General features: G+C 36.3%; 1 protein-coding gene across 1 annotated transcript; it reads left to right on the top strand.

Moving 5' to 3' along the window:
• Nucleotides 1-31,407: 31,407 nt before the first annotated feature.
• LOC109449946 (cytochrome P450 1A1-like) lies at nucleotides 31,408-68,462 on the top strand. Its single transcript, XM_088793578.1, is given in 9 exon segments — nucleotides 31,408-31,551; nucleotides 34,788-35,100; nucleotides 35,102-35,624; nucleotides 36,777-36,900; nucleotides 40,843-40,932; nucleotides 41,016-41,057; nucleotides 41,060-41,135; nucleotides 45,126-45,212; nucleotides 46,766-68,462. Coding segments are annotated over 8 exon segments (1,539 nt in total). The 5' UTR covers nucleotides 31,408-31,551; nucleotides 34,788-34,804; the 3' UTR covers nucleotides 47,067-68,462.
• The last annotated feature ends 3,627 nt before the right edge of the window (nucleotides 68,463-72,089 follow it).

Here is a 72,089-nt window from a genome sequence, read left to right as displayed (position 1 = left end):
CAAACCCTTATACCTCATCTCACTGGTCCCCAAATCAGATCTAGTCCAGGAGCTAAAATGTATCCAGTTCCATCCTACGAAAGTACTCACAATGAAATGAGAGGATCGCTTTAATATGAAGAGGCTGGGAGCCCATCCCCTTATTGGGGGACAGAAGCTCGTGGCTAGACTCAACTAACTGGGAAGTAGGAGTTACTTCTGCATCTGGATATCAGACTGAAGAGCAGGAAGAGGATGAGAAAGCGTGCCTGTATTCTTGTTCCTGGAAGTGTTCCATTTAAACTCAGATGATCTCTTTTCCCGTCCGTCCAAACATTAGTTCCACCTGTAATTTTTTTTTTTTCGTTTGTTTGCTTTTTTCTCCCCCACCAAAAAACAAAAAAACAAAAAACAAACAAAAGAAAACTTTGAAATGGAGTTTGGTGAAGATAAAGATTTGTCATTTTCTATTTACTAAGTCTGGTCAAGTGGAAGTTCTGAGAATTTTTAAGGAAATGCTTAAAATGGTTAGCTGGGGTTCTCCCCACCTATGAGTCAAAGAAATTTAAACCTGATTTTCTGTGGGGTTAAGCAGGAGGATCGATGGAGATTAATGACCCAGAAGAAAGTCCTCTTCTCTGACATAAGACTGACAAGAATGAAAAGCCTAGCGTGGGTAATGATATTCACATCTACACATTGATTTATGATCGTTTTTTCCCCCAAAGTGCATGTACCTTTTCTAGCTGCTCTTGAGTAAAAATAATAGATAGAATCTGTTAATTAATTGTTGGCCTAGAAATTTGTGATTGGATTTGGACCTAACAGGAAAGCTCTGTGGCCTACCAAAAAATTTTAATTAAATTTAGTTAAAGTGGAAAATACTTTTGGACTTTTGTTTTTGAGAAAGCAGGTCTCTCTAATTTTAATTATTCTTCTCTTATTAGGATATCTGTAATTGTTTATGTGGATAAGTTATGTTATTTGGGCAGTTATGATAAATATGGGTGTCTACATTGCATACATAAGTTAGGTAAATTGTGATAACCTGTTAATGTTAGTTGTTATTGTTAAGCTAAATTATAGAAATGGTATCATACTCTGGTGACTCTTTACTGTGCCAATGGAGACATGATTTGATATAATTTTTTAATTTTATAGAAATGTTTCAATAGAGGTACTGTGAGTGTATTATTTATGTTACTGAGGTGCTGAACTGAATATTGCTATTTAGTGCTAAACTGATTACTACCCTTAGAATTACAAGTCATGGTTTTTAGGTCATATAGGAGATATGTTTACTATTTTAAATCGCTAATCCTCTCAAATAAATAAATTATTCCCCTTATTTTTTGTAGCAGAATTTTGTAACACTTTTAAATTATTTGAAAGTAATATCAACTGATTCTAGAAAATATAGAAACATAAGAAACACTTAAGAAGAGGGAAAAAAAACCCTTTGCATTCTTAGCATTCAATGGTTAATTTTTTTACAGTTTTTACTCTTTCTAACCCTTTTTATCACAAAAAATATTCTTTTTTGTCTATAGTGGTAGTTTTTGATATCCCTTCTCTTTATACTCTATGATTACTATATATTTCTGTGTGGGAATTATAATATATATAACAGCACCTCAGTAACATAAATAATATAGTCTCTTTTTTTAATTTAAAGAAGTAGTAATTCATGTCCTCGTGTGATTCCAATGCCTTATTAATAGATTTGTTTGTGATGATTCAGTAATTCCTAATGAAGTATTCATTCTGGTGGCTCTTGTGCATTTTTCTGTCACTATGAATGGACTCATCTAAAAAGGGGATATAAAAACAGCTCTTAGCATGCACATACTTGGTTCAATAGTAGTTGTTAGTTGTAGTTATTGTTTTTTAAACACTTGTTTCTTTCTTTGGAAAATATTGCTTTTGTTTCATGATATAGTGGTAGTCAAAAATATGGACAAAATTCCAAGTTTTGTCTTGAAATTTGCACTTAATCATCTCTTGTTTTCTTTTAAAAGAATGAAATTAATACTCTGAAGGAAATAAAAGAAATTTATATTTGTTTAAATAATAATATGCCTGAAGAGAAACCATTAACTCTTTTGATAAAACAGTCATCCCTGGTTTGGGAAGTTTATTTTGGCAACTATGCTTTAAACATATGAACGCTTCTAAATTCATGGGTATTTTTACTAATACCCAGTGTACGTTGCAGCTACAGGAGAACATTTAAATAGCAGTATTGAATAAGTGCAAAACATGGCTGTAATTCTCAAAAATTGTTTAAAATATGACCTTAGTTAATGATTAGTGTTACCTTAAGAGAAATTATAGGCTCTGAGATTGTATTCTTGCAAATGTATGTCTTAATTCATCCAGTATGCTTCACTAATACCTAAACTGTGTTCTGATTTGGTTTATCCAAGAGTGTAAATATGGAACTTGGGTAGATAAGCACATGAAGAAATATACCTCAAATCATATTATCTTATAATGAAATATATATATATATATAGTGATATTACATATCACTATATGATATGTAATGTGTAATTATATGATATGTATATATATATAATTATATGATATATATATTTTAGAGATTGTTTAATTTCTCATAAGTACTCAGTGAGTAGCAGAGCATAATGGTTAAAAGTACTGACTCTGGACCAGATAGGGTGGTACATATTCTGGCTTTGCTCTTTACAAACTTTATGAACTCTGGAAAATTACTGAATTTCTTTGAGCTTTAACTTCTCATATATAAAGTAGGAATAATAATAGCAGCTACTGCTGTAACAATTAAATGAGTTAATATATTTAAATCACTATGAACAATTCGTGGCACATAGTAAGTGCTATGTAAATACAAGTTACTATTTTTGTTATTATTAATTTAGCACTTCTATGCACTATGAGGACTTTAAAAATGCCTGCTTTCCAAAGAGCTTAAATGTAATAAAGAAGTTAAGAATTATACATAAAATATAATAGTAGTAAAAACCAAAATGTTAAGTTAGTACTAATCTACTTTTAATATGACATTATTTTATACATATTTCCCATCTTAAATATAGTTGTAGCCTTTATAACTTCTAATTTAACGTCAACAAGTCTTTGTTAACTCAGTGGCTTTGGGAAAGTTACTTCACCACTCTGTGACTCAGGTTTCTCATTTATAAAATGGGAAAATATCAATGGTACCTATCATAATCGTATTGTAAGGATTAATGAATTAAATGTGTAGGGCTTAGAGCAGTGTCTGGCATACAGGAAATGTTCCACAAGTATTAGCTATCATCATCATCATGGTCATCATCATTATTTGTATTTTACATTTTATATAAGGTTACAGTTCTTCATAATTTCAATTCAGTGGTAACAAACTTACTGAGGGCCTTAAATGAGTGATACCCTAGTAGGAAGAGGACAAATTAAAGTGGGAAAAAAATAATACTCAGGCATAATGTTTAGTAAGTACCTATGTACTTAATATTACTGAATGTTTATTGTTATGGGCTCTGATTATACCATGAAAAAGGAGAGAAAGAGAGAAAGAATCTTGTTAGAAAGGAACTTATACTCTAATGGAAAAGAACCAGTAAATTACTAAACTAATAAATCAATAAGATAACTTCAAGTACTGATCATGGTAAGAAAAAACTTGAAAGGAATAAAAAGATTGAGAGTATTGATATCGAAAATCTCAGCTAGGTTAAACAAGTCCTTTCTGAGGAGGTGACATTTGAATTGAGACCTGAAGACTAGAAAATATAAATGTTCCAAAATATCTAAAGAACTGTCAAAAATGACCAAAGGAAACAGATCATGTATGTGTAAACAGTAAACATAATATATTATAAAATGGTAGAACTCAGACAAAATATATTAGTTATAATAATATATAAATGTACTCTGGAGCTGAAAAGGGAAGTTATGTGCCATATAACTGTGGACTCCAGCAATGTTAAAGAATTCTCTCATACAAGTAAGCTGACCTGAGACAGGCCAACAAAAATTCGCAAGCCCTCTCACATCCCTTTCTACCCCCTTTCCCTTCCACATACAAAACAAGCTAACGAAAGTGGAGTTCTGCTTCCAGTAAGGAGGATCAACCTTTGACAAACCAAGCTTCCTACAGATAACAGCTGTAGACTGTGGACAAAATACAAAAAAAAAAAAGAAAAAGAAAAAAAGAAAGACTACCAGAGGGCTTTAGAAAATGGACAGAACCAGGCAGGTTTTGGAGGGGAATTAACATGGGAAGTGTGCAATTGACATGGGTGAGTTCCCATTTTTTTATGAAGCCTCGTTTGCAGCATGGAGAAGAGGGGCAGGCACTGGCCAGCTAATACTCCAAGAGAAAGCATGCTTTCTTAGAGGGACAAGGGGAGAAAGACCAGAGCAACCAGGGTGGCCAGTGAGTGAGAAGGGAATGTCAGAAAAACAACCAAGAAGGAGACATCCAGATTCTGTGTATAAACTATGCCCAAGTTCTCTGGCTGATTTCTGAACTATGCACGTATGGATGGACCAGCAGTCAGCTAAGTGAGATCTGAGCTGCTGCCTAACACAGGCAAGACAGAATTCTCAGTTTGAGTCTAATCAAGCTAATTTCCTGTTAGACCATAAGCAGAAATGTTCTTCAAGGGGATAGGATAGGATAGGATAGGATAGGATAGGATAGGATAGGATAGGATAGGATAGGATAGGATAGGATAGGATAGGATAGGATAGGATAGAAAATACAAATCTGCAATGCTCCTTTAAAAAACAACAACTGTTGACCTCAGGTCTTCCTTTTTCTGGTCTTGTATTATTTTCAAAAGGGAAATCCAATATTACGGTGTTTGATTAGTTTATACTTTACTATCCAAAATGTTTCATAAGAGACATTTGATGTTTAAGGAAATCATGTGATCCTTTTTTAAGAATAAGCTTTTGTCAGTTCTATTTCTTTGAGGTAGAAAGTTCTGTTTTGCCAAGAAAAAACAGAGCTCAAACATTGGCCTCATTCATGGTCTGTAAAGCTGCCCCACAGTGTTCTTCTGTCTTTAGACTTACTCTTTTTTAGAGGAAATCTGAGTTTATGATTATGTTGTTGTGACATAATTTTATGCCTGTAAAATCTTAATTAACAAAGAAATTCTCCATAATTAAACACTACAATATGTTCTATTGTCAGAAAAACTGACATATCTAGAAAACATGCTCTAATATCTTTTAACCCTTTTTAATTTGGAGTCAGATATTTTGTTAATCAATTGGCTTGCTAGATTTGAGAGAATAATTTATCTTTATTCCAGTACACTTGTTTTTTCTTCTGTGCTTTTACTTTGGAAACCATTATATCACTTAAGAAACCAAAGTATTATTGAGCTCAATAACTTAATGGTATTTACACTGAATATTTTGTGGCAGGCACAGCTGAGAACCTAGGATTCCTGATTTCTAGCTATGGGCTGTTTCCACTGTAGTGTGTTGCCTTCTTTACTGATCTGTGTAGGCACTGAGTTAAAATTGCCCTTCCCCCCTAAACTCAAAGACTTTTGATTTCTGAAATAAAATAAAACTAGCATAATAAGTCACATATTCACTAATGCTCCTTATCTTGTAGATATAGATAATAGTGGATGTCCAGAATCTAGCTGTCTATTTTAAACAGTGAACTAGGCCTTGATGGAGCAAATTCTGGCCAGTTAGGAACACAAAGTAACTTTCATGTGCTTCTATCACATCTGCACAGCCTTTCAGCCCCCCAGTACTCACTCATCCATTCCACAAATGTTTATGGCTCACCAGGGAGGTTTAAGATATTGTTCTAGCTTCTGAGCAAATAAGTAGTGATATTTTCTGCTGTAAGTTCAACTGTGTTTGGAACCAAGAGTAGGGAGAGGATGAGAGAAAAACAGATATTATTGGACAATGGATCATCTCCTACCACTATTCCAAAAATCAATAAATTTTCACTATTGCTTCATTTTAATTGTTTAAATTATGTAGAACCTTTTGCCATGATTTATGTCTCTTCATTTTATTCTCTCTTGTTCCAGACTTCCGTTCCCTTTAAAACTACTTTCATTCTCTGGTTCATGTATTGTGCTTGAATGTGGCAACATGATTTTTCTATATTCGAACTCACATCCATCTCAAACATCAAAGCACCAATAAACTGTGTAACTTGGTCATTAGATTTACTATCTCACAATTTCAAATTTGATCTAATGGGTAGTTTCCCTATTTCAGAATGGTCATTCTTTTAATCATGCTGTTTTTGTGGAATTTTACTTCCACTTCCATTCTTCTCTAAGGTAACAAACCACTTATTCATCAAAATGTTGAATATTAAACTTTGTTTTAAAATTAGTATCTTATAATTATTTGAAGAAAGAAGCATCAGACAACATATGTTTAGTTTTAAAGAAAAATAAGCAACCAAAGTCAGTATTACTAATTTAAAAATTCTTGGAATATTTAATGCAGTTTTAGGGATTCTAAACCAAAAGAAAATGGAAAGGTCCAGAGAAGAAGTACTAAAGTGTTCAATATATTTAAGGCTTTCAAACTGTAAATAGATGAACATAATTAGTAAGTCCACATGGGGCAAAAGTACAACTTGAAAAGGGATATAATAGAGATCTATCATTATTAAGGTATACAGAGTTAACATAAATGAGTTTACCAGGTTTCAGATGAAGTATTAAGTATTAGTATTAAGTATTAATCTAGAAGTACATATAAAGAAAGATCTATTCATGTATCGGTGGTAAGCATATATAACTTGTTACTCGAACACTAACTGGAAAAAAACCATGAATAGGTTTGGAACTGTATTTATGATAGACACAGGCTAGTAATTAACATCAAGTTAATTTAAGATTTGATTCTAATCTTTTCCAAAGGGTCTTACAATACTTCTATGAAAAAAATATACTGGGCTTTCCAAAAATTTGATATCACCAAGTTTTCCCATGTCCTGGTGTATAAGACATGATGCATAGGAAACAGGGTGATAGAAGTGAACCTAAGAGGGGACTTGTGACTGTCCAACCAATGGGATATGGCAGAAGTGATACCATGTGACTTCCAAGGCTAGGCTATAAAAAATTTCCACTTGGCTCTCTCTCTCAGGATGCTTCCCTTTGGAACCCAGCCATTATCTTGTGAATAAACCCAGATCACATGGAGAGGCCACATATAAGTATTCCAGTTGAGAACCCCAGCTAAAGTCTCAGTCTTAGCCACCATCAACCTCTAGATAGCTGCATAAACAAGACTTCAGATGATTTCTGCTCCCAGCAATAGAGTATTCCAGACATTGAGGAACAGAGACCAGCTGTCCCAGTAGTGCCCTGACCAACTAACTTCCTGACAAACAGAAACCAAAAGAGATAATCAATTATTGTTGTTCTAAGCCGCTGAGTTTTGAAATAATTTGCTATGCGACTTGCAACCCAGACTTGGGTTGAGATCTTAACATGCCAGCAATCTGGGTGATACAGTTTCCTAGGTAGAGTGGGAAGAGATGAAAACCTCTCGAGGGATGACAAGTAAAGGAGCACTTAGACGGGAGGAGCAGTGACTTTAGGTAACTCTTTCAAGAAAATTATCAGCTAGAGAGACAAGATATCGCTACTTCTCACTTCCTAAATAGAGAACAGCTAGGAAGAAATATAGGTCCTGAAAAGCGTTTCTTTTTAATAGGAGAGACTTGATCGTGTTGCATGTTGAAATAAAAGAGCTAGTAGAGATGGGGGAATGTTGAGGGTTCGTGTGTGTGTGTGTGTGTGTGTGTGTGTGTGAGAGAGAGAGAGAGAGAGAGAGAGAGAGAGAGAGAGAGAGAGAGAGAGAGAGAATTCATGGAAGAAGTCCCCCAAGAAGATGAAGAGTCTGTGACACAGTAGAAACATGAAGTAGAAGCAGAAGCACAGAGGAATGCATACAGGGATTCCTCACCCAGTGAGGTCAAATGTTACCAGCTACAGATCTCTTTGTTATAGGTGAATCAAGTAGTCCTCCCTGATGATTCTATTTTCTCTGTGAAATTCAAGGTCAGCATCTCTGTAAACAGAAAGAAAGTAAAAGAACTCAAGAAAGGTGGTAAATATTTGGGGGACTGGGATATGAAACGTGCTATGGTGAGGTAAAATGATTAAAAAGTTTAATAAAGGCTCAGGATCCCATATATTTCTATATATTTCTGAGGTCTCATTTGAAATCTTTTTATTTCTGAGTATCCTCAGGATATTTCCAATGTTCTCTCTTCCAGATAATTACACACATGCTAATATTTACACACCTCTAGGTTATTTTATATAATTCAATTATAAACAATAATGATATTAATACAAATTTATTATATGTGTGTGGCACTTGAAATTTCCAAAGTTATTTCAAATTTGACACCAGTTGCCCCAAGCAAGAAGTTGTGTGTCCAATCAATGGCTTAGCATTTTGCTTCTGGCCAGCTTTGACCTGGTGACCAATCACTGCCTTTGCATAGCCTCAGATAGAATCAAAATTCTTCTCCCAGAAATATGTATGGAACAAAGACTTCCAGAAAGCTCCATAACCTGTGCTTCAGCCAAAGGGATTTGGGTGAACCAGGTGTTTTATGCTCCTATTTGCCAATACAAGCTTATTCAACTCTTGTATCATGGAACCATCTAATATTACCACAAAACCTCAGACTACATACAGGACACAGACCTGTGCTTATTACAGTCCTCATGCTGCACCTTACACTTGGCTCCTTCTTCTAAATCCTTTTGCATGTCATGCCCAGAGGTGATACCTACAGCCAATAATTAATGCTAGTGGATTGGCTCTTTTCCAAAATCCAGTTGTTTGTCTTCTCAGTTGATAGCGTATAGGTGATTTTGGCAAAATTACTCAAGAGATTTTTTTTCTTTTTTAAGATATATTTGGGAGACATTATTGAGGGATGTTGTGCTTTCAATTTCTTCTTATCTGTGATTATGATAGTGAGCGCAGGCCAAGGGATGCCATGCATTTTTCAATAAGTGAGGAATTTTATTTATCTAATTTCATAAGTTAATGTGACTTTTCAACTAGGACAAAATGAAAAAAAGATAAACAAAAGTATTCACTCTTGAAATTCTATTACATGCTGGCCAAGGTCAGTCTGCTCAGATACAGACTACCAGGCATAGAACTGGGTACAGAGAGCCTTTGTGTGTGGGGCACCCTTCATGTGCACCTACTCTTTCCTGGGAAGACTCACTGTGAAAAAAAGAACAGCAGCTTCTGAAATCCAGGAGCTACCTGGCACTGCATAAGCCCCTGGTACTGTGAGGAGCTGACCTGCCACTCAGAGGTAAGCTGTGGTATTCTCTGTTGAGCATAAATAATTTCAAAGAATGTCAAAACCAGACAAGGCCCCGTAAATTTGTGAGATCAAGGCCAAAACAAGAATCTTCTGTAATCATGTCTCAACAGACAGAAATAAGAACATTGTCCAAATGATAAAAACAAAACCAAAAAAACCAACGATTACCCTATTCTGACTACAATGAGTAACCACTGTCTTTTGACCAACTACAAGGTTAGCTATACCCCATTCCTCCCTACCTCCTAGAAAAGATTTATTAAGATGCCCAATCAAGGAATTATCCTCATATCCTAATAGCAGCCACCAATCCAAAGCAAAAGCTCTGCTTCCTTGAATTCTCCCCAAATTACCAAACATATGTTCAAATCTTCTAAGTCCTTTTTCACCTCCTTCTACTGACATGCCCTTGTGGTTTCCCAGAGTGCATGGTCTTGCTCATTGTAACAAGTCAATAAAAGCAACTGTCTTCCACTACTAGTGTGTTCCAGGAGGTTTTTGGCTGGACATATTTAAAAAATCTGTGACATAAGCATTTGGAGACCAAAGGAAGGCTAGAAGAACACCCACCAGAAAAGACAGGCATGTGCAAAGGACAAAGATGTAAGTTAGCAGCAAGTACACAGAAGAAGAGAGATTGATATGGGAAAAGGGAGAAAGAAATATTGTTAGAAACAATTTATGAAGGGAGGACTTGAGAAAATAGGCACAGGTCACAATATGATGTTGGAGGCTGGTGGTGGTGGGAATGGGAATATTTCACCTAGGCATTCATTAATTTAGTCAGTCAGTCAAAAAAATTTACTGAGTGCCAACAATGTGCTGGGCTCCGGGTCCTGGGGATGTAATGATAAGCAAAAGTAGATATTACCATAGTTTGGTGAAGAAGTGGAGGGAACTAGCATTACTTGATAATTGCAGGACAAGAATTGTCACTTGACTGGTGACAGGTGCTCTGGAGGAAGGGTCTACGAGTCTATGAGAGACTATACAAAGGTGGGGAGGCCAGAGATGGCTTCCATGAGTGGGTTTGAGCCAAGGTCTAAAGAATGAGTAATAACTAACCAGGTGAAAAGTTTATAGAAAAATATGCCAGGCATAGAGAAGGACATTTGTGAATGCTCTATGGTGGGAAAAAATATGATAAGTATAAAAAGTATGAAGTACGAGTCATTGGAATGACAGTGGCAGTGGGGATATCCCAAGAGAATCGAGCAGCAAATAAGGTTACGATATGTAGAATACTATAGGACAGAGGTCCATGGGCCAAACCCAGCCATCACTTGTGTTTACATATGAACTTTTATTGGAACCCAGCATAATATGTTTACATACTGTCCATGGCTGCTTTTTCATTACAATAACAGTTCGAAAAGTTGCAACAGAGATTGTATGGCCCACAGATCCTAAAATATTTATTATCTATCTTCTTAGAGGAAAAGTTTGCTGACCCCTGTTATAGGCTATGCTAGGAGTTTTGTCTTTATTGAAAGAGAATAGAATGCCATCAATGGCCTGGAAAAGGTACCTTCTGGAGAGACCCTGGTGAGCTCATTGAACAGAGTCCTGTGAACTGTGGGTAGACCAGCTATGCAGCAATGGCAAATGAAGGTCTTTTAGAACAAGATGATGGTGGTGGAAATGGAGAGAAGTGTGGTCAATTGTATATGTGAAATGAGAGAGAAGAGAAGTCTGGAAAGACTTCTGGTTTCTGGCTTGTAGAACTAGAGAGAAGGCAATGTCATTTACTAAGGTAGACGACCAACATTTTGCTTATTGATTTTTACCCAACAGAAGCAATTACGAGCTATTTGGATGTATCAATTTTAAAGTCACTTTAAGATGCCTAAGAGAGGATAAATATTAGACACTTGGATGTATTTGGGAGACATTAAAAAAGAGTTCAAAAGAGTTTCAAAAAAGTTCCAGAGTTCAAAAAAGAATGCCAGTTACATGCACATCTTCCCCTATGGGTCATAAACAATTTTAAAGCAACCCAAGGAGATAAATGAGGATCAAAGTCCAGAATCAGGATCATTCTGAAAATACTGGATTTAAGTACATCACAGGGCTTCCTTTCACTGGGATTTGATCTCTCCTATCTAAGTTGGAGAAACTAGGGATTGGCAGACACTCCCTATAGGCAGCTACCAAATGGACACAGAAAACCTGGAGGAGGAAAACACGTTTCGCTTGAGGATAAACCACTCCAGGAGAAAAAGAACAGTTGGACACAGGATGGGGCCATTCATGAACAAGGACTTCAACAGCAATCATTTCATCCAATGGAGAAACCTGGCGCTGATGAAGGCCAGATTCTCACCAAATTCACCAATGAGATAAGCTACTCCTTCATGCAAGGGAGAATTGGCCAGGCAGAAAGAGGGATGAGAAGTGTTTGTCTCATATTGCTTTAAGTCAGAGAGTTGAGACTGACTACCATTTCCTTTATGGAAATGTGAGGAGTTGAGGAGGGGAGTGAATAAATGTTCCCCTTTAATAAAAGATATCAAAGTCATAGAAAAGACAAGAAACCTATAAAGGGTTCAGAATTATTTTCCTATGTTCTAATTTTAGGCAAGGAGAAACTATGGCACTCAATTTAAGTAAAAGAAATGTATTAATATAATTACATTTTAATAAGCAAAGCTGACAAGGGGTTTAGTGTAACATATGGAGACTCTAGTAAGAAGTCTAGATATAGAGGGCTGCCTAGAAATAGCTTCCCCAGGCTTGACCATTCCCATGGGTGAACTATTAGTGGAGGGGAGAAAACTTCTGAGTCTGAACACTGAGTAATAATAAAACTTAAATATCTTTATCTCTTCAAGATATTCACTGTAGTGAAGAGTGGATTTAATGTAGTTGAAGTATTAGGAAGTAGCTCATGAGAATTTTTAATCACTCCTGCAAAACAAGTCCATTCTTTGTTAGCCATAATTCAATACAGACACACCAGTAGGAATGAATTTTGAGTTCTTATTATTATGCTGGTTAATCACTGACTAACTATATTTTCAGTGGGAAAATAATGGATTTCTTTGTTCTTGTTTTTTTTTTTCTTTTTATCATTAAGTTCAATGGCTCTTCATAAAAATGACTTTTTCTTCCCATAGTTAAGGTGGTGATTCCTTTTATAATTGAAATTTTTGCCTTTTAAATGTTCATAAATTCAGAAGTTATGCATGTTTGCTGTAAAAACTCACATATTATGGAAATATATGCAAAGTAAAGTGAAAGCATCCTTAGAAAGCATTTTACCTGCTCCTTTCTCCCTCTCTTCCCAATGTATCATGGTTAACAATTTTGACTGTATACACTTACAGAATTTATCCATGCATTTACATATATAGTTTTCTTTACATAAATAGAAATGATGCTACAAAGTATTATTGTTCTTGTTTCTGTTGTTATTATTATGTAACTTGTTTTCTCACTTAATCTGAGCCTCCAAATCAGCACAGATAAATCTACCTGAATAACTTTAACAATGGCAAGGTAACATTTAGTATTATGTGTGGGCATAAGGTGTTTCATAGTATTCAGAACCCAAAACAACATTTTTATAATGATCCTAGTGTAATATTGTCCAACTTGTGAAAAAACTATTTTAGCTCTATTTTTATACTATAGGCCAGGTTTTACATTATGATCGCAAGAGATACAATAGAACTTCACAGAAAGAGCATTGAACCTGACTGAGCTGTTGAACTAGATCAGTTTATCATTTAACCCCTCTGTGATTTAATGTCCTTAGCTAAAAGATTTTGATCCAGAATATTCCTAATATTCCTGAATATTAGAGCTAAGCAGGAATATATATATATATATATATATATATATATATATATATATATATATATATAAAATAGAAGCTCTATTTCATATATATTTTTATGAAATAGATATAGTTCATATATTTCATATATGTATATATACACACACGTGTGTGTACAATATTGGCATACTCAGTTTTAGTTAAAAACTTTTCACATTTAGTAAGTATTAAATACTTATCTTCTCTCAATACTTTAGGTAAACTGAGGAACAAAACTATATGTTACCTGCTGTCCATGTCAAATATTGATTGAAAGATAATTTCTGGTTTCCCCTTGCATTGTTGTTTCCAATAAAAAGTATTTTCCCAAAGTACTGGTGCTATTTTAGATGCCCACCTCCTTAAAACAGGGAATTAAGAATCTGAGTAGAAATTAAACTATTCGTGACTAGAGAAATAGAATCAAACAAATTAAAATAATATTTCCTTTTTAAGGTAAAGAAGGAAATTCCCTTTAGTTGTGAGAAACACATGCAAAAGAAAAAACGAAAGTAGAAAAATTAATGGGAACAAGTATGGGGGAGAGCAAAATATTGGGGTGGCAAATGTAGAAGAATGAAAGTGTGGAGTCATTCTGTTTCCTGGAAAAGAATTGCTGCGCGCCCTTGTGGCAAGTGTGGAAAGTTAACATCCGAATAAAACATTTCATCCTAGACATAAAATGGTATCAGATCTATTTGGATTATAGTGACATACTGCTTTCAAGGTGGGCAATGAAAGACTTATTCAAGGGGACAATTCAAGTGATGATTCTGTCTCAGGTATAGACTTAATATCACCAAGAGAAAAGAGCAGATGATGTGGGCATGTGCCCAGATGGAGCCACAGAGACTGACTGGGGTCAATAGAGGTAATTAGTTGGTCAACTCTTATTCAACAAACACATGTTTGCATGCCAACTACTTTGTAAGGTACTAAAAAGAGTGCAAAGTAACATAAGACAGTTGTCTTTCAAAAGTGTGCTATCCACCTGGGAAGATAAAATATTACCACAAGGTTAATTACAAGGTGGTAGATTGTGTCATACTGGATGACCTAGAGCAGGGAGAAATGAGAGGGGCTTTTGCAATGGGATCTGAAGGACAGGGGTGCTTCAGAAAGATGTAGAATGGCAATCAGCCAATACAGTAGAAAAACATAAGGCCAGAAAGTTAATAAAATGTCTAGAGTTTTGTGTTCACAGACTAAAGGCTAGAAAAAATAGCTGGGGCCAGATTAAGCAACCCTGAGCTAACTACTTTGGATTATATTTCACTTGTTTTATAGATGAATAATTGTTGAATGTGTTTGAACAGAGAAATGGCATAATGTGAAATGTTTTAGGAAGTTTAATCTGAGAAACTATAAGCAATAAATTCCCTTTAATTGCATATGAATTTAAATGTTAAAAGAATTACAATAATTTAAAAAAAAAGTTGTACCTCTAATTCATCATTCCCTATTATCTTACTCTGTTTTTTCCCCCTATAATTTATTACTATCTGACATTATACGATTATATCTGTGTTTGCTGTGTTCCTCACTGGCTACAAATTTCATGAGAAGAGGGACTCTGTCGCTTCTGTTCATTGCTGTGCTCCCTAACTCCTAAGATAGCGGTGAACATTTGATAAATATTTGTTAGTATTATAAATAAATCTATACTGAAAGGCTTGAGGCAAGGAGAGCAATTAAGTGTTTATCATGATGATAAAACTTGGCCTTGAATAGAGGCAGGAAAAGAGAAAAATAGAGACATTTAATATTTTGAAGAATGAATAAGCTAGATTTAATAACTCACTGAATGTGGCTGGTGAGGGAGGAAGAGGAATCTAAAATTGCTGAGGCTTCAAGATTATGTGCATGGGAGGATAATGGTGGCATTAAAAATATTGGGCAGTCAGTCGGAAAGTATGTTTTGGCTAGATAACAGAGTAAGCTCTTGACACAGTCTGAGTTGTTGAGGGACACTTAGAGATTTCTGATTAGAATCCAGGAGACAGGCCAGCCTTGAAAATTTAGCTTTATGATAGAGATGCTATCTGAAACATGAGCTTAGATGAGATTTCTGTGGAACAAACTCTAGATGCAGGGAGGGAGAGAACAGAGAACTGAACCTTATGGTTATTGAAGCCGTCTTCAAAAATGACCTTAAGCACTGTGGCCCATTGATAATTTATGCACACATTCTATATATATCTATACCCATTCTATGTACAATTTATGCACTCATTCTATATATATCTATACTCATTCTATATATAATTTATGCACTCATTCTATATATATCTAAAACGAAAACGAAAACAAAAACATGATACGAGGATTCTGGGGAACTCACAGACTATGAAGGGAGACAACCAAGAACAGATTTACACACACAACCCACCCACAAATGAATCTGCCACCCCAGCTCCATCTAACTATGAGTCTGGTGTTGCCAGATCTTAGGATCTTTCAAGACAAGCTGAGTTTTTATGTGGGAATTTCCAATGCCTAAATATAGGACACTGATTAAAATGTGTGAAACAACCAAAATATTTTTGCTAGCTGGATTTCATTTGCAGCCAACCCTGTTGTAATCTCAATCAGGAAGAGATTCCCTCTACCTCCTTTACCCCTAAATTGTACCATCTCAGTGGAGGATACGTTTAGTCATTTGAGAATCAGATTAAACAATTTGTGTGAGAGGGATATTTTAGGAAGGCCATTTTGTAACAGAAGATAGGACCAATCACTCTTGTTAGCAGGTCTGTAGTAGCCGTTTATTTATTTATTTACTTACTTACTTACTTACTTAACAAATACTTACAGAATTCATACTATGGGTTAGGAACTCAATATATAATGACAGCAAATTAGACAAATTTACCTTTTGTTCAGGCAAATTTCAACAGATAGAAAAGAACTTAGCATCATTACTAATGGAAGGAAGAACTCTAATAGCTGAAATAAAGAACACCTTGTCATACTGGCCGAAACTGCTTTAATTTTACGAGAAAGCTGGGGTGAAGGGGAGGTGCTATTCCTAGGTGAATATTCCTACGTGTATACCTGGCGGAGGGCGGGTAGAGACTGTGGAAAGGGCCCTAGAAGCAGCTGGTAGTATGGGCAGGAAAAAAGAAAGTTAATGAAAAATAAAATACATTGCATTTGTTACATGTAGGAAGAAACAGTGAAGAATAAGTTTGGACAAAATACTGAGTAAACCAGTGGCTTTCAAGCTTTCTTTGACGGTGTCACAGTTAAAAAAGTTATTTTCCCTTTCCACACAGCACACACAAGAGACACACACTTTGATATGTCTTCACACACACATACACGCACGCACACTAAAACAATAGTTTCACTGATCATGACCTACTAATGAGCTAACCTCACATCTTTGAAACCATCGTATTAAATAAAATAGTCCATAGTTCTTCTCCATGGGCCATGTATTTTTCAGGACTTTGGTATTGAAAATGAATGGTGGTGATATCTGAAATATGGTACAGTTCTTATACTAGTACAGTAATAGATTTAAACATATTTAAATCATATTTAAGTCAAATATATATATTTATTCATTTATGTGCAATACCAATTTATACTGAAAAGCTACGCTTATTTCAGGGACTTTTTACTTTAATCAGTCAAAATCAAGTCAATTATGATTTTGAAAAATTATACAGACTGAAATTTTAAAATAAAGGGTATCCAGGATAAATTTAAGTTTCTATTTGTAGAACTTATTTTTTCATTGAAATATATTCATGAACAATACATCAGTGATAATTTATATCGATTGATTGTTGCTTTAAGTTTCAATTTACATTGTAATAGTGACATTTGAAAAATTAGCCCAAGATGTGTAGAGTTTTGAAAATATTGAGGTTTGCTTATTAATATTGACTGATACAACTATTTTTTTCAATCACTTTGCTAATTTTTGAATTTTGAAATAATTAGAAGAGCAGGATATTGCATGAAAATCACTACCTTTATGCAAAGCTTTTAGGAGTTTAATTTCTCGGATGCAGGGGAGTTTGATTATAATGTTTATATTATGTTCTCTAGAAAATGACCATTGTAAATTGAAATATTGTAGAATCAAATTGCCCCTTTCATACTGTGTAACAAATTTTTATGGCAAGGACACAATGCAGGCACCAAATAAGCAAGTAAAGTAAGGAGTCATAAAACTGATAATCCAAGACAAAGAAAATAGACTTTGATAGTTTTCTATTGATCCAAATTTTTGAATTGCATTTCCCACTGTCATGTGGGGGACCCTGCTCGCTGCGCCATTTGTCGTGCAGGGCGTCCAGTGGGGTCTCTGGTCCCACTCCCCACATAAGAACGCAGGATATGGTGAGGCCAAAAAGGAACACCCACGGAGCCATAGGTAGGGGAGTCATACCACTATATTCTCTCTGGCGGCACTATACCCCCAATGGAGGCTGGATTCACACTGTCCGCAAACCGCCATCCACACTTGCCAGCCCAGCCACCATCTTCTTGCTAGCCCCCATTCTTTCTCTCTTCCTTCTCCTCTGCTAGCGTAGCCACAGCAGTTAGATTAGTGGCCAATAGCTCACTGGTTACAGCTGACAGCCAACTAGCCACAGCTGATGGCCATGCAATCACAGTTGATGGCCATTTACTACCTGAGCCAGGCACCTGTCTATGTGAGGCCGAGAGCCTGGAAACTGCTTTCTGGGGCTCTGCCCCCACACCCACATAATAGATAATGAGCATGTACTTCCTATAAGAGGTCTATATCATGATGTCATTCGATTTCCCTGCTCTTACATCTATTACGTGACAGAGTCTAGAGCAAATCTTCAGTGATATTTATAGAAATCCTGAAGCTTTGTTAAAGCTACTGTATGAGAAATTTCATAATTATCCGCGATGTTATGAATGGAGGTTGAGAACAGAGGCTTTGGATTCTCACTCAGGTTTAAATACTGGTTTGTGTAACTTTGTATAACTTTGTTAGTTACACAGACATGTTAATTAGCTGTGTAACTTTGATAGAAACATAAACTATCATTGGAAATTTCTGGCAAAATATCATAATCTGAACATAATTGTGAGGAAACATCAGACAAATTCATATCTAAGGACATTTGAACAAAGAGTTAGCCTATATTCGTCTAAAGTGTGAAAATTGTGAGACAAAGGAAAACTGCAACAATTCTAGATTGAAGGAGTTTATAGCAACATCACAACTAAACGTAATTTATTTTTCTTATGCTATAAATAACATTATTGGGCAATTTGCATGAGATAGTATTACTGTATCAATGTTGATTTCCTGACTTTAATTATACTGTCATTATGTAAGAGACTATGTTTGCTTTTAAGAAATCTACTCTGAAATATTCAGAGGTAAAGGGGATCAGTCATATCTGAAACTTATTTGTAAAAGCTGAGAGAAAGAGAATGACAAAACTAAGGTGATAAATGTTACCTTTTGGTAACTGAAAGATATATGGGAGTTCTTTGTACTATTCTTGCAAAAAAAACCACCATTGAACCACAGTAAAATGTCCTTAAAAATGGACATAATTATACTGAACTCAAAAAACTCATATTAGGGATTAAACGAGAACATTTGTACAAAGATTTGAATAATCCTCAAAAAATGTTAGGTAATAGATGTTTCTGCTATAACATGTCTGTTCCAGAAATACCTGGATTTCTGTCCAGAAAGCCCTGGGACACCAATAGGGCTTATTGGAAAAATAGGGTTTAGAGGTCGACCGCTTACAGACATTCTTATTTGCAACCAGAACACTAACAAAAATGATTAAAATCCTAATAAAATCTCAACACATTACATCACCATTGGCAACTCTACCCTTTGCAGCCTTTTATTCTCAGTTCAGAGTTTTTCCTCAGGGAGGTGGATTAAAGTGGGTCTTTACTTTTTAAGACCAGTTTCATAAAAAAAAATAATAATAATAATCTAGGGTTTAGACTCTTTAGCCAACCACTCTTTAGTTTTTAAACCACAAGAGTAAATGTTTTTGAAAAATTTCCATTTGCACACTTAGTTTTACAAATAGCTAAATGTGTGCAAAGCCATCAAGGAACAGGATTTAAGTTCTTCACCTCCCCCTTCATTCTTCACATATTGATAATGGTTCTCTTTCAGAGAAAGTTTGGCCCTGCTTACTTCAAAACATTAATATCCTAGGGGAAATCGCAGATTGAATAAACATGGCTTCCTCTTTAAAATTGCACAATTCCCCTAAACAGATTCGAGCACATTTCTTTTAGAGAAACATGCACTATAGGGACAGTATTATTTCCTTAGTAGGAAAAGTAAGAGAGAATGAATTTAATAAAGAGCATATTGTTAAACATGGGCAATTTGAACCAGGAATAGTATTATTAAGAAATAGAATAGACTATTTCTACTGAGAGTCTTAGAAAAGTGAATAAAATAATAAAGGGCCATCTTCCTGGAATGGATGGGTCCTTCTTAGAACAGACGATAAGATACCTTTTTGAGCTTGCTTCCAGCCCTCTAAATGGATTCACTGTAATTTCCTATTTTTGTTCTCCTTGTCAAATCCAGACCTATTAATACAGTTACAGTAATTACTCTTGGGAGTCAAGTATTCTTTAAAATTATTTTATAAAGAAAGAGTGGCTTTTATATTTATTTAAGAAAATTTCAAATATTCAAACAATTGCAGCATTAAAATAGAGGGCAAAAAAGGAATCCCAGCTTACTCAATTCTGAAATGTTTAGAAGTGATACATGAATAAAGAATTAAACTTAAAAAAAAAAAAAAAAAAAAAAAAAAAGATGAGGCAATGCTTGGAAGTGAATTTTGACCACACATTCATTTTTTAAATTTATACCATGGCATCAGCTGAATGAGGAACACATACTAAATAAGTTGGAACCATATTATGATACTATGAACTGAAAAAGAAGCCCACATGTTAAGAATTATAATTTTTCACTTGAGAATTTCAGTCATACATTTTTTATTGTGGCAAAAAATATATATATATCATAATATTTAGCATTTTAACCATTTTTAAGTATACAGTTCAGTGGTATTAAGTACGAAACAGTAATTTCCCATTCTTTCACCTGCCCTCAGTCCCTGGAAATTGCCATTCTGCTTGTGTCTCTATGAATTTGACTACTATGGGTACCTCATATAAGTGGAATCATACAGTATTTGTCCTTTTGTGACTGACTTATTTCACTTAGCACAATGTCCTCAAGGTTCATTCATGTTATAGCATATGTCAGAATTTCCTTTCCTTTTAAAATTAAATAAGATTCCATTGTGAATATATATATATATATATATATATATATATATATATATATATATATATATTTATGTGGTGCCAAAAAATGTATACACATGACTTGTATTCATCTTTTGCTATTGGTATATATTGAGTATTACAATTTTAGTATAGTTTTTTATATCATATTTTGTTTATCCATCTATCCATCAATGGTCACTTGGGTGGCTTCCACCTTTTGGTTATAGTGAATAATGCTGCTATGAACATGAGTGTTCAAATATCGTTTGAATTCCCACTTTTGATTATTTTGGGTATATAATTTCTGGATCATGTTAAAGAAAAAATATTCTGACAATTCTCACCAATAAGGAAGAGTTTATTCAAGACTATTTTGATAGATATCAAGACTACCACAATAAGGGAGAGAGACTGGGCAAAGAAATTTAGGAATTTATTTATAGCTAATCGGCAGATTAGCTGATTAGGGGTCAGTGGATGGAAAATTACCAAAAGGAACCATCAAGGGCAAAGGAATTCACTCTAAAATGGTTTAACAGGATTCTTGCTGAAGGCAGAACTAGGTGATCAACTAGGTTGATGCAAAAATAATTGTGGTTTAAAAGTTTTAAAATTGCAAAAACTGCAATTACTTTTGCACCATCCTAATATCAAGCGTTAGGGATTAGGAACTTGAACAGATATCATGGGTGAGGGATTTCTTCTAAACTGACTTGTCAGGATTCTTTCTATAACCAGACTAAACCAACGGCAGACCGGGTCCAGGGCAAGGCCTAGTCAGAATAGGGCTCTGGGAAGCCTAATTAAAGTTTGGTCAGGCAGAGTGTCTTTTTCAATCATATGATAATTAAATGTTTAATTTTTTGAAGAACCACCATACTGTTCTTCACAACTGCTGGCAATGTTTTATATTCCTGTCAGCAATGCACAAAGATTCCAATGTCTCCACAATCTTGACACAGTTGTTATTTCCTGGGATTTTTCTTTTGTTTTGGTTTTATAATTGCCATTCTAATGGGTGTGAAGTTACAACTCACTGTGGTATGATTTGCTTTTCTCTGCTGATTAGTGATGTTGAGCATCTTTCATGTGCTTTTTGGCCATTTGTAGATCTTCTTTGGAAATAGCTATTCAAGTTCTTTGCCCATCTTTTTCTCTTAGGTAATTGTTGTTGAGTTGTATGAGTACTTTATATCTTCTGGATATTAATCCCTTGTCAGATATATGATTTGCAAATATTTTCTCCCATTCTGTGGGTTGCCTTTTCACTCTGTTGATAGTTTTCTTTGTTGCACAAAAGTTTTTAACTTTGATGAAGTTCAAGAGACCTATTTTTGTTCTCCTTGTTCTGTGTGTTTTTAGTGTTATAGCCAAAAAAATCATTGTCAAATCCAATGCCATCAACTTTTCTTCTATATTTTCTTCTGAAAGTTTTATAGTATTAACTCTTATATTTAGGTCTTTGATCCATTTTGAGTTAATTTTCTATACAGTACAAGTAAGTGTCCTATTTCATTTTTTTGCATGTGAGTGTCTATTTTTCACAACACTGTTTGCTGAATAGCCTGCCTCTTCCCCATTAAATGGTCTTGGAACCCTATAGAAAATCACTTGACCATATATTGTGAGGGTTTATTTCTGGGCTGTCTATTCGATTCTGTTGGTCTATATGAATTTTCAGATGCATTTTTCTTTTTCTGAAAAAAAAAAAAAAAAAAAAGCCGTTGGAATTTTGATCCATAAACATGAGATGTATTTCCATTTAGTTGTGTGTTTTTTCTTTCAGCAATGTTTTCTAGTTTTTAGTGTACAAGTCTTTCACATCCTTGGTTAAGTTTATTCCTAAGTATTTTGTTATTTTTGATGATATTACAAATGAAATTGTTTTCTTAATTCCCTTCTCAAATTGTTCATTGTTAGTGTATAGAAACAACTGATTTTTGTATGTTGATTTTGTTTTTTGAAACTTTGCTAAGTTCATTGCTTAGATCTAACTTTTTATTTTTTATAAAGTTGTTCAGGTTTTCTAAGTATAAGATCATGTCATTTGCGAATTTCTTCCTTTCCAATTTGGGTGCTTTTCTTTCTTTTCCTTGCCTAATTACTCTGGCTAGAACTGAAAGTACTATGTCAAATAGAAATGACAAAAGTGGGCATCCTTGTCCTCTTCCTTATCTTAGAGGAAAAGCTTTCAGTCTTCCACTATTGAGTATAATGTTAGCTATGAGTTTTTCATATACGACTTTTATTATGTTGAGGTTTTTATATTCCTAGTTTGTTGAGTTGTTTTTATTGTGAAAAGGTGTTGCATTTGTCAAATGCTTCTTATGCATTAGTTGATATAATTTATAACTATTTGATTTAATTACATGTATGAAGATATATATGTATATTATGTACATGTATATGTATGTGTGTGTATATCTGTTAATGTGGTACATGTTGATTGACTCTAAATTCTTTAGAAAAACCAAGTCTCATACTGGAAAGCTTTGTTTATGTCCAATGTGGTTTCGGTATGGAATATAGTTTATTTTTAAATAATCAATCTATATGCACATAAATTGTTCATCAAAATACTAAATTAACCAGAAAGTCACATTTCTAAACTGCCTGAGTGATTGCTGGATTTTAAAATCAGTATTCTGGAATGCTGACTATTTGATTCTAAATTCATCAAATGTGAACAGCTTCTTATTGAATATTGCTGTGATGATGAAAACTTACTTGCTGATTGATTTTATTTCTTTGCCATGGTCCAAGGTATTAGCTACAGGATATATTAAGCTAATAAAACTACATCACAAACCAATACATGTGATTATGATTTGACAAGCCTGAACTCAGATACGTGAGAAATTAAAGAAAAAACTCATTAATGCTACCTTTATTTTCAGTGTGTTCAATGTTCATTAGTAATTTTTCATACTAGTAATGTGAAATCTATCAGAATGAAAAATATTGTACAGCATTTGAAGGAAAATTCTTGTGCTTTGTAGAAATTGAGACTGAGTAAAAAAATGTAGCTCAGTACAGAATATGCCACAGAGCAAGTGTTGTCTATTTGAGGACAAAATTAATTGTACGATTTCTGTAACAGAAAATTGAGTTTTCTAGGCATGAAGTAGGTGCCGTTAAATTAAAATGTACATTTCATCACATCCAAGTGCGATAGGGAAGAAAAAGTTCTGCCATTCAGGCTGTATCATTACGAGCAAAGAAAAACATAAAAACATAGTAATACTTTATACTTTTAAAAACAGAAAGAAATTTGTGTTGTGGAATAAAAACCCTCTTTACCCCCCTCACGAATTATCTATTCTGAATGGCCACAGTGATAAAATTCAACATGTGATTTTCCATATTATACTTCCTGCTATAACAGCAACAGCAGCAACACTATTAGAAATAACAACAGGCGTGTGTCGTTCAGCGGGGACGCCGGCCCGGGCGCCACCGTCTTCCCCACGGCGCAGCTCTGGCTGCCGGGGCGCCTCGCCGACTCTCGGCGGGCCCAGGAGGTGCTGCAGCACGCGCGGCACTTCGGGGAGGGAAGGACCGGTGCTACAGGCTGGCCGTTAGAGCGGTGACAGGGCGTTTGTGAAATGCACGGAAGCCCGGAGGCTGAAGAAGAGGAACAGGAGGACGCTCTGGATTGATCCAATGACAGCTGCCTCCCAAGAACACGGCCTGAAGTACCCAGCGTTCATTGTCAACCTAGTTAGGTGTCAGGTGGAGCTCAACAGGAAAGTGCTTGCGGATCTAGCCATCTGAGAACCAAAGACTTTTAAATCTTTGGCTGCCTGGGCCAAAAGAAGGCGACAAGAAGGATTTGCTGCTGCCTTAGGGGACGGGAAGGAACCTGAAGGCATGTTTTCCAGAGTGGCACAGTACCATTGAGGGGCACACTGACACCGCCAGCTGAGGGACTTGGGAAAAGGTTTCAGCCCCCTGATGACCATAACTAAAATAGGGGCTAAAAGTCATTTGCCAAGAGTGTTGTTTGATTTGCACTTGTGCTAATTTACATTTCAGTAACAGGTGTGAGAGAAAAGGCCTTTTTTTCCCCTTCTAGCAATACCTAATGTAGATTATGCAAATAAAGCTCCTGTTGAGGTAAAAAAAAACAGAAAAAGAAAAAGAAATAATAACAATGGCAACTATCACTAATTGAAAGCCTACTAAAAGTCAGGTATTTGACATATATATACAGTTGACCCTTGAACAACATGGGTTTGAATTGCTTGGGTCCACTTTTTCAATAAATCCTATAAATGTATTTTCTCCTTATGATTTTCTTAATAACATTTTCTTGTCTCTGGCTTACTTTACTATAAGAACACAGTATATAATATGTATACAAAATATGTGTTAATTAGCTATTTATGTTATCAGTAAGACTATCAACAGTAAGCTATTAGCAGTTAAATTTTGGGAGACGCAGAGTCTGCAGTTGTTACTCTGCTGTCCAGCACAGACACCAACTCCAACTGTCTTTGTGACCCACAATCATTACCTGGCCTCAGAGGTCCCTGATAGAGTCATGGTAATCTTGGCAGAGGCAAAGAAACATAGGTAGCCAACATTGCTATACTTTATCCACATATAATTACCTTTAGCCCTTCAGCCCTTGCACTGAACTATTTCATTTATCAAAATGAGTAGTAGCAAATTGGTTTTGCTTTATATGTGTACCTAATAAAGAGATTTAAGTTGGTTTTTTGAGAAGAAGCCAATGTAGGTGGCCTACACTTGGGACTTCTTGGATACCTCCTACTCACTGTCAAGAACACTGTTGTGTGTTTGTGTATAGGAAGGTATTTATGTGTATGGTGGCAGTGGGGTGGACTTGGGTGTATGTAGGTGTGATCAGATGGAAGGGGAATATTAAAAAGTAATGTAGGGGCCGGCCTGGTGGCTCAGGCGGTTAGAGCTCCGTGCTCCTAACTCCGAAGGCTGCCGGTTCGATTCCCACATGGGCCAGCGGGCTCTCAACCACAAGGTTGCCAGTTCAATTCCTCGAGTCCCGCAAGGGATGGTGGGCTCTGCCCCCTGCAACTAAGATTGAACACGGCACCTTGAGCTGAGCTGCCTCCCGGATGGCTCAGTTGGTTGGAGCGCGGGCTCTCAACCACAAGGTTGCCAGTTCAATTCCTCGACTCCCACAAGGGATGGTGGGCAGCGCCCCCTGCAACTAAAATTGAACACGGCACCTTGAGCTGAGCTGCCGCTGAGCTCCCGGATGGCTCAGTTGGTTGGAGCCTGTCCTCTCAACCACATGGTTGCCAGTTCGACTCAACCACATGGTTGCCAGTTCGACTCCCGCAAGGGATGGTGGGCTGTGCCCCCTGCAACTAGCAACGGCAACTGGACCTGGAGCTGAGCTGCGCCCTCCACAACTAAGACTGAAAGAACAACAACTTGAAGCTGAACAGAACCCCCCACAACTAAGATTGAAAGGACAACAATTTGACCATTGTTCCCCAATAAAGTCCTGTTCCCCTTCCCCAATAAAATCTTTAAAAAAAAAAAAAAGTAATGTAAATCAGTGATGCCCGGAGTTAAGAAACTGTGGTACATTTATATAATGGAGTATTACTTGGCCATAAAGAAGAATGAAATCTTACCATTTGCAACGATATGGATGGATGTAGAGAATATTATGCTAAGTGAAATAAGTCAAACGGAGAAAGACAAATACCATATGATCTCACTTATATGTGGGATCTAAAGAATAGAATAAATGAGCAAACTAATCAGAAACAGTCTTAGAGACATTGAGGAAAAACTGAGGGTTGCTAGATGGGAGGGGGTGGGGATGAGGGAGAAGGTGAGGGGATTAGAAAGCACAATCAGTAACCACAAGATTGCCATGGGGATACGAAAGACAGCTTGGGGAATTTAATCAATAATGTTGTATAGAGTTTGTAGGGTATCTGATGGACACTTGTCTCATTAGGGAGACCTTCATGGACAGTGTAGGTGCCTGACCACTGCAGTGTCCACCTGAAGCCGAAGCTGAAGAATAATGAATGTCAATAATTATATATATAAATACATATATATAATACATATATATACATACATATACATACACATATATGTATTTATATATATAATAAATAAAATGTATATACATATATGTGTATGTATATGTATGTATATTCACAGGAAGTGGAGTACATCATAGGAATAGAGAGTGGAAATGTAACAGCTGTGTGTGATGTCAGAGGGGTAGTAGATGGGGGAGAGGGCTTATCACTTTGTGAGAGGTATAAATGTCTATTACATTGTTTTGTACACCTGGAACTAATAATAATAAAAACAATGGGCAGACATCATAAAATCAGGAACGGAATTTGACAGCTGGATGGGGGCCCATTAGAGTCATCTTTTTGCAGATAAAGGCCAAAGAGTTAACACTTTCCTGTGGCTGCTCTGCAGATTGTGAGTGGCAAATCCAGGCAGCCCTCCTAACCCCTGGTCCAGTGTTCCTCCCTCTGTTCCCATTGCTCCTAAAGTCTAGAAAAATACAACAAAAAAAGTATAAAATTCACATAAGACTTATTTGGCTATAATAAGAAAAATGAAATTCTGTTTGCCTTCTTAGCATTCAGAATATTTAGACTTTTGGGAGGTGTCATCACCTCTTTACAAAAGCTATCTGAGGTGCTTATTTTTAACTCCTGATAGTTTTCCTTGAAATTGGTGGAGGCATTCAGGATGGTTCCAGATGCCTTCAGCAGCTCTGTTGGGCAATCTCCTTCTTGATACTTTGTTGACAACTATCAGTTTTTCAATTATTAGAGCTTAAATTTACAAACATGAAAAAAAAAAATAGTTGCTCATCTGATGTCTTCCTATGAGGGATAAGAACACAAAGTACCAACTGATTATGATGTGAAGGAAATACACCATGAAGCTAAGACAAGTCCTGCTGAAGGAATGAATACATGTGAGAGAAATTCCGGGGAAGAAATCACCGTGGACTGAAGTTATCCTAAGGAGTTCCCTGAGAAAGCTAGGAATTGAGCCACATCTTAAAGAATGAGGAGCATATGAGTGGATAGAGAAACAGGAAGTACATTCCAAGCAGAGAGAAAAATAAACAACAGATAAAGGGATGGAGGTGACAAGAAATAATGTGGAAATGATCAGGAAAAGGATATCTTAGCAGTAAAATGAGTGGCAGCCAAGTAGAATACATAGGATGCATCCAGATCCCTATAGACCTTCATTGTCAGAGTTTGGGTTGATCTTCTAGGCCAGTGAACACTTAACCATGTTATCTTGACTTACCAGTGCTAAGTGTGTTGCAAGTGATTTGTTAATAAGTAACAAGGCACTGGAGTAAAGGTATTACAAAACGTAGTAGGCTACGGGTTGTTCTACCCCTGTCCCCTGGGGTCTTATCACTGTAGCCTGTGCAGGCTACAATTCCATCTACCAGCATTCCCAACTTTTGCTGGAGGACTTTTCTCTGCAGGCCAGCAGAATGCCAAAGAATTTAGCCCCTGACAGCCCTGCTGCAGCCCTCAACCAGGGACTGATGGTAACTGGTGTATAATGACCTTGGCTTTCTCCCCTATTGGGTGAGACAATTCTGAAGTGCATGTTCTAGTTCTAGGCCTGTGCTGTTCAATATAGAAGCCACTAGTCACAGGTGGCTTCTGAGCACTTGAAATGTGACAGGTCTGCCTTAAGTGTAAAATACACATCAGATTTGTAATACTTAGCACAATAAAATAGAATGTAAAAAATCTCAATCATTGTTTTAATATTAATTACATGTTTAAATGATGTTTTTTGCTATATTAAATAAAATTTGTTTTACCAGTTTCGCTTTAATTTTTCAATGTGGCTACCATGAAATTTTAAATTGCATATGTGGCTTGCACTACATTTCTGTTGGTTAAGACTGTTCTGGACTCTCAGTAAAGTCCATGTATTTTACTTTTAACAATATAATTGTCTAGGAAAAATAAATTTGGATGAAAATAAAATCGAGTACTAAAAAGATAATACTGTAATAACTATGTGTGGTGTCAGGTAGTTATTACAGTATTATTGACTATATTCCTTATGCTATACCCTACATCCCCATGACTACTGTGTAACAACCAATCTGTACTTCTTACTCACTTCCATTTTTTCACCCACCCCCTCCACCCCTTTCTCATCTGGCAGCCATCAAAATGTTCTCTGTATCTATAAGTTTGTTCTGTTTTGTTTGTTTATTTTTTTTAATTCCACATATGAGCTAAATCACATTGCATCTGTCTTTCTCTGTCTGACATACTCCGCTCAGAACAATGCCCTCCAAGTCTATCCATATTGCCACAGATGGCAAGAACCCATTCCCTTCCCTCGCTGAGCAATATTCCACTGTATGTATGTACTACCTACTCTTTATCCATTCATCCATCAATGGACACCCAGGCTGCCTCTACATCTTGGCCATTGTAAACAATTCTGCAATGAACATATGGATGCACACGTCCCCTCCAAGTAGCATTTTGGATTTCTTTGAATATACCTGTCGTGCGGGGCGGCCTGCGGGGTCTCTGCTCCCACTCCCCATACAAGAACGCAGGATATGGTGAGGCCAAAAAGGAACACCCACGGAGCCATAGGTAGGGGAGTCATACCACTACGGTCTCACTGGAGGCTGGGTTCACTGGACGTGCGACCTGCTGTCCGTTTTCTCTGCAACCGACTGACGACTCTCTTCCACTCTCCTCCGCTCTCCTCGGCTCTCCTTCGCAGCCGCAGCAGTTATATTAGTGGCCAATGGCCCAATGGCTACAGCTGACGGTCAATCAGCCACAGCTGATGGCCATCTACTACCCGAGCCAGCACCCCTCCACGTGAGGCCGAGAGCCTGTAAACTACTTTCTGGGGCCCTGCCCCCACAATACCCAAGAAGTGGAATTACCAGATTCTTTATTGTTTCTTGTTATACCCTTTGTTTTAAAGTCTACTTTGTGTACGTATTGTTACTTCAGCTCTTTTGTTTGTTTCCATTTTCATGAAATATGTTTTTTTCATCCCTTTACTTTCAGTCTGTGTGTGTCTTTTGATCTGAAGTGAGTCTCTTGTAGGCTCCCCCTTCCTCCTTCTCCCCTGCACAGCAGCCGATAAGCTGTGGACATGGCTAAACCCCACAGCCAGTCAGCCTGAGGGTTAGTCCCACCCACTGATGTGCCAACAGCAATCAAGGCTCAACTATAAGAGGAGGGCACATGCAACTCACACAAGGGACACTTCTGGAGCACCCAGCACAGGTGACCAGGTTGTACAAGGTCAGACGGTTGCTAGAATTATCATGGTGATCACTTTTTAGGTATATAAATGTTGAACAACTATGGTGTGTACCTGAAACTGATATAATGTTGTATATGTTAGCTATATTTTTAAATACAAACTTAAAAAAATAATAAAGACACCCAGAGGAAAGACTAGGAGAAGAGAAAAAGGCCACATGAAGACTGAGACAGAGATTAGCATTATGTAGCTACAAGCCAAGAAACGCTTGGCGCTAGCAGAAGCTGGAAAAGGCAAGGTAAAATTCTCCTTACAGACTTTAGAAGGAGCAGGGCCCTGCTAACGCCTTGATTTCAGACTTCTGGCCTCCAGATTGTGAGTTAATATATTTTTGTTGTTGTAACCCACCAAGTTTGTGGTAATTTGTTAGAGCATCCCTGGGAAACTAATACATCATCCTTGGCCATTAAGTGCAAGGCGGTTCTCATTATCTTCTACCAAAGCTTTCACATAACACATTGTCAAGCAATTATTATCAACTATCTGTAATACGGGCACTTGCCCAAATAATTTTCTATGGCTGCATAGTGTCTATACATTAATCCAATATGGGGTTAGTTATATTAGAGAAGGTGATACTTCATGGAAAACAAAAAAAAATTAGGAATAATTTTTTTTCAGTAGCTAAGTATGACATGATTAAATGCCGATTTGCATAACTTCTGCCAGTGAGTCAAAAAAATCCCTATGGTTTGTAGGCCTTTGTCAGATTTTTTTAACTTTGAGAGTTTAGATATTCAGAACTCCAAGATATTTTGTGAATATGACACTGTAGCTCAGGGCCTGAAGTTTCATCCTTAAGGGGATATATTAGACTTAGACTTCACTTTGCTTTCTTCCCTATGTGAGAACGTTCTGGCTACCAATTATTGTTTTTGGACATTCTCCATAAAAGCCGAACTTGAAATCGCAAATAATTACGAGGCCAAAAACTCCAAAGGTTTCTTTAGAAAACTTTATTACGTAATAAGTTGCAGACACCTTGACAGGAAGATGTCCCCAAACCACATATCATTTACCTAGTAACAGGTAACACAACTAGCCTTTAGGTAGAAAAAGTGCTTTGATGCAGGTAGAATATATTCTCAAACCAAAGCTAGATCAGGCTTAGAGGTTAACTGTTCTAGTTGTGGAAATGAAATCTATCTGGTTGGTAAAGACTCCCAATGAATCTACCAAATGCACCTGAGAAAGGGAACTTGTTTCCTGGATTCTTTTATTTCATCGATCTCCCCCTGCCCCATTCCTTGCCTAGAGTGCCCTGCACATTTTCCTGGTTTCCTGAAACTCGTCACATAGCAATGCCTCTGTACCATCCTCTTTTCCCCCTCTGCTCCTTGCTACATATCTTTTGAGCTACTTCTGCTTGTCGCCAACAATTTAAAAATGATTAGTCTTTCCATCCTCTCTCCTACCCTGCTCTTTTCCAAGATCAATTTCCATCCTATCTTCTTTTTCAGAACCTCTTGCTCCAGGTGTGTCCCTCTCCCTCTATTCACACTAGAATTTCCCAGCTTCCTAGGCCCAATTCTAGCTGCAGAGGCCTCTGTGTCACTCCCTTCAGCTGTCAAATCCCTAACCCAGTTCCAGACTCCTCCCCCCATGGGTCCAGGCTCCACCCCTCCCTGTCTTTTCCCAGAATGTTCTCGCCCAGCATTTCTTGGGAGCCTGCTGCTGCTGCTGTGACGGGACTATTCTGTTTCCTAGGATATCTCTAGCTTTCCCCCAAACCTTCTCTGTCTTAAGAGCCTTCCACCAGATTTCTCATACTGACCGGCAAGATTTCTGAGCACAGGTGAGTCTTGCAAGCTTCCTTGTAATTTGGCTAAATTGATTTGTTGATCTCATAGCAGGTTGTTTCTACCCCCAAAAGGTCCTCAACTTGGAATACCTCTTTGTCATCTTGAGAAGCTTTTTAAAATGCACCCAACCCTGGAGGTTTGGATTTAATTGGTCTGTGTAGGATGTGGACATTGGAATGGTTTAACAGCTTCTAAGGGAGGTCTAATGTGTATGTCCAGGTTTGAGAATCGATATAAAATCCTTCAACCTACATATGCTCTTCTTACATGGCTCTTCTCTAAAGGGGTTAGAGTTCCCCTTGAATTTTGACCATGTAGCAGCCCACCCTGAAAGAGTCTTACACCCTCTGTCCTCAGCTCTAGTTCACCACCAAAACAACAGGAACAGAATGTTCACTCAGAGCTTTCCAAGAAAGTTGCTAGGAAATTTGGCGGTACGTCTGGTTCTGGTAAGCTGCCAAAGACAATTTAATGAAGCTAGAAGGGCTCAGGTTGAAAAAAAATCCAGGGTGATCATACAGTTACTTATATTTGATGCTGAAATGTTAACTGCTCTGGCAAAATAAGATGCCTAGGCAATTAACCCTCTACATCAGGGGTGTCCAAACTTTTTTCAACGTTTTTTACCAAGGGCCATATGCGGTAAAATACACAAACAGCCGGGCCACTCACTTGAGGTGAAGTATGTATTGCCTCACCTGGTTTATTTAAGTAAACTAAATATATTTTTGGAATTTACTGCGGGCCAATTAACAATGAATCATGGGCCGCAGTTGGCCCGCGGGCCGCAGTTTGGACAGCCCTGCTCTACATCATACTTGGCTTCTGCTGTTTTCCCATCTAGCTTTGATTACTGAAGACTATAGCTGGCCTGCGAAGTCTTCTAGTCTGAAGTGTCATTGTACAGATGAGGAAACTGAGGCCAAGGGAGGAGATGTGATTTAATAGAAGTTCCACAGTTAAATAGGGGAGGAGGGAGGTGGGAAACCTGGTCACCCTTATGAGAGTGCGAAGTTCTTCCAAACACACCCACTTCTCATCTATTTAGTAGTCTGCTTTGGAAATGCCACTGATTAATTATCAGTGTGCAAACTGACAGTTAGGTGAATGCCCAAGAGAGATTGAATTTTATTAAAAAGCAAGTGCTGCAGGTAAGTAATTTGTGATTCGTTATAAAGCTAAAAAAACATGGGAAATAAATGGGGGAAATAACTTTATCTCTCTATCTATCATCCTCTGTAACAGGATGATACAGAGGTGAGTTTTGAAAGACAGTGTCGATTTTGTGTTTAGTTCTGGATCTGGCATATGGTAAGTATGCAATAAATGGTCATAGTTATTATCAATCAGAGAAGTTTTGCAAAATCAGCATGATGCAAAGCAGATACACCATGAAGTCCCCACTGTTTCCTTTCTGAACAGAGAGAAAATGAAGTTTTGCAAATTGTGGCTATTGCATTGATTAGGGACTCAGTTTTTCTTTTTAATTTAAATGCAGTCATGTTCTTTCTTTCCATAAAAAGAAGGGGATCTCTCACTTTTAACTCCACAGTTCATTCCTTAGTAACCAGTGCCAACCAAGTTGGTATAGTTAGCCACATTTTATCTGTGATCTTGGAAAAGTGAAACAATCAGGTAAGGAAGGTGACAAGGGTTTGCGTGCATATTCATTTAAAAAATCTAGAAGAAATCAAGTATTGATCTACTCAAAAATCAAAGAGAACTAGACAGTTACACTGACTAATGAATATGTTGCCCACAAATGTTATTTGTCTCAATCAGTAATTTGAGAAATGTGAACAGTTTAATTGTGTTTTCTTTTAAGGGAGAAAAAGTTTTGTATTCCCTCTATTGTTACCGTGAAAATGCAATAGCTGGCAAAAATATTCTACATGTGTAGGAAACTTTTGGGGGAGGGGTGTTTAGGGCATTCTTTGTTGCAAGTAATAGAAACCAATTCTAGCAAGTTTAGCAAGAAAGAATTCAATCCAAGGACAAGATATCCTGAGTCTAAAAGCAGTGAATGCAAGGTCATAAGGCTTCTCCCTGTCGTTTATTTTATTTTTTCTATTTCATTTATTTTTGAGACCTGCTTTCACAGTTTCTCAGGTCTTCCTGGTGGGTTGAAAGGTCTGCAAATCATATCTTCAGAGTTAGATTTTATGAATGTAGCTGTCCAAAGAAAGGCCAGTCTGTCACAGTCCCAGTTCTATCTTCCTCAGGAAGGCTCCTCTTGGGTCAGTGGCCCATCCTTGAATCGATCACCTGTGACTACGTGGTCAGGTTACAGAGCAGAAGGACACCTTCAGAAAGTCATCCTCCCAAGCAGGCTAGCAAGTCCAAGGACAGGCTCGGCAGACCTCCAATTAGATAACCACTAACTGGCTTGTAATTCACCAGGTATTTTTAAATAATGATTTAACTTGATCCTCAAACAATGACAGAACACTCGGTACTCAATTCTTTATATAGCATTTTCCACTTTGTAATCTTATTTCTGTTTCTCTAGTCTCCTCATTAGTCTGTGAAATTCTGTTTTGCATTTCCAATGCCTGACATTGGCGGCGGGGGTGGGGTGTCAATAAGTACCGTGTTTCCCCAAAAATAAAACCTAGCCGGACAACCAGCTTTAATGCGTCTTTTGGACAAAAAATCAATATAAGACCCGGTATTATATTATATTATGTTAGATAAGGCCCGGTCTTGTATTATAATAAAATAAGACTGGGTCTTATATTAATTTTTGCTCCAAAAGAAGCATTAGAGCTGATTATCCAGCTAGGTCTTATTTTGGGGGAAACACGGCATTTGTTGAAAAAAAATGTATGACTAATTCTGTCAGGTAGAATACTTAGATGAGAAAACTGGGATACACTTAGATTAAATGACAAGATGAAGATCCCCTCAGCCAATAAGTATGAAATCAGCTTCTATAGCCTCAGTCCCTTTCCCAACCACAAGACTGCTTTTTACTTCAAGTTGTCTATCATGTGAATGTTAGACAGGAAAGGATTTGGTCTAGTGGTTAGAATTGTAAAGAGAATAGAATTGGAGTACAGATGCAATGCGTTTACAAGAATTTGATTTTGCCCTTTGGGTGCGTCAGGTAAGAACAGCTTTCTACTACCTACAGAGAGTCTGTACTTTTCTTCTAAATGTTTAAAGGTAGAAAGACTACTTAGGCTATTCTTAGAATGACAAAATTAAGGTTTACATTTTTCTATTGTAGGTACTTTACTCCTGAAAATGACATTCTACATGGCAGTCACTCCTGGAGAGGTGACCACTTCTCTCGTAATTTTGGTGATAGTTTTTGTTTTTGTGAGAGCACTCAAAAGCAAGGGGAGAAAACATGTGTCTCTCCCTGGCCCATGGTCTTTCCCCATCACAGTAAATCTTCTTCAGCTCGGAAATCAACCTTACCTTACCTTCATGGAGATGAGGAAGAAATATGGAGATGTCTTCCTCATCAAACTTGGCATGGTGCCTGTCATGGTGGTGAATGGGATGGAAATGGTGAAACAAGTACTGCTCAAGGATGGAGCATTTTGCAGGCAGACCTAACATGCATGCGTTTTCTTTCCTGGCAGAAGGAAAGAGTTTTTCATTTTCAGTCAATTATGGAGAGAGTTGGAAGATGCATAAGAAAATTGCCTCTAATGCTTTACGAACTTTTACTAAAGCAAAAGCAAAATCCTCCACCTGCTCGTGCTTACTGGAGGAACATGTCCTGGAGGAAGTTTCTGAGCTAATAAAAGTCTTTACAGACTTGACTTCCAAGAACGGCAGCTTTGAGCCCAGAAGTGCTGTCACATGTGCAGTGGCCAATGTTTCCTGTACCCTTTGCTTTGGCAAGAGATATGACCACAGTGACGAGGAGTTTCTTAAGATAGTTAAAACAAACGATGACTTACTCAAGGCAACCAATGTAGCTAATCCTGCTGACTTCATCCCATGTTTCCGCCACCTTCCCCTGAAGATTATAAATGCTCCTCGGGTGTTTTATCAGGCCCTGAATCAGTTTATTGCACTACATGTACAAGATCATCTTATTACATATGATAAGGTAAGGATTTAAATTCATGCCAGGACAAGGGATTTGGTGAGAAGCAAAAGATAACGGTGAGATGCAATGAGTACCCAGGACGTTGTGTGGATTCTTCCGTGGTTCTTTTCACTATAATTTTGCCATAAAGACCCTTTCCCACACTATTAGTAAACTGTGAGTTCCAGTCAGTGAAATTATAGAGCAGTACTGCTTAGTTCTCATGTAGGGGCCCTAAGAATTCTGAATGCAATCTCAGAAATGTCCCCAGTGTGGATAAGGCCCCTACTTGAATTATAAATCTGTAATTGGCTGATAAATGATGACCAACATGTAGGTGACTTCCCTGAAGAAATGAACCAATGATTTGTTCTCTCCCATTTTATATCTGAAACTGCAAAGTATCAGCATATTTTTATTAAGAAAATGTTTTGAATAATTATAAAGAATATTCAATAGGAAGCTTCTAAGTTACCCTTTTCCTACTTCAGTTCCTTTACTATACAGAAATGAACTTTGAGATCATAACACCTGTAGAATATATGTACCAGAAAGAATTGTAGCTCTCGAGGGTTGATTTGCTGAGATGATGGCATCAAGAAAAATAAATAAATAAAACATGAAAAGGTGGATAATTGAGCAAATGAAGAGGTATACGGAGTTAAGTCCCCTCCAATGGAAAACAAAAAAGGCAATAAACAATCTGTTTCATTGTACCAATTGTGAATTCTAGATCAGACACAGTAAGTAAAATAATTTGTAAAATTTTCTTCTTACTTCCTAACCTACTCCAGCCTCATCTCTTTCTGCATGGGGATTACAGTAAAATCCTGAAAATAGGTTTGGAAACCTATTATAGTCATTGTCCAACAACTTCACTATAATAAGTGAATATCTAATTTTTTAAGTGCGCTTCCAAACATATGTATTTTTTTTAATTAATGGAAAGAAACGTTAAGGAGAAAATTCAGTAACCTGGTTTTTTATTCTACACTTTTTAAGATTGAGCATTACCATTGACAAGCAAAATTGGTTGCAAGGTTTAAAATTATCTATATTCTTTATATTCCCAAGCAAATTGAGTTTGTTTCATGTTACACGCTGCATGAGATTAATATGTGATGTGAAATGTAGGTCAGGATCAATAATCAGTACTAAGCTTTGTCTCCTCAGGATCATACATGAGACATTACTGATGCTCTGATTCACACATGCCATAGTAAACATGCAGCTACCAAAACAGCCACCTTAAATGACGATGAAATCATAGGCTCTGTGAATGACCTCTTTGCAGCAGGTATGTGAGAGTATTTGTCAATGCATAAGGCAAATAAAGATTAACTACAATTTTTGTTTTCTACTGTTTACGCTTTGGGGTATTTCCTTCTTTTAGTATCGGTCAGTTAGTGTAATTGACCTCACTCTGTATAAACAATTTGACACTCTGCCTTCTTCCCATGTCATTCAGAAAACTTTATTTTCATCCCAGGAGTAGAGAATTGAGTTAATCAAGGTCCCCAGTTCATGATTAACATCATTATTCATGCAGTGCCTGGCCTTGTTGCTTACTTCTTATCCCTGCATCCCACACCCAGGCCCTTTCCCAACCCACTGACATTTATTTTTAATTTATTTAAAGTGTTTTTGTTTTGTTTTGTTTTGTTTTATGTATTCTTATAAAACAGGCATTATCTCATCATGTATTACCATGTATTCTATATCATCATGATTTTTAATTTATGTAAATACCATTGTTATTTACATCTCAATCTACTTCTAACTTTTTCTTTGAAGCCTTGTATTTTTAAGATTCAATCATGTTTGCCAGGTGTATTTCTAATTTGCTGCTTCAGTCAGTTGCATAATACTCCCTGGATACATCCCTCACATTTACCCATCTGCTATCTCTGGGGTGGACACCAAGTCGTTGTCCTTCAATCTTGTTGCGGAGGGTGCAGCTCAGCTCCAAATCCAGTTACCGTTTTCAATCTTAGTTGCAGGGGGCACAGTCCACCATCCCATGTGGGTATTGAACTGACTACCTTGTTGTTGAGAGCTCGTGCTCTAACCAACTGAGACATCTGGCAGCTCAGCGGCAGCTGTTGCCTTCAACCTAGTTGTGGAGGGCGGAGCTCACTGGCCCATGTGGGAAACGAACCAGCAACCCTGTTGTTCAGAGCTCGCTCTTTAACCAACTGAGCCATCTGGCCATCCCTATGAGGATATTTTTTTAAAAGCCTGAACACCACTGAGTATTGAAGACTGGGTGTGCGCGTGTGATTAACATGTCAAGTGGACATTTTTTCATCTTGATTTGATGAGATAATATATTTCAGAAATATGTAATACTGTCAAGATACTGAAAAATCAGCAAATATAAAATTATGGCAAATTAAAAATATGACTAGGATATAGATTTGCACCACCAGATGTACATAACACAGTTAAAAATCATTTGGAATAATGTATGCAAAACAAAGAGCATTCTGTATAATGCACTTATTCATTCAACAAACATCTGTTTGTATTTTGAATTCAAACAAGAATAATAAAGAAAATTAATAAAACTTCCATACATGTCTGTTACCTCTCTAGTGATATAGAGAATAGAATATTTTATTAGAAGAAAACAATGAACTCCACATATTTTAGTGGATAAAATTTGCAAACACACTGTTTCATCAGATCTACCATATTATTAACATTTATATTTCTGTATTTGACTTTTCAAATTGATCACAGACATAATTTGATTTTTCCTTTGGATATGGTCAGGCTCTCCCAAAATCATTTATTATGAACTCAATTTTAAGCCTTGACATAAAAGCAAAATTTATGAAAATCAAAATATGAATCCTGTTATTTATCTAGATAGTCCCATATTTTGGATATAATGTCTATGGCTCCACAGTGTCCAAAATCAGTGTTTTCCATGCAGTATTCACAGCTTGCTCTTTTCTCTTTTGCTGGAGAATAGGGTCAATATATTCTGAGTAGAAGCCTAAATTTTCACACGATATTGTATTCTACTATGGTCAGCAGTTTCATTCGGACAACTTACTTTTAGGGTAATTCTTGCAGTATAAAGTCAATATAGAAATTTTGTGACTTTGGAACTGTAGAAGCCACTGGCTTATTATAAGAGATTGACCTGTTCAAAAGATATGAAAATTAGATCTTGAGAAGAGATGTTTGGAAAGGAGTTTCCTCTGCTCTACAGGTATACCTGGGTGTATTCCTTGGGCATGTTATGTTATGTTATTCCTCGGGCAAGTTGTTTAGAGAACAAACAGATGGCTAAGTTCCAATGCTCTGGAGTCACAGACTTAAATTCGGTACTAGCTTTGTCTCTTGTGTGGTCCTTGTAAAATATTTAACCATCTCTTTGCTCCAAGTTTCTCATCTCTAAAGTGAGACTAACTGCAGCCCCAATCTCAATGACAATGCAATCAAGTGATCAGTGTTAGCTCTTCTCATCATTGTTGATGCCATCATCATGAAAACCTTGGAAAAAAGATACATGGATTTAAAAACTCATCGTTGCTACCAGATTTTTATAAGCTTTAGTAGAAAACACCAATAACATTATTAATTTTGGCATTTGGTCATCATAGAGGTTAATTTACAATTACAACACCTTATAAAAGTTTTTTAATGTGGCATTTCGGAGTGGTAGGTCTTTAAGAACCGATCACATTCTTTGATGTAGTGTTAAAGTTACCCTTGTGAAGAAGATGACTGTGACATAGAGTTTCTTGCTTTTATTTTCAATAATGAAAAACAGTTAGCCAGTGTATAATCTCAAAAGTTCAGATACCCTGTTCAAAGGATGAATTTTAAATCATAGCAACTACACTAAAAATTAGTATTTTTTAAAAAATTGAATATATTCAATCTTCTATTATGTGCTCATACAAACTTATGACTTTTGGATCTAGATACATCCAAGTTTAAGTCCAGACTCTGGCTTCTGCTGATTTGAGTCACTTTGAACAACGCCCATCCATTACGTTCTTGAGGCACAGTTTTCTCTTCAGTAAAATGAGCATAATTACATATACCACATGTAATATAGGTATAGCTATATTAGGTCAGTGCAAAAGTAATCGCAGTTTTTGCAATTATTTTTAACCTTTTAAACCACAATTACTTTTGCACCAACCTAATAGATATATAGCCTGAAACAGAGTAAGCACTCTATAGCTACTTATGATTATAATTACTGTTACTACATAGATCATAGCCATCATTATTTTATAACAATTGTGTTTATTTTCTAGTGAAATATTTCCATTGTTTTCATTTGTCATGAATAACACCTATATATATATTTAATGTTTTATGTTTTTATTGTGGTTGCAAACACATAACATTAAATTTACTACCTTAAATTTTTTTAACTATACAGTTCAGTACTATTATGTATATTCACATTGTTGTACAATAGATCTCTAGTCCTTTTTCACCTTGCAAAACTGAATTATATGCCCATTAAACACCAATTCTCTCCCCCTTCCCCCAAGTTCTTTGCAACTACCATTCTACTCTGTTTCTATGATTTTTGACTACTTTACATACCAGATATAAGTGGAATTATACAATATTTTTCCTTTTGTGACTGATTTGTTTCATTTAGCCTAATGTCTTCGAGGTTCATCCATTGTAGCAAGTGAAAGGATCTTCTTTATTAAGGCTGCATAATATTCCATTGCATGCATATACCACATCTTATTTATCCATTCATCCATCAGTGGACATGTGGATTGTTTCCACCTCTTAGCTATTGTGAATAATGCTTCAATGAACATGGTGTGTGAATAGCTCTTTGAGATCCTGCTTTTAATTATTTTGGATATGCTATACCCAGAAGTAGAATTTCTGGATCATATGATTATTCTTTTTAAAGGTTTTTGAGGAACCTCTATAATGTTTTGCATAGTGACTGCACTATTTTACCTTCCAACAAGTAGTGCATAAGGATTCCAATTTCTCTACATTCTCACCAACACTTACTGTTTCTGTTGTCTTGATAGTGACTATCCTAATGGGTGGGAGGTTAAGCCTACATTCTGAAGAAAACTTTAACGTATAGTAATTATTTTATTCTGATTTGATTAATGTGTGGTTACATTTGGATTCTTTTCCCTGGATTCTTAGTAGTCAAATATGAAGTAAATTGAGGATACCAATTTTGCTAATATTTTTTTCCATGACACTTTATCTTGTATTTATTTTTCAGGGATTGAAACTGTATCAACATGTCTGTACTGGGCCTTTCTTTATTTGATACAGTATCCAGAAATTCAAGCCAAAATTCAAGAAGAAATTGGTAACATGCTTTCAGATGAAAAACATAATTCTTATAATTGTCATTTTTTAAAATAAATTTAAAAAAAAACTTTCTTGTTTCAGATGGAAATATTGGGCTGAAATCACCCAGATTGGAAGACAGAAAATTTTACCCTACACAGAAGCTTTCATAAATGAAATATTCAGACATGCTTCCTTTCTTCCTTTTACTATTCCACATTGGTAAGCATATGATTCTCCTTTGACACAGCAACAAATGAGGAATATAAGCCATTAGAATACTTTCAGTCCTTTAATATCTATATTATGTTATTACTATTATTTTACTGTTCTTTTTAATCTTGTTTCATTTTATTTTGAAATCCTGTAATCAAATTTTTACATGGAGCAAAGGCACATTTTGTGAATATTTTTCATAACTAAACTATAATGCCATTTTATGTGTACTAATTAAGGGGAAAGAAGGATATGGAAACTCCAAACAATGGATCATACAATCCTAAGTGTCATACAAACTTACTTCCTGCTAAGAGTAGTCTTAGCCACCTGCTAACGTGTTGTCACCTTCAGTAGCTTAGAATTTTGCTGGGCAATGGACTAAAGCAGTCAGTGTTACCACAAATAGATTAAATAGAGTATCCATTTGTAGATATTTGAGAGTTTACTGAACCTTATACCAGACTGTCCAGCTCACAGATGCATACCAGTATACATTAAGTGGATACACTTTATTAAATATGAATATAGACCACCAAAGTTCTGCTAGTTTGAACTGTTTCCATTCCACACAATTAAAATAAAAACTTAAATTCTCAGTGCTTTTTCTCTTCCATCTGTAAATAGTGAAAGAGTGGGAATGTCTCTCACCTGAAGAAGCTGACGTAATTATGGTTATGGCACAGCAGTATGGAGTGCCCTCAGCTGCAGTGTCCTAAAGGGCCAGACCATTAGCTGAGGAGAGTCAAGCAAGGCCAGACAGTGAACACCACAATTCCCTGTGTTTTGTCTCTGTACTTTGCTTTCCATATTCATACACAATGCTGTTTATTCACAGTGATCCATTTTCTGCAGATCTTCTTTCTGGATGAAGTAAATTTCATCTTTAACTTAGGTTTCAAAATCATGTCTTATTTTTAAAGAAGCAATTCTTCTGTCCCAGTGACTTTCATAAGGTGACTTTGGGTGCTTCATGAAAGAGTGTGACCTCTAAGCTTTACTAAGTAATTAGTAACGGTGAAGCTTTGCAAAGTTTACAGGTATCATTTGGATTAAATGATAGTGATCCATCTGTTTTGGGGCCCTGAAAACATAGCTGAGGACATATCTGACAGGAAAATGTGACTGAGGACACAGATGTTCATTATATTATTAAAAGTGAAGGAATACATTAATACAAAATAAAGAAGCAAATGCATTAACCAATGAGAGAAGTGTGATTGTGGGGACAGAGTCCCAGAGAGCAGTTTCTAGGCACTTGGCCTCATGTGGAAAGGTGCTGGCTCGGTGTGGGGGCAGAGCCCCAGAAAGTAGTTTCCAGGCTCTCGGCCTCACATAGAAAGGTGTTGGCTCAGGTAGTAAATGGCCAACTGTGATTGCATGGCCATCAGCTGTGGCTAGTTGGCCGTCAGCTGTAACCAGTGAGCCATTGGCCACTAATATAACTGCTGTGGCTATGCTAGCAGAGAAGGAGAGAGAAGAGAATGGGGGTTAGCAAGAAGATGGCGGCTGGGCTGGCAAGCGTGGATGGCGGTTTGCGGACAGTGTGAATCCAGCCTCCATTGAGAGTATAGTGCCGCCAGAGAGAATATAGTGGTATGACTCCCCTACCTATGGCTCCGTGGGTGTTCCTTTTTGGCCTCACCATATCCTGCGTTCTTGTATGGGGAGCGGGAGCAGAGACCCCGCAGGCCGTCCCGCACGACACTCGGGTAGTAGATGGCCATCAGGTGTGACTAGTTGGCCATCAGCTGTTACCGGTTAGCCATGAGCCACTGATGTAACTGCCTTGGCTGCGCGGGGTTGGTTGGCAGAGAAGTGGAGGGCAGATTGCGCATCGTGTAGATCCTACTCCCTGTGTCTCGCCAGCTGCCAGCCAGACTGGGGTACAGGAAGACTCCTTGTTGGGGAACTGGCGGATGTTTGCTCCCTGTGTCTCCAACCCAGCCACTAGTGAGAATATAGTGGTATGACTCTCCTATCTCTGGCTCTGTGGGTGTTCCTTTTTGGCCTCGCCATATCCTGCGTTCTTATGCGGGAAGCGGGAGCTGAGACCCTGCGTGACAGTGGTATGAACCAAGAATTTTTGCACAACAAAAACAGTATCTTATATATGTTGTTTGGGATTCATCTATTTTTCTATACCTGGAAGTTTATTGTATTCCACTTAAAAAGATAGAGGATGGGGCGGCTGGATAGCTCTGTTGGTTAGAGCGTGGTGCTCATAACAACAAGGTTGCAGGTTCGATCCCCACATCGGCCACTGTGAGCTGTGGCCTCCACAACTAGATTGAAACAACTACTTGACTTGGAGCTGATGGGTCCTGGAAAAACACACTGGGTAAATGAAAGTTTAAAAAATAATAAAATAAAATAAAAAGAGGATCAAAAAAGCAGAAAGTATGTTAGAATGAAATAAATTAAAACAAACTAAAGGGAATAATCATAGGTAAAAGGTGCAAAAAAATTGTTATTACATATAACGCACACACGCATACTATACGGGACCAAGCAGTACTCTAACAAATATTTATTGCATATATGTTCCCTAAAAGTTATGTAGAAAGCCACTTTCATACACAAAGTTTTGGGAATATATATGGAGAGAAAAATCTACAATTAATACATTTATATATTGAATCCTCCAGTAGAATAAGTAGCCACTCCCATTTTAATATTAGTGAAATCAAATTTTACATACCAGGTTTCCATAAAACAGGAGCCTGTCCCTTTTTATGTAGAATAGAATTTGAACAGCTTTATCCACAGAGGGCCTGTGGACAGGAATGTATTGAGATAGGCAAGTGGCTGTACACAGGAGAAGGTAATCCTTCTAAGAAACAGGTCCATTCCTTTTTTGGTCCTTCCCTTTGTTGTGAGAGCTCCAATGAATACAGTCCATATTATTTGCCAAAGTTCAGTACCAGCTACAAAATGAACACAGATCAGATAGAAATTCAAATATAACCTTTTCTAATGATGAGAGCTAGTTTGCACAATTTGGCTTAGAATTGCACCAAGTAGGGATGCTCACACTTCTCACTTGAATAGGTATACTTCTTCTCCACTCAGTCTCTGGCAAGGTTGGACAACAGCAGTCTCCCCTGAAAGTACAAAATCTGCTGCTCTGATGTGCATTCTCTACAGGTTGGCTAATCAGCAAAGAGAACCCAGAAGTGGCTACGCCAAATGTGTCCAGTAGCTTTCTCAAACCCATCCAATTGAAATGTCACTGCTGCTCCTGTGGGGAGAAGTGAGTGTGGGGGCTATCTAGGAAGTTAGGGAGTGCCATATGAAAATATAACATGATTTAATCTAATCCATGCATAATTACAGAGGTATAAAGGGAAACAGTATACAGTTTGCATAAAGAAGTCTGAGTATGGGACTAGAAAAATAGATTATTTGTTCTAGAGACAACTTAAGAGATCATCCAACACAACTGACATCATTTTACAGCTAGGAAATGAAATCAGAGTAGGTATGAGATTTGCCCAACATCTTACTAGGAGCAGTGCGTGTCTAGAGTTCAGATTTCCTAGTTCCAATTCCATTGTTCCTTCTACTAACTATGAAAAGATGTTATATTTTGTTATTCGAATCTATTAGTAAAAGCCCAAAACACACTGGGCACACAGAAAGTGCTTTATAATTGCCTTAATAGCTTCCTGATGTAATTTGACATGTCTACTTATGGGCAATTTTGTCATGGAAAGATTGAGATAATTTTCTACTGAGATTTTAGCTCATTGCAATGCCTTAAATACATTAAGTGCTCAACATGTCTAACAAATACAAGAAAAGGAATAAATTACTAACTTGACAATAGGTAGAAGATGTGTCAATTAATGATAGAATGAAGATTTATGAAGATGTCATATTATTATAGTTTAAAATGACATGAATAAAAAGAGTCTGTGAACTGTGGGAGGCAGCTTACGGGTGGGTTATGTGAACTGGCAGGATGTGCCGTAATGCTGTGTTTTCCTTTCCCAGTACCACAGCAGACACTACGCTGAATGGCTGTTTCATTCCCAGGAAAACTTGCACCTTTATTAACATGTATCAAGTCAATCATGATGAGTAAGTCACCGAAATTATTTCGTGGGGTTACATTTTGCTCAGTTGTTTACTCTTTATTAATCAGGGAAAGAGGTACATTCTCCTAAACCAAACTTCATTCTTTCTGTTTCTCTTTAAAGAAGTTGGGAAGAAGTTCAGGTTTTTCTTCCTCATTGTTAGTGGGTGATCTCTTAATACAAATTCATTCAGGGCAAATCCAATTTCAAAAGTGGGCTCCGTGGGGGAGGTGTGAGCCAAGGACTTCATGGTCTGTGTGGATATGGCCAGCGGATGTTTGAAATGCAGCCTGATTCCTCCACCAGAATGCAAGCCACCAAGCAGGGATTTTCTTTAAAGAAATACTGTTGGTGTGGGGGCATTTGTTTAAGCTAAGTGAGTATGTGAATCGAGACTTGATATTATGGGGAAAATGTGCCTATTTCGTCTAAAACAGAGGTCACAAACTTAAGCACCTACTGAGCAGTGGGGAAATATTAAAAATGAGAGAATTGCTCTTGTTGAAGCAGTTGGGCGAGGTCATCTGCTGTGTCTTACTCAGGTCAGTAAACTGAGGAAAAACAGGACATTGTCCCAATGTTGTCAGTTCTTTCAGTTATACAACAGAACTCAAAAATGCACATTTTCATGTGGAATCTTTTGATGTTTAAATATTGGCAACAATGAACTGTTTTTAAAAGATTATGAGAGCAAAACAAAATTTATTGGAGGACTGAGTATGACTCATAGATAGGTCAGGTCTGTGACCTCTGCTGCAGAAAGACAAACTATTTTTTCCTAGGATGAGAGTGACATCTCTACACAAAAAGGTCCAGTTCTTTGTAAAGTCAAGTGGGCCCCTGCTATATGGCTTAGGGTGTATTAGGATACGCTAGCATTTTTTTGTTTAGTTGTCATAGACCAGTCAGATATGGTGCCTGAAACAAAAGGTGGAGGGAGAAGAGAGAACCAGTGGCACAGTAATTGGGAACTGTGGGCAGCCCCTCTGTCAGAGCTACTGTCTGGTGACCTGGCAGCTTTGTGATGATGTATTTCCTAAACACATTGGTAGGCCTTTTCCTAAACACATTGGTATTCAAGTAACAAGTGTGGTTCACAGTCTTGTTCCCTCTCATTTTGCTCAAAGCAAAGGAGATTAAATATTTAGTACTTTTTCTTTATACTGCAACTTTGGAAAATTCTTATAAGAATTTTGTCAAACTCTTCATTTAAAAAATCATTAAAAATTGAAATAAATTTTTAATCAGAAGTCATTTTGGTGCAAACTAAGTACAATTGTACTAAATCTTTATGGTAGCTAACATTGTCAGTAAATTAAAGGAAAGAATGATGCATACATCAATTTATACCAATTATACCTCTATATTTATATATATGTATGTGTGCATATATGTATGGATATGTACACATACATATTATATAACATTTCTAAAGGATATTCCAAAATTGAGCAAAACATTTCATGCTAAACAAAATTATTGTGGAGAAGTTGGCAAGCATGGCAAAATGATAAAATGATTTATTTTTAAAGTGTAACTTTTGTTTATTTTATACAGAACTATTTGGGATGATCCCACTTTATTTAGACCTGAAAGATTTCTAAATGAAAACAAGGAACTGAATAAAAGTCTTGTTGAGAAAGTTATGATATTTGGAATGGGAATCTGGAGGTGTCTCGGAGAAGAGGTTGCACGGAATGAGATATTTATTTTCATTACCACAGTTCTGCAACAGCTCGAGCTGAAAAAATACCCTGGAGCCGAGCTCGACATGACGCCTACCCAAGGGTTAGTCATGAAGCCCAAACCATACCAGCTCCAAGCAGAGACCCGCTCCCCAAGTAGTTCATGTTATTAGATTCTCAGACTGGTGTTGGGTTTCTTATTAAGTAAGAAAAATTACATAATTCAAATTCATTTAACAAACAATTTAAAGGTTGTACCCTAAGCTGTGCTATTAGTTCAAGTCTTTGTCTATCATCCTAATGTAGGAAGTGTTTTTTAAAGTGTATGGTATAAGAAGGGAAGGGAGTTGGGGGAGGATGGAGAGGGCAAAGGTGGTCAAATATAGGGTGACAGAGGGAGACTAGATTTTGGGTTGAGCATACAGTGCAGTACACAGACGATGTATTATAGAATTGCACACTTGTTTAATGTTATTCATCAACATCACCCCAATAAGCTTAATTGTAAAAAGTGTAAAAAGTGTACGGTATAGCCTCGCTTCTAATTTAAGAGATCTTCTCCCACGAGGATATTTTAAGATGCTAATAAAGTGTGATGTAATTCAGGGGTTTTAAACCCATGTCTCATGCAGTGGTGTCCCAAGTGTTACTGTGTCATTGAGAGCATGAAAGGAAAGAAAAAGTGAGTGGTGGATTGAACAAGCAGGCAAGGGGGCTCTGTTTACCTTCCTTTACACCAGCTTCAAATAGACAGGTACACTTATATTGGTTTTAAATATAACGTTCAGAATAAGAACAAGGTTCTGATGTTAATATTTTTTTTTTCCCCCCAGTGGCCTAGGAAATAGGTGTCAAGAGGTCTGGAGAACAGGGCTAGGGTGGGCTAGAACAGCAGAAAACATTTCACAGGAGTAATAGATGAGCTGCACTAGATTTTGAGAGGTAGAGAAAAGGACATGAGGGGGAATTTCTTCAAAAATCCATTTTTATATTGGCTCTTCTGTTTTCTGTATTCAGGATTTCACTTCAGGATGAATTGGTGTTTCTAGGATGCTACCAATTTCTTTTGACACTTACTAAATATACATGTGTATTGTTTGCTAGGGTTGCCATAATAAAATACCACAGTCTGGGTGGCTTCAAAAACACAAATTTATTTTCTTATAGCTGTAGAGACTAGGAGTCCAAGGTCAAGGTGTCGGGAGGGTTGGTTTCTTCCAAAGCCTCTCTCCTTTTGTAGCTGGCCAACTTCTCATGTGTCCTCACATGTCCTTTTCTCTGTATGCCTACATCACTGTGTCTCTGCTTTTTCTTATAAGGACACCAATCATATTATATTAGAGCCTCATGCTACTGCCTCATTTTAACTTATCTCTTTGAAGACCTTATCTTCAAATACAATTTCATTCTCAGGTACTGAGAGTTGTTACTTCAACATATGAATTTTGGGTGGGGAGGGGGAACACAATGCAGCACATAACCACGTGTTATAAGAAATAAAAGATACCAATTATTTAAAAATATTTTTCAGTGTGGTACCCAGAATTAAGTATGTGCTTCTTTAATTAATTTGTTAATGAGCTAAGGCATATAAGGAACATAAAACGGGCAGTGAAAAACCATGTATTTCAGATTGAAGCTTTAAGGGGAACTGCATTATAAAGGACTTGAAATCCAAGCTGGAAAATAAGAGGACACCTGGGGTCTAATTTAAATGGGAGAGCAGGATGGAGGTTGATCTAAATAATGACCATCCTGACCAGGATGTAGCAATGGAAGCAGAGAAGTTAAACAATTCAGAGACTGTGAGGATTAAAGCCAGGACTTAGTTCTTTTCAAATATAAATCAATTCAGAATTATCCTTGGGACCAAACAAATTGGATTGCTTGTTCTTTTTTGTGAAAGCTTTTGAAATTATTTATAGTATCCCCATGACAGTGTGTCAAATGGAAACTATTTTTGCATATTTTCCATAAGAAATTGTCAAACCTTCTGTATATTCAACAATAAAGGGGATGACTAGAGCACTGTAAGAATCTTGGTATCTGTTTGTCTGGTATTTTTTTTTTTAAAGAACTGTATTTTTCTAACCTCTTTTTTTTTTTTTTTTTTTTTTAGCAGTAAGCAAATATGATTGTATACCTTTGTTTTAATTCCTTGTAAAATGCTAATTTTCACTTTTACTGTGCTCCTGAGGTATAATTAAATGGTGTACTACTGGGCTTTTTGTATAATTCATAAGTTTACATTTTATTAATTTTTAGAAACATGGATAAAAATGAAACAGGGAAAAGAAAGTATAAAAGCAAAGTAGGAATAACTTTGTCATTTAACATATAAATATGAGTTATTTTTAATTACATGTATTTGTTTATCCTGAAGTAATAATTTATTTTATGAATTGTAATCAGAAGCAACAGAGTGTACCAAAATATTATATCAAAATAACTTAACATAAATACTTTAAATTATCATCTGGAAACTACCCACAGAATTCATTAAGACTATAGAGCAGTTGATGATATATGGATATATATACATCAGTGGTAATCCAAGATAAGTGAAGTCTTTCAAGTCACTATATATGAAGTAAAAAGTACAGTTATAGGAATTAGATATCTTGCTACATACCAGTACATATGTATACTTATACCTCCGTGCCCTCCTTGTATTAATAGCTACAGCCCCTTGGGGCTCTTGGTAGCATCATGAAGGTGTAGCCTAGAAAGATCCACTGCATAACGCAAGTGGGATGGAATGTATCTGATCCCAAGTGCTCTTCAAAGAAAAATCTTGCACCCAAATTTATAATGGTATTTATATATTCCCATATTTCAATTATTTTATTCCCAGTTAAACCTATAATTCAGACGTGATATCACCGTGACAAGATAAGAAATCAGAACCATTTTTGAGAGGCCAAAAGGACTTTGGGGATTTTACTATCTACGTAATTATTAACTAGGCTATAAAATTTACAGATGCTTCCAGGCCTCCAGATGGGTGGATACACAATTTGATATTTCAGATTCACATAGGACTTGCCCACAACATGTAAAATTCGTATTTCAAACAAACGAAAAAGCACCCTACTATGTATCCCGTGAATCAGTAGCAGCTAAAAGGAGCTGTCTTATGGCTTCACAATCTATAAAAACATTTCCTGTGAGGAATTGGCTTTCTCTTTAAATAAGAATAAAATGCGGGATGCAGGCAACTGATTCTCTATGACACACATTTTTAACAATGAGAAAACCAAAATAAACACTGTACAAGTGTGTAGGTCTCTTTTTATCCTTCCTCATGTTGTTTACAGAGAGCAGGTTACTCGATTCACTCTATCAGGACCCACCAACCGAGAACTACACATACACACACCACCATTTCTTTTATCTGCTACCCCTGCGGACAGAAGCATGTTGCTTGAATGAATTTTCCAGGTAAGTGAGATGACCATGTTTTAAACTGCTCATTTTAATGAATCTTCATTAAAGTCTCTCTGAGTTTCTGGTGTTTCAAAATGCATTTACGAAACAAATGTTTATCTTTTCCAGGCTTTATAGTGAAATTTATTTCTAAAGGTACTGTACTGAGCTATACTCATTTGATGCCCTATAAAATAGCACTGTATCCATTTAAGATTATAAATTACCCTTACTTCTGTGACCTCACTTAAAGTGTGAAGAAATGTTTAAAGATGGCATGTATTAATCATAAAATTCATGAGTTTGGTCTAGAGAGGGGCAGAATCTTCAAACTCTTCAACTAGACAAATGAACTGTGAGTGAAAACATGAGGTTACAGAAGTTCTACATTAATTAAGTTAAAACTAAAGCTGGCAACTCAGAATAAAGAAAGAGACAAATACAGTTAGTATAAAACATTAAAAGTCTGGGAATATTCATTGATTGATTAAGAAGCTCTACATACCTACATAACACTTAATTTAGTTTTGAATGAGTGTTTTCAGGTGCCTCCTCTAAGCCAGTCACTTTAGATGATAGACATAAAAAAAAAGAAAAAAGAAAAAGAAAAAGAAAGAAAGAAAGAAAGAAAGAAAGGAAAGAAAGAAAGAAAGAAAGAAAGAAAGAAAGAAAGAAAGAAAGAAAGAAAGAAAGAAAGAAAGAAAGAAATGACTAAACTATGATCCCTAACTTCAGAAGCTCTTTAAGGTTGAGGCAAATAATGGTAATTGTGTGTGTAGTGTGTGTGTGTGTGTGTGTGTGTGTGTGTGTGTGTGTATGAAGCAATTTTCTATTTTTGTGACAAGTCCTTGACAGAGTGAATGCCGTTTTTGGATCAAGTATGTACTTGCATAGTTCTGCCCATGTATCCCTTTGCACAGCTGGTCACTCTTCTAAGGAGTCTTCATTCCGATATATCTTCCAAGTGGCCCACAGGCTCATTCTCCACCCTTCAGTGTGATTCATGACAATGAAAGCAGAAGGTGTCCAATCAGAGTTAATCTTAGGACTTTTCAGGAGTTTCTGAGAAGAAATACTCTTTTCTCCTGAGCAAGAATTTTGGTATACATCTTGTCATGAAGGACATGAGAATCAACTCAACATAAAGGAAATGGAATCTAAAGGTGAAGACATAGGAGGCCCTGGAGCTATATTATTTGAATTTTTGGAACAAGCCGGATCTGAAACCATTGTCTTTTTCAATTCCTGAGTCCATAGATTTTCCCCTACTTCCATATGATTTAAGCAGGTTTAAGTAGGTCTTATCTTTGCTTATCAAACAAGGTGGGTATGGAAATTTGAATTTCATTCCCCCAGATGATGCCGATGCTGAGAATCTTCAGGAAAATGCCAGGTTACACTTGGTTACTATCATGGGGAAAATAATTTAGTGGAGTAGAGTTGAACATAAAAGTGCTGGAATGTTCTCAAAGATGGGCAGAATAAAACAGATTGCTTCATTAAAGATCTGAGTTTTAAGAGATACTAAAACAATAAAAATTATGGGGTTTCTAAATGCAAAACTGTAAAAATAAAGTAAATTGGTTTTGTGAAAGTATAATGAAGCATATTTATCTTCTATTACCTGTACAATATAAATTTGATATATTGTTCTTTCCCTTCTAATGGAAAATTTAGAAATTCACTTGACAATCACAATTTTATTCAAATAAATTTTATAAATTCTAAAAACATTATAATATCAATACTATAACTATTCTATTTTACTTAAAGAAAATATTGTTTGAACTTACTATGATGTTCTGAGGTTTCTTTTATATTCATCTTGTTTATCCAGCTGACTTGTTTCTTCATTATTGACTTCCTGACAAATCATTGTACAACTCGGATTTTGTTTATGTTTCAGTTTAAAGTGACATTGAGACCAATGAATAGCTTTCAAATATGATCAAATATGTGATATTTGATCATATTTGAGATTATATTTAAGGGATTCTTTTGCTTCCTGTTGAAAAATGGTTGTGACTCAAATAAGATTAGGACTGACCATGTACCAGTGAAGGTTTCAAAACATAATTTCTGTATTATTTAATAATTCACTTATTCTTTCATTTCACTCTACATGTTTAATGACTATGGTCCAGTCATTTTTATAAACATAGCAGAAACATCATCAGAAAAAATAGTCCAAATCTTGCTTTCACAGGACTTAGATCTATGTCAGATAGTGGTAAGCACTGTAAAGTAAAGTGCAGTAGAGTGAGGAAGGTAGCCAATAACAGTGGAGAGGGCTGAGGATACCCTTTCACATAATATTGAGTGAAGTTCCCTTTGAAAAGTTGACTTTTATGCAGAGAGTTGTAGAGAAATAGGGACAAAATGGATATCTAAGAGAAGCACATTCCAGACAAATAAAGTGACCCTAATACAAGAATATTAAAGGAGTGTATTAAGTGTATTAAAGGAGTAGCAAGAAGGCCTGAAGGGCTGGAGTAGAATGAGGATACAGAAGAGAAAGAAGACAGTTGATAGGAAGCTTGATCATGAACGATATGATATTTGTTTTAAAAGATACTCTGTGTGTGAGAATAGACTGTAGAAGGGCAAGTGTAAAGGATTATTACACATTTATACAATGGTTATTGAGAAATGACATTGAATTTTTCAGTGCAGAGGTCATCAATGTCCTTGACAAGACAAGTGTAGAAAAAATAAATTTTACGTTTCAACAGAAAATTATGAATTTTCTCTAGCACACTCTTCTGAGTTTTTGGATTCTAGGGCAAAACCAGTGAGGTGGTTATTACAAAACAGAGAGAAGAGTGGCCAGTTAGCTCAGTAGGTTAGAACGTAGTGCACCAAGGTAGCACCAAGGTTGCCGGTTAGGGGGAAAAACAAACAAACAGAAAAAACAGAGAGATCATGGTAGTGGACCAGTGAGAAGTGGTCAAACTCTGGATGTATTTTGAAAATACACGAAGAGAATTTGCTGGGTGTGAAACAGAGGACTTAGACAGTATTCCATCAGAAAAGGTATGGCATATTAAATTAAGATAATTAGAGGGGAGTTTAATAAAAAGATTTAGAAAAAATGTGGACAGAGTATAGGAAAACCCAAGAAATAGTTCAATGCCCTCAAGGATGAAGAGAAGATGTAAATATTCAAACTTGAAAGTTAAAGTTTAGTAAAAAAATAAAATAAAAACCTCTATTAAGTGGAGTTGTAACAGACCAGCCTTAAGGAAGGCACCTAACTCAAAGCTGCCCCATGAGGATATAGACAAGGGGATGGATACTTCATCCTCTCTTTGCTCCCTCCCCCCAGTTCTCAGCAAAGGCTCCCCATTGACTGGAATCAACTGCAAGACAAAGGACAAGAGAGAACCTTGATTCAGTTCCTATAGGTCAGCTTTCATTGTCATGAATCACCGTGAAGGGTGGAGAATGAGCCTGTGGGCCACTTGGAAGATATCTCGGATGACTCTACAGACTTGGCTTGAGTAACTAGAACTGTACGAAGATGGTGTGTGTGTGTGTGTGTGTGTATGTGTATGTGTTCTGAAAAAAAAAAAAAAGATAGATTGAAAGAAAAGTTCAGTTTTGAATAACACAGTTTTAAAATGGCACCTTGACAGTAGATGTGAATTTAGAAAATGTATGTCCAGAGTACCCAGGAGAACTTGGGACTGGAGATATACTATTAGGGATTTTAAGTAAATAGTTGGTATTCAAATCCTTAGAACTCATGAAATCACCGAGTCAATGAGCACAGATGGAGAACGGCTTATGAAAATAATAAAGAGAAAACAGCAAAGGACACAGCAAAGAAAATTATTTTCAAAAAGCAGTGAGTCATTAGTTATGTCGAAAGCTTTTAATAGTTGGAGCAAAATGGTTACTGAGAAATAACGTTACATTTTTTAGTGTAGAGGTTTTTTAATGCCCTTGAAAACATTAGAAAAAAAAAATGTGTTTCAATGGAAGGTTGCATTTTCTGACCTTCTGGGTTATCAGATTTTAGGCCAGTTCATTTTCTTTGAGCTATTTGGCAACTCTTTATAAATGTAGGTAACTGACAGGTAAATTCTGACTTTTCTGTTGGTATTTAATTGACATTTTCTGTCCAGTTTGGTGGTGACTTAATTGGCTGTGGAAAAATCACAGTTTTGTATACATTTGGAATTCATTTTGTAAATGAAAGTTCCATAGGACTCTTCTGAGAAGTAAAAAAGAGTTTCATTCTGATATGTTTGCAAAGCAGAAAACGTAGTCTTTTCTTTTTTTTTTTTTACTTTTTTTGTAAAGTTTAATGCATCATTTTAGTGTATACCTTCTTCTTTCACTGTAGTAAGGTTATTCCATTTTCAGATGGCGCATATGCCCCCAAATTTCTGCAATATATCTCTGAGTTACAAAGTGTTTTTACTTCCCATGTAACTGAGTTAATTCAAGAACAGCAAATTTAAAAAACATCTTCAGCATGAGCTGGAGACACGGTCTACAGTGGGAAGAATAAAGCAAGAGTTTAAAGGTGAAAATTGTGAGGAGGAGTGAGTTGCTGATTAAAGGGATGGCTTTCTAGGGAAACAAGACCCTAAATTTACATCATTTATTTTCTGATTAGTGGTGGCAACTGGATTTTCAGGGGTCTGCTGACTCACTGGTCAGCCTTGGGGTTGTAAGGTAAGAACAACGGACAGTTTGTTGACTCATGGTCAGCAGGTAGAGTCATTGGATATGACCAACAGTTGGAGTCATAAGACACGGTCAGCATGGGAGAGGGACTCACGAGGCAAGGGCCAACACCTCGGTTTCCCTTGGAGTCTGCAAAATAAACTAGTGAAACAAGTTCTGTAGTGAAATGGACAATGCAAAGCATGCAGTTCTTCAGGTAGTCAGAAGCAGAGTTTAAATTGCAAAATGGCCTACTCACTCCAGCAGGTCAGAGATCAGATTGCATAAGGGTCCAGATAGTCACAAAAGTATGATATTAGAATCTTCAATTTCAATATTCCTTTACTCTGTATTATAAATTTGTGCTGTTTTGACTTTTCCTTTGAACCAGTTGTAACATATGCTTGGTTCTCTCTATTTAAGAGGCAACCACAGGCCCAAATGCTATTGCTTTTGCTACAGCCCATGATACTAAACCTAGATTTAGCACCTGACCTAATTGCTTCCTACATCTTCCAGAAACATAATTTAAATCAACTAGTCTGGAATTTTCTGGTCAAGCACCAGCGAGATAATCTCTCACCAGGGCCCTCTCCATCCTCCTCACCCCCTATAGAAAGAAGAGGCAATTTGCATGATAAAAACCATTGCCATTCTCTTTTCCCCAAAAGAAGATGTCCTGTTGGGAAAATAATCTCTTTGTTAATACCTCGCTTGTCCCAACCTTCTTCCTATAAAAACCTTCCATCTTGTACAACCCCTCAGAGCACCCTTCTAGTTACATTTCATATGAATAAAATAAATCCTTTAACACATGTTCATTTTATATCTGTATGAGTCATGATTTTACTGTTTTTTCTTAAAATCATCTTTTAATATTAGTTTTGGTATAGCGACGTGGGCAAAAGACTGACTCAAATGTTTAAAGGAAAACAGGGTCCAGATAGCTGATCTGACTGACATTCAGAAAAATATTTTGTGGTAAAGCACACTGAACAATGTCAATACAATTTAACAGTTATCTTTTTAAAGCATGGGAGGAAAGTAGAGGCTGGAGATGATAAGAAAGCAATCCAGAGGGATTGATACTAGATCTGCCCTTGGGAAAGGAAACAAAGCCTGAGACACAAGCAGAGTGGGAGGTAGGAACTTTTGGCATAACAGCTGGGATTCTTCAAGGGCAAATATCTCAAGGGAAAAACCTCCCTTTCCTTTAAAATGGAGATGGTGAAAGTACTTGCCTGTTTGGCCTTAGCTCTAGTTGAGACAGGATAAAAGAAGAAAACATTAACCACTGAAAATTCCTAACCACAAGCTAGCACACACCTTGTTTGTTTAGGGAACTGAAATAAGGGAGGTTTGGAGAGAACGTAAGTTAAAGGAGTAGTGCTCTGACCCGAGATAGGTTCTCATGCAGGTTCTTGTCTGTCACCTCCTTGTTACCCTAACATAGAAGGTTGCAAACAATAACTGTTTCATTGCATAATTCACCTATAGGGTGTTCCTTGATTCACATTATAAAAGCTCAAACATGACTCTTTTGTTGCAGTGCACACATCCAGTTAAAATTAAAATCTACAGATTCCACCCCTCTCTAATTCCCACCCCACAAGAATTGGTTTGTTATGTAACAATTATATTTACTTGAGTTTTTATTTTGTCATTTGATCCTCCAATCAATATGTTTCCCCAGGCAAGCACATTTTAAAAAGCAAAAGAGTTGTTTTTATATAACTCTCCTCCCCTCTCTTCACATGTTTTATTTTCTTTGAAACAAACATTATTTTGCTTCGCTGAGATGGACAGTTAAATTAATAATCCCTAGAGGAAAAAAAATCTCAGAATAAGAAATTAAACTTCAACTAAAATATAAATCTTAGTCCAAAATCTCAGAAAGAGTATTCATTCTTAAAATAAACTTAGATGTTTCTTAGATGAGCTCCAATCCCATGATAATTTAATCTGAATCTATTTTGGTCCCTCAGTCACACCCGTTTTTTGAAAAACAAGGCATTCTGGGGAAGCCCTTTGGTCTTGTGCCCCTTCAGGTACCTCTGAGATGCCTTGTCTTGGCTCATAGGGGCTACTGAAATCTGAGAGTCGGGTTTCTGTGAGGGAGCAAGCTGTAGGTTTCACTTGGGAATTTCCAGCTCTCCCTTCCCATCCTCAATTTACGGAGGATACATCCTCTCCCTCTTGATCTTTTCTGAAAGTTACTTATCTCCTTTTCTCCTCTGGGGCATAATCCCTTCAGGGAGTACCAAGAAGACAATTACCTTTTCTGACCTATGAGGTAAGAAAGCGCAAAAAGACTGGCTACTTTTCTTGGAGTGGATGTAAGTGGCAAAAAGTGCATTAAGGACAAAGCACAAACGACTATCTTAATACCTAATTGTGCTGTCTCACAGCTTTTATAGGAATATCCTCTTAACCTGAAATACCTGATGAAGGACAAATCCCATCATTAATACTGTTCAATTTGTGGGTGACTGAAGGGAGTGCCCTAAACCTCCATCAGTGGCCTAGTCTTTACAATCTTACTACTTACTGAAACCTGAAACTGGAAGGAGGAAGGAAACTCAAATTACAAATGTCATCACACATTTATTTTAAAATTATGTTGTTCTACACATGCAGATGCTTCATGTTCTCTAGCAATCTTTCTAAACCCTTTATACTAGCTGTATCCTTCAGGACATGAAAGAAGTGAAATCATTTCTTGACTTGAATGGGCAAAAGAGACTGAGGTGGAAAGATCTTGCCAGGAATAATATAGACAGAAGAACGTTGCTTTTGATAAGAAACCAACAGAGATATGTTTACTTTTTATAAATGTCTTGTCAAATATTCATTTATAATTAAATACATTGTACTGAAAATGATATTTAATCATTCCTCAACATACTAGAAAATCTGTCTTGGAACATCACAGGTCACAGGCAGATAATACTTTAACGAATGTGTGTTTGTTGGAGAATAACCTGGGCCAGGAATGGAATGGCTGTTCATTCTGTCAGGTCTTCAGTTTCTTGAGAAGGTATAACTGTGTTAATTAGTTGTGAAATTTAAAAGTTGGTTTGTTTTTGTTTTTGACCTGTCCATGTGTTCTTAACTAAAATCATACTATATTGAAATTCTATTGTTCTCATATTTTATGTCAGTCTGAGAAATAGGTTGGGGGAGTGAGCATTTATAAACCTTCTTTTATATTGAATTTATTGTGTGGAACTGGGAATCTCTAAGTTCCATTGACTTTGAGCTTATGAAGTGGCCACGGAGAGAATGTCTTGTAAATACTGAAAAAAGAAAACCTCAGAGGAAAAGTACTGAATAAAGGATTGCAATGCATGTTCGTCTACCAGCATTTCCTCAGAACAGCACCACATTTCAAATAGTCTCCTTTTTTTTTCATAATAGGGTTGAAAATATAATTTAACTTAAAGCTGGCATCATTAACAAACAATGCCCAGTATTTGATCAGTTGTGGGGTTTTTTGTTTTGCTCTGTTTTTGTATGTGGAGGAAAAGGACTCAGCCAGCGTTTTTTTTTAGATATTGGAATACAATCCTCTATCACCACCTGCTGGGGGCTGGTTTATAGTGCCCCAAATTACAAGAAACTAAAACCCAACATCTGATCTTTCCCCAACACTTTCATTTCTTTCCATGCTTTTTTCTATATCCTTTTATTTCCTGTTGCTTCTCTATTCGTTTTTTTTATTTCCCTTTACCTAATAGAAATCCTCTGACTTCCTCAGTTCTCATATACTTGTACAATTGTTTACAATAAGTACTTTTATGACATTGTGGACAGATTGAAAATAAAGAAAAAAGAGGTCCATGTCAGGTCATACATATATCTTCACCTTAAAAATGATGACTCATGGCTAAATTGATTCAAAAGGCATTTTCTATTTTAAATATTAATAATTAATATTAATATTTAGTATTGCCAAGCCTGGACTCCATTGAATCCTGACTTTTCCACTGACTAGCTGTGAGGCTGCACAACCTCCCCATGTTTCTATTTTCTCACTTGGAAAAAAAGCAGTGGTAAGAATACATCCCTGACGGCAATATGGTGAGAATTGGATGATATATATGCACGTGAACTCTTCGGTAGAGCACCTTCTTATGCAGTAAATATGCAATAAGTGTTTTCCATTATTATTACTCCTCCGAGGACAAAGTCCAGGTTTTCATTCATCTCTCTAGCTTGAGAGTGCATATCAAAGGGTTTATAAATGTAGGAACTTAAAATATGCCTTTGAAATTAAATATTTGGAAAACATGAAATTATTTGCAAATGAACAGTGTTACTATTCCCATCTTTGAAATTCTAATAGTTTTGTCTTAACAAAATATATTTTAAAATATTTAATCAGTATTTCCTGTCTCAATACATAGTAGAAAATGTATAGAATAGTAAAAAAACAAAACAAAACAAACAAACAAACATTACCCTGGCTATGAGCCAGGCACTCTGCTAACACTTTATAGATATTTCTTTTACTGAACAGAGGGTTCACTAAACTCGATTTCCATTCTCAGTTTTATTATGAACTTTCTAAGTAAAATTGGTAAAGTAAAATTTAAGCACTGTTTCCTACAGTTTAGTTTCCTTGAGAGAGCTGCTGTACCACGTCTAAAGTTTATTTCAGCTCTGTTAGCCTTACTATGCTACCAGCTTTATAAATTAGTGTTGAAGTGGTGTAATTCAGCATTTATACTGGCTGTCATTCTGTTACTCTCCATTCTAAAATGAAAGGAACAAGAATGAGATGGAATTATAATTACAGCAGAAAGAGATATCTGAGGTCATATAGTCAACTCTCTACCCATATTTACACACACACACACACTCAAGGAGTATTCTGCCCAAGACCGTAACAATAGATGCAGCGATATTGATTTTATTCCAGCAAACTTGGAAGAGGTGGCAGATCTGACTTTTGTATATGTACCTTAGCTTTCCTGTGATAGGAACAAAGAAGAACGCAGTGTAGGGCCAAAGGTATATATGTTAGTCTTAAATATAGCTGTGACATTTTTAGATGGCCACTGCGAACTGTAGACCTGAGCAAATCTAAAAACACTAAGACCATCTTGCTTATAAAATATATCTTCAGCAAGATTCTGAGGTATACTAGTCTGAGACATTTTTTGAAATAAGAAATCCCTTCCTTCCTTTTAATTTAAATTTAAATTATATTGTAGGAAGTTTGGAAGGAATACAATAAAGTCCCCTATAGTTACATAGTAACTCCAAACAATCACTTACATAGCTTTAAATATTTCCCTCCCTCCTCCTTCCTTTTCTCCCTCCCTCCTTCTCTCGCTCTCTATCTCATTCTAAATAATGCATTGTATTCATGGCTTCTCTATGTTTTGTAGTCTTTCTACTAAATAAATTGTCAGAGTGGTTGTCAAATTGCTTTGTCAAATTTTCTTCTCCCAAAGTGCTTAGAATTTGATAATGCCACAGGAATATAAAATCAGACAAATTTTGCTCTACTCATAAATACAATGGGAATGAGCATATCAATTTTGTCTATTTACATTTATTTTCATTATCTACATATTTCATTACTCATATATATTACTCATATATTTCAATAATTTTATTTGTTTTTGTCCTGCTTTCTATATCTATTTTGTTCACTCTTTCAGTTATCATGCATCAATTTGTGATGCAAGAGCCATGAATTGTTGGTGAAAAGTTCAGGTCGTCTAACTTTTTCACGCAGCCTCTTCAGCACTTCCAAATAGTAAACTCAGTTAACTGTTTGTCCAGTTGGTACAAATTCATAATGAATAATCCCTCTGATATAAAAAAAAAAAAGTTAGCAACATCATTGCAACAAGTTCGCAAACTTAATTGTCAGACCGTGTATGTTTGTTAAAGCTCACTGAAGCATACACTTAAAGAGTTCATTTTACTGAACAGGAGTTCATTTTAGTGAAAAAATACAACAAAAAGAGTTCCTGGTACATAGTAAAACACTCAACAAATATTTGTGAATGTATAAAACTTAAAGTCAATTTTATTCTTTAAGTTGTAATTATAGAAAACATCTATTTTCTACTGTAGCCCATAAGGGCCAGTATGTAAACAGAATCAGAACACACATCACTGATTTTGAAAGTGCAGAATGAACGTCACTAATTATTCATCTCACCTGTCTGCGATGGAAGACTATCTGCAATAAATAATTTGGGGAGTTTGCCATTTCTAATGTCTCTAAGTCTTGAAGATTCAAATGAGTTTGATCATTATAAGATCTCTGAAAAGATTTGCCACAAATTGATCAACACAGTTTAGAAAGTCACAAAGACATTGAGAATCATAACCATGCATTTTGATATTGGAATCAATACATTTTAAGTAACATAACGTGTTAAGTTAAATAGCTTTAAAAATTGTGGGGGGAGGGTCCTATTATTTCTTAGGGAATAATACTTTCATGTCTTTAGATACATTAAGATGTAGTGATTCTTTTAATAATCATGAATTTAAATTGCCAGATTTTTAAAAATAAAATCACACCATTGAGAAAGTTAATATTCACACAGAATCAAAATAAATAGATTAAGATACTCTATAAGAAATTTGGCACTGTATATTAAAAGGCAGTGGAATATAATTGAAGTCTCAAACTATTATTCCTGTCCTTGCTTTGCCTTTGTATATTTCATGAGATTGTCTTTTTTTATGCAAATCTCCAATAAGGTAGGATCAGTTAAAAGCTATGATTCCACAATGAAAGCAATCATTCTACAAACTAATGAAGGATGTATAAAACAAAATCCAAAAATTTTGTCTTATAAACTTGTAACTCTTTAAAGTACCTTTCAAGATTCCCCTGGTTCATCCTTACAAAATGTGTAACAGGACCAAATGCTTGACCCTATGCTCTTATCTGTTTTCTTGTGGTCACATCTCAGCATCATTATCTTTGCAGTGCAGCTGGGATATCACAGTATACACGTATAATGTGGATCTGATGAAAATTGATTCAATCAATCGTTGACAGAAACTTTGAACTTTCTATTTACCACTATTCAACTTTTCTCGTCCACCATTAGAGAGAGATACATGTACAAAGTTTAAAGGGACAATAGGTTGGGAAGTTATGAGGATTCAAGAATTAGGAAAGTAGGGCGGACAGGTGGCTCAGTTGGTTAGAGCACGAGCTCTCGGCAACAGGGCTGCTGGTTCGATTCCCACATGGGCCAGAAAGCTGCACCCTCCGTAACTAGAATAAAGTCAATGAGCTGTCACTGAGTTCCCCGGGCAGCCATATGGCCCAGCTGGTTGGAGTGAGGGCTCTCAACCACAAGGTTGCCAGTTCAACTCCCACAAGGGGTGGTGGGCTGCGCCCGCTGCTGCGCCCTCCACAATTAAGATTGAAAGGACAACAACTTGACTTGGATGGAGCTGATGAGTGAGTCCTAGGAAAAATACACTGCTGTTCCCCAATAAAAAGTCCTGGAAGTACACACCATTCCCCAATAACATTGTGTTCCTCTTCCCCAATAAAATCTTTAAAAAAAGAATTAGGAAAAAAGTTATTGCATTAGATGTCATTTAAAGTTCATTGTGTCTCTGAGATTCTATGATTCTGTGACTTTTCTAAGTGCATTTTTATTGTCTCCCAACTCAATATGTGTGTAACACTGACTAACTGTGTTTTACATTTAAATCACATTTGACTGTTGGTTTGTAAATTTTTAAATAAATTCAAACAAGTAAGCTGGGACCATGTTTGTTTAGTGCTACCCCTGGTTTTTGCATTTTCTCAGTGCTACAGGAATACCACGTCTTTTTTGTAACTCCCCATATAACTGTATTTTCTTCTGATTTAGTTATGTGCTATTGTAACACAATTTTTATTTACATGACTATTGTTAGCAAAATATTAATCACATTTGGCAAATAGCCAACATTTTTCCTCAAATTTTATGTTATCACTATTGAAGGCTGTAAAAAAGTGTGTATTATGTGTTAAAACTGCCTGCATTTTCTGTTATGACACATAGATAATTTTTGAAAATACATTTAGACATACGTTTTAACAAATAACTCAATTGTTTCATTTTTAAGTATGCCTATTGTTAAGATTTTCCATTAAATGTCATTTTGTCCATGGATGTTCTCTAAGCTCCAGGCATTTTAATTACTCAGACTTTCGACCTCAGCACACCTGTACTTAGATAACTAGAGTTATAAATATTAATTCTGAGATCAAACTGGACCATTAAGCTGGCATTAACCATGCCTAACTGTAACTGTTAACCATTGCAAAAAAAGAAAGAAAAAGAAAAAAACAAAACAAAAACAGGCAAAAAATTTAAAACAGAATCATGACATTTAAATGTTTATTAAGATTCATATTAACAATAGGATACTTTATAAGTACTTTATATACAAAGATGATAGTGGCCCTCCTAATTTCAGCATCTGATTTTAGTAGCCTTTCAAGAGTTAAAATACTAATTTATCAACACTTTCTTGCCTTTAGAATTTGAAAGATAATTAGCTGCTTTAATTAAAGGCTAATGAGGGACTTACACCATACAACCCACACAGAAATCAAACCTATGATTATCCCAATGTTCTCATCAAGTGCACTACAGACATAAACTCCAGGTTAAAGACAGTAAAAAGCAGAAGAAAAAAGTCTATATTAAGATATCACCATGCTAGCTTTTATCATGTTACTCAGCATTCTTTCAAATAAATATGTTATATAGGCAATGATTTCCTCCTATAAAAAAATAAGAAAAACATGTATACTTGATTCATTTTCTTGCCATTAGTTACATTTGGGGTTGGGAAGTCACGTATAGGGCTGTCTGCACATCTGTTAAAGGTTTCATTGCAATACCTATCTGTTCTGAACAGAGGATGGAGTAAAACATACTTGAAAAGCATCAGATGGCAAGTTCAGGAATGCTAGGTCACCATCTCTAGCTGTATGACTATGGGTAACGTCACATAAACTCACTGTTGTTCCCAGGATAGTGTGAAAGGACTGCATCACATGAGCACTTTGTAAACCTGAAACTGGAGGGCTAGGTTTCCCAGGTTTTCAAGCAGGTACTCGTCCCTCTAGACTTTCAATTGTCCATCCCTGTATCAACAAGGCAACTCTGTTTCTCATTATTATTTTTGCTTCAATGTTTTATATTTTGGGTTTTAGGACTAAGATTTTTCTTTGAAGAAAGAAGCCTCTAGTTTCTAAACGTTTTGAAAACCATTGGCCTGAGTTAGCACTGGTACTCTTTCTAGCTCACAAGTTCTTTGTTCTGGTTTATTCTGATTAGGTGAGTCATTTGCTCCAGAGCATTAGACCAGGCAATAAAAATGATAAAATGGATAAGAATCCCTGCTTCTAATGTTTTTAATCACCCAAATTTTATTTGGAAAATTTAATTCATATTTACCTTGCTTACTAAAATTTTCAACAATGTATTGATTCTTTCCTGAGGAACATGCAATCTCCTAGATTCACTTTCACTTTGCAAAATCTCTTTAATCATTCTTTCTCATTTAGATAGTGATTGTTTCATTTTTTTCAGTGTGACTAGGCCCTTGCTATGTGTTGTTATAACAATATAGTCTTTCTTCCTCCACCACGTTAATAGCCTGAAATAAAACAATACAAGTTTAGATTTAGTTTCCAGCTAACAATGTTTTTTGCTCTTTAATCTATGAAGTAAAGCAAACAGTATTATTATGTCATCATTTGCTAAGAAACAACAATAAAATGTATTTAGAAAAAAGCAAAGAATCATGCATGAAATACCAAGTACTTTAAATTCTGAGATGTGCGTTTTGAAAATATATATATTTTTTAATACTCCAGAAACGTTGTGGGAAATGGTTTAAAACTAAATTGAGGGGTTTGTTGCTGTTGTAGTTATCTTTTTGAGTAACTGAGTGCTTATTCTAAGGGAGAAAAACAGCTTTAGAAATTATTTTGTAAAACATAATACACAGACTTCCAAAGGATTTTTGGAAATATGTTTCACAGAAAGTTTCCACCCGTACTCTAAATGGGCAACAAGCAAAATTGGGTAAATATAAAAATAATATTTTACTAACTAAATAGTCAACATTAACTTAATAAATAAATGTGGAATAAATGAATATGTAATCATCTGTTGTCTTTTAAATCTTTAAAATGGCTTTAAAGATTTTGCATTTTCAATCAGAATTCTAAGACACTTTGGCACTGAATTCTTTTTTCAGATCTTGACTATCCACAAGTATCATAAAGCAAAATATATACCACATCTATCATTTTGTTATCCATTTGTCTTCCATAAATAAAATTATTCTCCCATAAAAACACACATGATTATTTTAACTAACGGTCTAATTGTTACAGGAATATCATTATGTCACCATAAATTTTACTTACATAGACTCTTAGAAACAACAGTGGTAAGATTTTCAGTAATTAATATTACAATTAGTGGGAGTCACATTTTTATATGTTCTCTAAGTCACATTTTACATTTATAGTTGATATTTTATGAAAAATTCAAATGATTTTAGCCAACTGTTCTCAACGTTAATTTGCTATGATGCTATGAAACATTAGCGTTTTAAAGAAGTGTGGAATGAGAGTATGGGTTTGGGGGGATAAAACAAAGTTAAATTAAAATTCATATTTATAACTGCATCCTTGTTTAATTTAATTTTTGTCATAAAATTAATTATCTTCCAAGGTTTGCAAAGTTAAAATCAAATGTTTCTTAGAACATTTTCGTGGGTTTCTTGAGCTTTGAACCTAGCTTACTAACTCATTAATTTGCAAGTCATCTTGATTTATTTCCCATTGAATTTGTGGTGATTTATCAGCTGCTATAAAGTTTAAAAAACACACAGAAATATTTAATTCATATTTTAAATTCATTAATTGCATTTTTGGAAATACTATTCAGTTACAATGTGATTACTTTCATAACACTTTTAGGTCTTTTAAAGTTCTTTTCATGTTCTCTCTTGTATCAGAAATAAATATTTATAGTTCCAGGATAGGAAACATTCTTTCTCCACAATATCTAGTGCAGTCTCAGTCACTTATTCATTCACTCCACATTAGGTCTTAGGAACAGAACAGATGAGTAACTAGAACATTGCTTGCAGACAGAAATCTTGTGAGCAAGGAAGGAAATTTGAGAAGGTCCTGTTCACAAGAAAAAAAAAATGTTACATTGAAAGGAATTTTAAAATTTTAATATAGTAAGGGAATTGATGGTAATTTGTGAGACAACTTATGGCTACATTTCACCACTGAAAATCAATAATTATATTAGTAATTGAAGATCAATTTTAATACTGATTGTTGAGAGGGAAAGCCTTCTGATGAAGAAGAGAAGGCAAGTGAAATGTACTCTCAGTTTTTCTGTGGTCTTAATGGATAATCTTGATTAAGGAGGTTACTGCCTCTGGTTTAGCTGGTTCCACCATTCTGATTTTTTTCCGGTCCAACTGAGAATACAAATAATTGTGTGTTTACTTCTTTATCTTTCTTAGGTCTAAGGCAGTGCTTTGTTTTTGAACAAAGCATCTTATTAAGACAAAATGGTTTGTGTTTCTTTGTTTGTTTTGTTTTGTTTTGCTTTTAATCCTAAGAAGATCCATTTCACATATATGCTTCTTACTTACACATAAATTTTACCAACTTTTTTCTAAATAAAAAAAGTGAGAGAAAATATCTCTCATGTGAAGTTGGGTATAGGAACACTGTGACTTATTTGAAAAATAATTTAGACGTTGTGGTTATGAACCTAGTGGAACGCTATGGCTGAGTCTTCATTAAGTATGTCTGTTGTACCTGCTATATGTCTCACTCCAAGCTACTGGCTGCTGGAAAGAAAGAAAATTAAAAATGTAGTCTTAGAAAACTAAATATTTCCAGCCTAAGAAGGCATACTTGTATGTGAGCGTGTGTGTGTGTGTGTTTCGGGGGTGGTAGACAGATATTACCTCAACCCAATGAGGTACCTCAGACTGGAGCAGATTTTCATTCTCAGGGAAAGAACATTCCAAGTGGGAAGCCAAAAGCCAGTAAAAACAAACAAACAAACAAACAAACAAAAAACGATAGGACTGATGGCTGGAGTAGGACCAACTATGCATGGCACTGCTTCAGGATTGGGTCTCTTCCAGGTAAAAGCAAATGTTGAGCACCTGGACACAGACCCTGAGTGAGTCAAATAGATGAGCGATAAAGAGCTTCATCGTGAGAATAAATAACCCTATGTCATCACTGGGTGTGGATTTTGCTATCCATGGCATTATACCTGCCATAAGTCAGTGTGGAAGGGGGAGCCAGCCATTTAAAAAATCAAAAACAGCAGATAACTGATTTAAGAATGTGTGTATATGAGTGGGTGTGGTTGGGGGGATAGTATCTACAAAATAACATTGTTTCTTAACATATATAATTTTACATATACACCATATATATAGATACATACACACACACATAGATGTATGTGTATAAAATTATTTTAGGTTCCAGAGCTTCTGCTTTTAAAATATACTTAAAGCTTTTAGGAAGGTAACAATAGTCTTATTGTCTTATTTCTTCTAGTGTATTATTCCTCTGTGGTTTTACTCTAAAATCAGGTTGGAATCATTTCATTATCACCCTAGAAAAAGTTTGTCTTAGTTATAACCAACAATTTGGGAGATCTCTACATTGGAAGATAAATGTTTGGGTATTTTCTACAAAAGTCAGAGAAAATAGATCCCTGCTTTCAAAAATATAGTTTTAAAGATTCTCAAGCTGTGATATAATATGAATCTAGTAAGTCATTTATCTAGAGAATGTGCTTTATCTAATAGCCAGAACCTATATTTCAACATGACATTGCGAAGTGATTTTTCAAAGGTCGTTTTGAGGGGAAAAATATAAACCTATAAAAGGAAATGGCGGGGCCGGCCCGGTGGCTCAGGTGGTTAGAGCTCCGTGCTCCTAACTCCGAAGGCTGCCGGTTCGATTCCCACATGGGCCAGTGGGCTCTCAACCACAAGGTTGCCAGTTCAATTCCTCGAGTCCTGCAAGGGATGGTGGACTCTGCCCCCTACAACTAAGATTGAACATGGCACCTTGAGCTGAGCTGCCTCCCGGATGGCTCAGTTGTTGGTTGGAGTGCGGGCTCTCAACCACAAGGTTGCCGGTTCAACTCCCGCAAGGGATAGTGGGCTGTGCCCACTGCAACTAGCAACGGCAACTGGACCTGGAGCTGAGCTGCGCCCTCCACAACTAAGACTGAAAGAACAACTTGAAGCTGAACAGAACCCTCCACAACTAAGATTGAAAGGACAACAACTTGACTTGGAGAAAAAAAAAGTCCTGAAAGTGCACACTGTTCCCCAATAAAGTCCTGTTCCCCTTCCCCAATTAAAAAAAAAAAAGATTAACATGGCAACTTTAAAAAAAAAGGAAATGGCATATATACATTTGGATATTCCATGATATAAAATGCCTTCCAGTATGTTCTTTAGGGATGTCAAGTAACATGATGGTTTCAATTTTTTTTAATACACTGTCTTGTATTACAAATTCAAATATGAGAAGGATATTTACTTGAAAGGCAACTAGACTGATTTTGCTAAAAACTATTTTAGTTATTCTAAAGTAATGAGAAAGGATTGTATTTCCAAGATTGTTTACACTGTCTTGTTCTGCTTCCATATCCAAATCCCAAGATGTCATCTTCCCTGGGGACACTGTTGTATTTGGATAGCCTATGCAAGTTTCTAATCTTTCTAGATTTTTTTCCAGCCTCACTGTGATTTCCTGCAGTTTATGGACAGTTGAGATAAGAGGAAGAATAGGGAAGAACCTTACAAGAAATTACTATTAAGGGCCGGCCTGGTGGTTCAGGTGGTTAGAGCTCCATACTCCTAACTCCGAAGGCTGCCGGTTCGATTCCCACATGGGCCAGTGGGCTCTCAACCACAAGGTTGCCAGTTCAATTCCTCCACTCCCGCAAGGGATGGTGGGCAGCATCCCCTGCAACTAAGATGTTCTGAACACGGCACCTTGAGCTGAGCTGCCGCTGAGCTCCGGGATGGCCCAGTTGGTTGGAATGCGTTCTCTCAACCACAAGGTTGCCGGTTCGATTCCTGCAAGGGATGGTGGCTGTGCCCCCTGAAACTAACAACAGCAACTGGACTGGGAGCTGAGCTGCGCCCTCCACAACTAAGACTGAAAGGACAACAACTTGACTTGGAAAAAAGGCCTGGAAGTACACACTGTTCCCCTTCCCCAATAAAATAAAATAAAACAAAATAAAAAGAAAGTTTGTAAAAAAAAAAAAGAAATTACTATTAAAAAATCACTGAAGATAGTTCATTAATGAAATATTCTAGAACATAGTGTACACATAGCATTGACCAAATGTGTATTTATTCATTTGCTTATTCATTGTTCAACTCATTCATTCAATGTTTATTGAATATTTACTACATGAAGAACACTTAATTTAGATCCCAAATGCAATGATGATAGTGTCTGATAGACTTTACATTCTATGAGGAACAAGAGAAGCAAAAAATCGGAACACATATACTAACATAATTAAAGCTTGCAATAAATATACCAGTAAAGAAGTAAATAGGGTGCTATGGTAATGACTTAATGGGGAGGCCTGATTACGTAAGGCTGGTAGGGAAGGTTTCTCAGAGGAGGTGGATTTGGAAATGAGTCTTGAAGAATGGCAAGATGTTGAGCATGCCGAGATGAGAAGGTTGGAGTTCCTGGCCCATGAGGGTCTCCTTCACATTTCTGTTACTTGGTTCATAGTTTTCCTCAGCCTGGCACGTCTGCTCCACTTCTACCCCACAACCTAACTTAGACTTTTTTTATGCTTTAGTAGTCAGCTCAGGCATTGATCTGCTAGGAAGTTTTATTTTTCTCCTCCAGGATGGGTAATATACCCTTTCTTGGTGCTCTCACAATAATCCATAAATCTCTCTCAACACACTTCCTTTATTGCTCTGAGATTATATGTGTTTATGCTTTCACATTGTCTCATTCCTCTTTATAATCCTAAAATCTAGCACTTTGCTTGTGGTTGAAAAACTGAGGGGTTATTATTCATACACACACACACACACACAAAACTACAAATGGAGCAGGGATATGACAAAAGCTGTTAGCAGTAACTCCAGCAGACCTAAACTATGTATACTTTGCTATATATAGCAAAGTATATATTTTTAACCTACCTTTTCTCTCTCCCATCTTTCTTTGATTTTGTTTGCCTGGGTAAAGGAGATTTTTCTTTTCTTCCATGCATTCATTATTTTTTATTTATCAAAGACTATATACATTGGAAGAAGGTAAAGGGAGAAGGATAGGACAATCAATTTTTCATTATTTAAACATTGTTGTTGTCTTTATATATGTTTGTTTTGAGATAGAAAAAGATAATTTAAAATCAATTACAGTCTCAAATATTTAAAAGTTGTTTTCTAGGGGACATTATTGAAATCATTTCTGCATTCTAGAGTATAAACTGAATTATTAACATAGAGATAACACAGAGATTTTTTTTTATCCCCAGTTCCCTCAAGAAACAGTATAGTACCTAAAGCACACTTTGATGAACACTGAATATTAAAACACTGTACGATACTACATAGATCGGTTGAATAGAAGCAAACAAAAGTAGTCTTCTAAGAACATACCACAGCACTGACAAAATGAAGAAAAATGTTTGGAATTATTTTTAAATTCAAACTTCTTTTGGTTGTTCTTCACTGAGGGGCTATAGAGGTGAAAAGGTAATCAATTATTAACACAGAGATGATCAGCTGTAGCATTTGGTCAAATTAGTAGGTGGCCAAAATGAGCTGTTAAATCACCTCATAATCTGGAGGTGAGGTTGAAGGTTTCAATTCAAGTTTTGCTGTGTGGATTTACAAACTGACCCCCATACGAGTATTGTCAAATTTACTGAAGTACTTCTTATCGATTGTCTTCCGGGCAGGCAGAACAGTGGCATCCCAAAGATGTCCTCCCATTGGATGTCCTAATCTCCAAAACTTTTGAATACCTTAGGTTACATGGCAAAGGAGAACTAAAGTTGCAGATAGAACTAAGGTTGCTAATCAGCTGACCTTAAATTAAGGAGATTCTCCTGGATAATTTGGGTGGGTGTAATTTAATCACGCAAGTTCTTATAAGTGAAAGAGGAAAGCAGAACAGGAGAGTAAGAGACAAAAACCGTGATGATAGAAGCGCATCAGAGACATGTTATAATGCTGGCTTCAAAGATAGAGGACAAGGGCCACAAACCAAGGAATATGGGCAGCTTTAGAAGCTGGAAAAGGCAGAAATGAATTCTCCCCCAGAGCCTCCACAATAAATGCCACCTTTCTGACACCTTGATTTTATCCCAGTGGGACATGTTTTGGACTTGTGACCTGCAGAACTCTAAGATAATTAATTTGCATTGTTTTAAGCTGCTAAATTGGTCATAATGTTATAACTCCAATAGAAAGTGATTATAGTCTTCTCCCCAAAGTTAAAATTTGAAAAGCAACTCAAGAGAAAAATAGTTTTGTTCTTTAGTCAAGTGCTTTGCTAATTTTTTAATTGTACAAGAGAAGTTTATTTAATTAAGGAGTATAACTTCATACTGACTCAGGTGAGATTACTGGAAACTAGTCAAGCCGACACCCCCAGGCTTAACCCGCTAATTCTCCCCTCATGTTTCTCTCAGGTGAGTTCTATGTCTTAAACCATGGGACTGCCTCAGAGTGTAAATAAATTTCAAAAGTGAGTTGCGGTTATGAGAGCCCTTTGTTTCCTTTTTCAGTAAACTAATCAGTGTTGACATTTGAAAAGACATAGAATTCTATACATTACCTACAATCTATCAAAAATATTCACTTTAAAAATATAAACATTATTGAAACAGTAGTTTTCTGCAAACAAGAAAAAAATTGGAATAATTGCATGGAACACATATAAAACACTTTTTAGCATTAGGATAAGAATCTTTAAGGTTGATAAAGAACGAGCATTTATCTATTGTATACGGTACCTTACTTAGAAAGACGTC

Source organism: Rhinolophus sinicus, chromosome 16 (assembly GCF_057876585.1).
Source record: "Rhinolophus sinicus isolate RSI-liver-muscle chromosome 16, RSI-T2T, whole genome shotgun sequence".
Lineage (NCBI taxonomy): Eukaryota > Metazoa > Chordata > Mammalia > Chiroptera > Rhinolophidae > Rhinolophus > Rhinolophus sinicus.
Note: the sequence above shows the minus strand (reverse complement) of the source record. Positions and strands in the feature narration are given on the sequence as shown.